Below are 72,089 nucleotides of genomic sequence, written 5' to 3' on the forward strand. Positions count from 1 at the left end.
TGAAATGATACAAATTTTCAATTTCATTATCGTAGTGGGAGCTTATAACAATTGATAGAAAAACTTATATGAAATAATGTCTAAATAAAAACCATTTTTACCCTTTAAGGATTCGAATTTCTAAAAAGTACCAAACAACTGTCTGCTAATTTTTTTAAGTAGACAAAGATGTATTTCAAATGGTTACCGAATCTACAAATTTTTAGACCTTAAACCATCGAATTTAATTGGGAGAGGGGAGGGAACCTCCAAATTGCATGTCCCTTCCTTTTGGCGTTTGGGTTGGGCAGTGTCAGTAACTCAGTAACCTTTGTTTTTTCTCTATATAGATTGTAGTTTTTTTTTAAAACGCCTGGATTTGAGTGTGTGTGTGTAGTGGGTCTGTATTTGGTATCTATTGTATGTATGAATATTTATGTTTATTTAGTGTGTAGTGTAGCATTTGGTGCGATTATGTGGGCATCTTGTTAAACATCCTGCGAACCTATTCGTATTTCATATACTTATGTGTATACATGTGTAAGTCAGCATGTGTATGTAAGTTTGTATGTAGTTTACAAAAGTATACGTATTCGTATGTATGAATTTATACGGATATCTTGTATATTGTGTAAATTACACATTATATTATTTTGTATAATGATATCTACAATATGTTTACCTATGTATGAATACTATGTACACATACACAAGTATATGAACATGTACAATCACATTTACCCCTCCTACACAAATGCAATCCATGCATACTTAAATAATAAATAGATTTTGTTGTAAATTCAGATATAATTGTACAAAAGTACCTATAGGATTTTGATGTATATACTTTAGTTGTATATTTGATGATACGATTTACAAATAAACCAAGGTCATTTGTCTTTGTATTTTTTTTATATTTCAAAGAGTGTCGGATGGAATATTGTGACACTAGGCCTAAAAGTTAAGTGCTGAAAATTTGAGACAAATCGGACAACGATTTCTGGACGCGCATCGAGGTCAAAGTTCAGATATATGCAAAATTTTACTATTTATATGGAATAAATAGATGAAACTCGTTAACTTTCTGCATTGTTTTCTAGAAATATGTAGATTTATTTATATTAATGAATATTACATTAAAAAAATAAATTTGGAAATTAACCCTCTATCGCCTTTGGGTCAAAATGACCCAAAAACTGTATTATCGCCAAAATTCGGCAAAAATGTTTTTGTAAAATTTTTGCTACTAAATAAATACTTTTGCAATTGAATGCAAAAGAATCGAAATGTGTACGTATTTAACCATTAACGTGTCTCAGGCCACCTGATCAAGAAATTTATGGAAAAAAATTAACATATTTCGAGAAAAAATAAAATAAAAGCAAATTTTTATTTAAAATATATCCGTATTTACTTGTGTATGAAATTTTTGTCTTCGTAGGATACCATTAACCTATTCGCAGGTATGGCCAAAAAAAAATATTTTTTTTAACGACCGTTTCGAATCTCAATTTTCAAATTTTTAAAAATTTTGTTCAACAAATTTCAGAATTTTTTGATCATCACATGGGAATTTATTTACAACATAATAGGGAATAAAAAATATGAAAAAAGTATGTCAATACCTCTTACAGTTTTTCCGTAGTGATTCAAATTTTGCAGTTTTCAAGAAAAACTAATTTTTTGTCCATATTTCGGCGAATGAGCACAATTTCCTTACTGTTATAAATTGTAAGTAAAACCTATTCATAATGTTATAGTTCTGGTATTTTTAAATATGGTCTAAAAGTTTTACTTAAATCAGAAAACGTTAACCTTTATCTTGAAGGTCAAAGGTCAAATTTTTCAACATTTGGAATTTCTAATGAGAATATAGCGAAACGTTATATATTTTTGGGCCGATTTTAATGAATTTTTTTCCATACAACTGACTGCCACTCAAATATACACCATGGGTCCCATTGTACAAAAAATTACGTATACTAATTGTAGAAATTTTAAACTACTGTCTCGATTAATAGAAAGCTCATAATATTTAAAAATTTCTGCCGTTTTCGGTTTTTCATGAGTTTTTTAAAACAAAAAAATTTGGTGTTTTCACCAAATGAGCCGATTGAATCGCAATATATATGTGAACATTTGTACATAGCATGGGGAAAATGTTTTCAAAATTCAATCAATCGAAAGATGAACATTTATGTATATCAAACAAAAAACTAAAATTTTGTGAAAATGAGCGAATTCTATTAATTGTGAATAAATTCGAAAAGAATCCATCGATTTGTATTATCGATCATACTCGTTTTGTTGATTTTTCATGAGTTTTTTAAAACAAAAAAATTAGCTATTTTCACATAAAAAATATATTTTTTGCTTAAATTTGTTATTATAATTGCGAAACTATTGAGGCGATTGAAACGCAATATATAAACGGATTAAAGGTTATGTAAATCTCAACTTTTCTAAGTTTACTTTAATAATATCAGACAAACCGTTTTTGAGTAATCATTAATTATGTGGAAAAACGTGTCTAAACAAATTCACCATTTTACTTAAATTTTTTTTTTAAAAAAAACCTCTCCATTTAAAATTTGGACAATATTTGTACTTCTGGAACCACAATACATCAAAATTCTGTAGTGGTTTAAAAAGCCTCCAAAATTTTTTCGATTTTGTTGCCCTGTGTTATCGAAAACAATAAGCTTTTGACGAAAGCACAGGATCTCTCAGGGTGTATTCCCAATGAGTGTCATTCTCTAACAATAGCAAGCGTTGACACGCTTGTCTATATGTGTCACACAATGATGTTGGGTCACGAACATTGACTAATAGCAAACACTAATCAGTTTTTGAATGGACTGTGTAAATGTCATCTAAATCTTAGGTGGAAAAAAATGTAGGAAACCTGGAACATAATCTGGTGAAATCCGAATTAGTTCTAAAATAAAAGTTTCTAAACCACTTTGCGGTGGCCATGGTCATCATTATATAATTACTTCCCTTTAAAAGAAGGGACGAATCGAAGATGGAAAAGGTTTCCGGTGTTGATCTAGTAAAGACGGACAAATCTTTCAAACATACAGCTGAGGAGATTCTATCTTGAAATCATAGATCTCGTTGATACTCAGGCCACTTACTGAAGGACACTGTAATAATGAGTGCAAAGAGATTGCGGATTAGTAATAGAGGAAATTTTGCTCAAAACTAAGCCATCCTGGATGAGCAGATTGGCCTAAAAGATATCAAGGGTCTTGTGGCCCAATTCAAGGTTACTGGACGTAAACTGCTTTTTAAACTCAACAAATAGTAACGCAATGCTTAATCGATATTTGAGAAAAAATATATTGATATAGCTTTTACCCATTGTGCAACAGGAGTTTAAAAAGTGACAATATGTATTTATTGTATAGCACAACATGCATATATACGTGTATTAACATTTTTAAAATTACTAGCTAACCCGGTACGCTTCGCCACCCCAATTAGAAAAAGAAAAAAGTGCTATTAAGTCTCCCTTTGTGAATCTAATTGTAAATGTCTAATTTCAAATATTCATAAAGTACCATTGCAATAAAGAAATAGTACCTCTGATTATCACTTCTGATTTCGCATTCACTAAACCATAACCCGTCAAGTTTGAATTTTAAATTTGTATAGCATTTTCTATATTATCAACTAATTTTGCTTCTAAAGCACTTAATATTTAATAAATTATCACAAAACCGAAAAATTACTGAAACCGATCGGTTTTCAATTTTTTAAAACCGAAACCGCAGTTTTGAAATTCTTCGGTTTATATAAAATTCAAAAAAGTACCCACGAGAATAAAGAAAAAGTACCATGAAGTATGCCCTTGAATTCCCACGGATTTTTTATTCGTGATTGGGATATAAACAAATCTCCTGTCACAGATAAATACATGCCTTAAATATGTAAGTATTGTTAATACATATGTTCAATTGAGTACATGATACATTATGTAAAATATCATGTACTACTATCTAAATGTAAAAAAATATACTACATAACAACTGTACATTTCCATAATCTCAGCCCTCCTGGGATACAACAAATACACAGTTCAGTTTATTACAATTTCAAATAAAATCAAACGTAAGGAGTCCATAAATAATATAAAATATTGTACATATGTACTTGTTTTAATTGAATGTTAATATTGTTTTTGTTCAATTCCCTGTAATTTAATTTAAAATAAATTAATATGTTTTTTTTCTACTTTTTGTTTCATAATTAAATTAGTTTTATACAACATTTTGTTTCGTTTTACAATAAGTTTGTTTTTGGTTTTTATTGAAAAAAAAATCATGGAGTTTTTTAATCTGTTTCCCTGTTATTTTATCCTTTAAATTTAACTTTCGAAAATTTTAAGCATGAAAACAACAAAAAATAAACTGTTTCCTTTAAATAACAACAAAAATTTAATTTTCTTTAACTTTAGAATGTAAAATGTTTTCGTTTACACAAATTCTATGGAATTTATTCAATTATCTTTGAGTGGCAAACGTGAATTTGTATGGGAAAGTATGCATGTTTTGCTTATTTAAACATTTATGAAAGTTTTTCATTAGATTCTCCATAGCAACTTGTAGACATCAAGACTTCAGAAAATTTCATTTAACAGGATTCCAGTTCGTGGTGATGGATAATTTTAAGGCGAACAAAAGGAATGTTGCTGTATAGGAATTTCTTTGTTTTTTTCCTAGTTATTGAATAAGTGTGCCAAATACATATGTTCACAGCTTGATTTCATTGGAATTAAGTTTTTCAAATTAAATAAAATGCGCTTGATAAACACATAATTGGTATTGACACATATTTTCATAAATTCAAACACTTGAATATCAAATTTTGTTTCTAAGATAAATAAAAAAGGTAAAAACGTAATAAGACGCAAAACAAATTTTGAATTGATCAACTTTATGTTTTACATATAATTTTAATGAGTTTATGCTGCCCTTAAAATACTTACATTTAACCTAAATTAATTCGTACATTCACCCCTGAAAATCGACAAAAACAAAAAAACCTTAAAGCTCATCATATCTAATTTTCTCAACAAACGAATACACTGTTGTAATATTTAGTAAGCCAGCAACAATGTTGTAAAATTACAAAACTTTGTAGTAGAAAATGTCTGTAAATCTCATTAGGGAGACAGAAATCCTCAGTAGGGCTCCAAAAAAAAGCCCAACGCCAACAAAGTACACAAATGCATATGAGAGTACTAATAAAAATTATGTAGCCAAAATAAAAAGTACACATGTACACAAAGTTGTATGAAATTTAACTATCTGTGGCATGTTGCAAGTAATGTCATGTGGCCATTTACGCTAGGGCATAACATTTAGGTAAAATATACTAGAGAAACAAGAAAAAATAAAAATACCCAATCCTTGTGGGAAGGCTATAAATATGAATAAATAAATACTGTTTGCGCAGGACATTTGTACATTTGTCTATTCTATATAGACAATGTATATGCTAATATTAACCGTGTATTTATGCAACATACTTTGTATGGTATGGTACAGCCGATTTTATGTATGTGGCACCATAAAAGTTTTCTAAAAACTTTCGAGTGCACACAAAATGGTTTAGATAGAGAAGGAATCTAGAAATTGTTGATTAAGGGTAGTAATACCCTTTCTAAGATGTTTGAATCATATTACAATTTGCATGGTATTGTTACCGGTTTTCGAATATATCGCTAACGGTAGTCGGGTAAGAGTATTTAGGTGTAACAGTTAGGGTGATCGGCCCGGTTTTTAATAACTGGTTTTTTTGCTAAGGTCGGTTTCGGTTATTTTGAAAAGCTCAAATTTCGAATATCGAAGAAACCGGGTTTTTCTCCTCGAATAACCGCTTTTTTCTAAAAGTGTGTTTTTATGAGTTTTAGTGTAAAAACTTTAAAAAATGTTCAAAATCCAAAAAAAAATTAAAACAAATATTTCAACTATTTTAGAAGACTATTTATATTTAGAAATCTGGAAAGCCTGAAAACTTACTCAATGCTTTGTTTTCTATATGTCCTACAAATACACCAAGTAAAATATAATTTTCAATGTCTATTTTTATAAAAACAAAAAAAATCGATATACTCCAAAGCATTTAAACTGTGTTTTACTTTTTCCTAAGAGATAATTTTACCTTTATAAGTCCCCTTTTACAACGCGGAAATTGAAAGGCAGACATACGAAGTTTGTTGGCGAGTTGAAGAGGTAGAGTGTGTAGTACACAGGTTTAGGTTAGTTCAAAAGAGAATAAGAAAAATGTCTGCCTTTCAATTTTTTCATTGTAAAAGAGGTCTAAGGTTTTCAAATTTACTGACGTTAACGATCTTCGGGTCAAAGTTGACCCAAATAGAAAATTGATTTTTGTTTTTAAAAAACCTAATGTAGTTGTTGACATCTGAAATTAAATTAAAGTCATTAAAAAAAGGAGTAGAATTAATACTTTTTAAAAAAAGGAGTAGAAATACTACTTTGTTTAAAAAAGGAGTAGAAATACTACTTTATTTTAAAAAAAATGAGTAGAAAAACTACTTTTTTAATAAAAGGAGTAGAAATAATACTTTTTTTTTTAAAAAAGGAGTAGAAATACTACTTTTTTTAAAAAAGGAGTAAAAGTGCTACTTATTTTAAAAAGGAGTAGAAATACTACTTTTTTAAAAAGGAGTAGAAATACTACTTTTTTAAAAAAGGAGTAGAAATACTACTTTTTTAAAAAAGGAGTAGAAATACTACTTTTAAAAAAAAAGGAGTAGAAATACTACTTTTTTAAAAAAGGAGTAGAAATACTTCTTTTTTAAAAAAAGGAGTAGAAATAATACTTTTTTAAAAAAAAGGAGTATAAATACTACTTTTTTTAAAAAAAAGAAGTAGAAATACTATTCTTTTTGAAAAAGGAGTAGAAATACTACTCCTCAAATTTGAACCAAAGACCTTGTGATGGATAAAAGAAGTAATTAAAATTGTTTTAATCACTATTATTTTAATAAATAAAAGTTTTTTTCTTCTTATTTGTAGTCGTTTTTATAATTTTCCAAAAAAAACCGAAACCGAAACCGATTTATATTAAATTACAATTTTTCGAAGAAACCGAAAACCGGTTTCTAAAAAATGTCGAAGAATCGATCACCCTAGTAACAGTAGATAGCTTAATTATACCTTAGAAAAAGCTTACCAACTTTATCATGTCCAATATACTAACAAAGGCTCTTGTGTTTTTAGCAACTTTTTAGCTCGAAAAAAAACGGTTTATTATACCCTACACCGCAATAGTGCGTAGGGTATATTCCGTTTATGCAGATGTTTGTAACTCCCAAAAATATTAGTGTAACGCCCATGCCTAAGTAAACAGATCTACTCATAGTCTATTTAACATCTAACTGGCCTGCTGTCTATGTAACCTCTTGCGCAAAGTGATTTATATGATTTAAAATTCGACACAATATATAAAAATAAATAACATATTTAAGTTTTGTGCTGATCAGTCCACAATTTGTCATAGACCCACTTCTAAAAATTATTTTAACGAGCAAAACTTTTTTAAAAACGTAGAATTAAGTTTCCTATTGACATAAGGTAGTTAGTACCTTATATCCACATAGAGAGGTACACAAAATCACCTGGGTATCGCCCCACAATGATACAGGGAACCAAATCAATCGCATTACCATTAGTATGAACTGGCGCAGAAGTCTCAGCGCAAAAATTAGATGTGCTCAGTTCTTAGTAATAACTAAGAACTGGAATCGCTGAATCACAATCTCATCCAATCTCAGAATGACCAAACAATAAAAAGTCACTTACAGATTGGAAAGTGGTCGATATTGTCTTAATGCACATCATTAACTGGATGTTTTGCTTTTTCGCCAACTTTTGAACTTCTAGTTGAGTACCAACTGATTATGAGTCTAGGCGATAATTTAATCCGTCTGCGGTCTCTATCTGCCATTCATATCATTATACCCTACACCACCATAGTGGGGAGGGTATTATGCGTTTGTGCAGATGTTTGTAACGCCCAAAAATATTAATCTAACACCCACCTTAAAGTATACCGATCGACTTAGAATCACTTTCTGAGTCGATTAAGCGATGTCCGTCCGTCTGGTTGGCTGGCTGGCTGGCTGGCTGGCTGTCCATGTAAACCTTGTGCGCAGAGTACAGGTCGCAATTTTGAAGATATTTAGATCAAATTTGGTACATATTATTTTTTCGGCCCAAGGAACAAGCCTATTGAAACTGGCTGAAATCGGTCCACTATTTCACCTAGCCCCCATACGAATGTCCTCCCGAAATTGGACTTTATCGGTCATAAATGTTTAATTTATTTATGTATCTCCACAAATTCCGCTCCAAATAAGTTTTATATAAACAAAATTCATGTCACCAAATTTTGTTACGATCGGTTCATAATTAGTCATAGCTCCCATATAGACCCGCTTCCGAAAATCACTTTAACGTGCATAAATCGCTTAAAAATGTTGGTAAACACACAAAATTCAACATAGTTAACTTTAATATAGACATAAATCACACAACCTAATTTCATGGTGATCGGTCCATAATTGGTCATAGCTCCCATATAAGGCACACTTCCGAAAATCACTTTAACGTCCATAAATCGCTTAAAAATGTTGGTATACACACAAAATTCAACATAGCTAACTTAAATATAGACAAAAATCAGACGACATAATTTCATGGTGATCGGTCCATAATTGGTCAAGGCCCACTTCCGAAAATCACTCAAAAAAATAAATTATTGAAATTTTAAAAGAAAAATGTTTTTGCTCTTTTACTTAGTGTAGGGTATTATAACAAATATACAAATATACCATACTTTCTTACTTGTTTTTTTTATATATAACAAAAGATATAACAAAAAAGTAACAAACTATGAAATATAACAAGCTGATAAATTTAGCCGCAAACCCACAACAGTGCCCTGAGGCACCCCTTAGTTTTTGCGTTCTCAACACACTTTTTGTTAATTGTTTAACATTTACAAATTCATAGACCGAAAGATGAATATCTTACCTTTAAAAAAAATATTTCGAATAGATCGGGCGACTAAAAGTTAGTAAAACTTTGATTAAAAAAAAAATCACACAAAAAATTTCACAGTCTAAAATTATGACATCCCTCACAAAACAGCTGACTGAACAAAAGCTAAAAGTCAGAATGCATTTCGACCTTCGAGGAAAATGTTAACAAATCTGTAACTAAAGTCACCGTTAAATTTAAAAAAAAAACTAATTACTGTTTGAGATAATTGGTATTTTGTAATGCACGCATTGAGGCACTCTTGCGGGTTAGAAGGGTTAAAGTAATTCTCAGCAAACAATCATACAAACACATATTAACTTTTATATGATATAAGTCATTTAAAGTTTTAAGAAATTAATCACACTATCAAATTCTGTACAGTTCGGACCATAACTGATTCAAGTCCCTATAGAAGACCAAATTTACATACATATTAATGGTGAGTATTGAATATTCGACACAGCAATTATTGCAAATTATATTAAAAACTAAATTCAGAATAAAATTACCTTCATCATTGAAAACCCATTACCAAAATACAGTTACCGCTAAGCTAGAGTTATAGAAACAACTGCACTTGCCGTTGCCAATATAATGCAAATTATAGTTGCCGTAACCTTGTTACCGCTTCGAATCCAATAGAGATAAGCGATATTTCTAAAACTGTGATTGAAAAATCACTGGTAACAACTGTTACTGTGATTAATAAGTCACGATCTCTGGTAGCCAAGGTATCATAATCAAATTTTAAAATTTTGAGATTTTTGGTAATTATACGAACTTTTATATTAAAATTATTATCCATTTTAGTTTCTAAATTCTGGATAAATATTTAAAAATAATCATACATAGTATTGAGATACACTCAGAGTCATGCAGCATTTAACACAAGTTTATATAGAATATCTTTAATTGAAAACTTTTTCTGATTGTAACTATTGTATCCTGATTTTTTCTGTATACAAAAGGGACTCTTACACATAATTCATCTAAATAGGGGGTGATTCGTTAAGGCTGCAGCAAATGGTTAACCCCATTTACACACACATATACATATATAGATTGGCAACATTGTGTACTACTAACATTTCTGATCTCCCATGAAATGAATCTGCTGAAACTGTTTTTCTCTATGGCATTTGAACGCCCACGCAACTTTTCAAATTGCTACAATAATGCAGCTTGTAAATATGTACTTGGATAAATTTCAGAAGTTGTATGATGTTTGTTTTTTTTTAATTATTACCACTTTGTTTTCAAGATACTGATAAAATATTGTAATTGTTGAACGTGTCGGCCGGCGTTAATAATAAAAAATGTGAGTTTTTCCCACACAAAAATCTTATCAATATCGTAACAATACTGGGAGCTCAAATTTGCAAAGTAAGCTGTGGTATGGGGAATACACGAACAAAAATTCGTAGATACCAGATAAAAACTAAAGTAAATGTGGATAAAATAGAGGAATTATATGAAAATGTTATATAGGAGAGAGGGTGTAGTGGATACAGCTTTAAAACCTAAAGGATACGCAATGTTTTATGAACTTGTGTAAAATAACATCCTCCCTCCATATTTCTAATGCGCAGAATCTACAATTAACTGTTAATGCAAGGATGTCATATTAAGTTTGATGTTGTGTTGGTAATGCTATGAAGTATAGGCACAAATTGGGGATTTTGAAATTCGTCTTATACCTAAATAATCCTTTCTCTTGTATATATTTGTTTTGCAATTTAAGGCTTGTGATTATTTTAAGTATATTGAATATGTCTACATACAAAATATTCTGGGCTCCTGTTTAAAATCGACGTCGTGAGTTGACTGTTTTCCCATTAAAATGAAAAATTTATGACTTTCGCATTGTTTTATTATTTGTTTATTCTTTATATCTTAGTCGACTCCTTGTGCTGCAAAAAAAGTCTTCATTAAAATGACACTTTTATTGCCGTTGCCTAAATACACTCCCTCTTTTAAATGTTTTTTTTACACTTTTTGCTCTCACTTATGAAATTTATTCTAAATATCTAATCATTATTATTTCTACATAAAATAAACAGTTTGAGTTGCTTTAGTTTATTTATTTTCTAATCCTGAGTGAGTTTAGTTTAACAAATTTCTCAGCGAATATCTTTTAACTGGGCGAACAGCAAATACGACTGGGTACTTGTGATAAACGTTTATTTTGAATGCTCTGAGAAATTCCAAATTCAAAAGCTGTTTCATGCTCCTTCAAACTCACTCAATTGTTTTGGTTTATGCTCCTCATAAAATCCTTTTTTTTTGGTACATTAAATGTCCTAAATCTAAAAGAATGTCCTTTCGTTGATGTTGGTCTCCCATTCGTTTTCTACGAAAATGGAAATTTTCTAATATTATGTGTATACATGGTGTTGTCAAGGCCAAAAAAAAACATATTTTTCACCCATGTTTGCAGTGAAACAGAAATAAAGTTTTTGAATTAAATACAATATGTATTTGGTTTTTGTTATTTTTGTATCCACTTAATGCTTACTGTAGTTTAGTTTATACTTTTGGTTCTTTGGATGACGGGTTTGTTAGTTACTTTCGATATTACTTACAATTTTGGTGGGCTTTACTTCCATTAGGCTGCTGTTGGCCTAGTAGAAAACATGAAAAGATTGATGACTTGACATTTTAATGACGTTTTAATAGACCATTAAACTGTCAGACAATAATAGCTGTTTGAACAGGCTTTACATACTTAAGTATATATGTATGTAGTATGTATATTTTTCTCTTGTTAAACCCATTGTTGAGCCTAGAGCACAATATGGTACGTTATAAAAATTATTTTCCATAAGATATGTTAATTATATTATGGCACAAAATAAACACAATTTAGGAAATTGCTATCAGTGACATTAGGGAGAATATTATAATTAGGGTTCCTAATTTCCATTCCCGGTAATACACCTGCCTGTTCTTATTTATTTGCAAATAAAATATATAAATTTGTACTGCATACTTTAGGTAGCTTTTTTATTACAATTGACTGGTCTGAAAAAAAAAATTCCGAGTTTTACCCCGAATTTTTGAATACCAAAAATTACGAAATAACTTTTTGGGGGAATTATATATTTTGAGTTATATTTCTGTGTGAAATTAAATACACCGTAGATTATACAATATTATTTGGTTTCGGAACTTTTCGATGTGCAGTTATGTAGATGTGTAGTTATGTAAGTTAAACCTTATACAAATTCAGAAATTTTGAACCAACGAATCATCATATGCGGGAAGTTTTGCTTTACTTCTTTAATTTAAAGAAAACTGCCGTTGAAGCACACCGATTTCTTAAATATAAGCAAAAAAGTTAATTTACTTTAAATATAAAATCTTGTTGAGTTATCTAAAACTTTGTTAAAAAAAATCCAGGAAACAAACAACATCTTCCGCTTCAAGATATGAAATCCTGTTAAAAAAATTTCTTTATCATTACTTATTAAAAAGAAAAATTATTTTGCCTTTAAAAAAGTTTTATACAGAATGATACAACTTTTATAAAATTATTAGGGAAGAGAAAATAAAAACAAATATGTATGGATCTGTAATGATTAAGCTACAACTTCCCATACTAGCAATGATGAGCGCCTTGTATGAAAAAGTCTTCTTGTGACACTTTAAGACGCCATTTTTTTATACACAAATGCTAGTGAACTTGTGTATGCATGAGTTGTAAATTTAAATTTAAAATTTAAAGATTTTCTTTAATATAGAAAACATTATGTTATGATAGCACCCCAGCAAAATTACTTAATAACGTACTTTTCAATAACTACTACATTCCGCCAGCATTACTTAGAAGTAGATTAATTATGTCTTATTTATTATCTCATAAATATGTATAAGTATTTATTACACAGAAAGAATTATTGCTAAAATATTTTCAAACAATCGACTGTCTGAAACTAATTTTATTTTCTATAAATATTTTTATAGATTCTATTAATGTTTTTGTTTGATTTTTATTTTAATACAACACTTGGGATAAAACAACAACACAAGCAAGTAAATATGGGTGTTTGTTGTTATCATGTGCATATTAGTCACATTGGGTAATTTCGTTTGCATGTGTGTTTTAATGATGTGTCTATATAATTCTCATTTGGTTAAAAATATTTTATATATAAGTAGTTTTGGTTTTATCAAAGGCATACAAAAATATGTGAGTTGTCTGATAAACAGATAATAGCATTGTTTAATGTTTTTCTTTTCCTTTCTTTACTTTTCTATTTTCTTTTTTTATTTGTAGTTTTTTCTTATTTTTATTTTCTGAAATTTTTATTTTTAACAAATTTTTTTTAAAAATATTATTTAAAACAGACAAACTTTTCACTGAATCAGTAAAACTAAGAAATTCCAGAAAACCAGAATCATTGAAATTTTTGTCTGTTTTAAACAAATATTTGTTTGAAATTGTGTGTAATTTCAAACAACATTTTTATTCAATATCATATTTTTTTAATTGAAAAAATATTGTTTTTTTTTCAATTAAATTTTTGCAAAATTTTGTGTTTGAATTTACAAATTTTGTGATAGGTCCTAATTCAAACAATATTTTGTCTGATTGGGTGAATTTCTTGATTGAATCAGAAATTTAATTCTTTCTGTGTAGGCATTAATGTTAATGTTATGTTCCTGTCCACACGAGCCAAATTCTTGTGTGGCCAGAATTTATCCGCTGAATAAACAAAGACGCGGGTTATGATAAATGAGTTATTGTAATATTTTTATATATATGGGCAAAAACTGAATTTTTATTAAATTTGTTTCCATTCTATAACCATAAATTGTTCCCATTTTAAGAATTAAAATACATATGGGCAAATCCTGCGCGACGAACGTTTCATTCGTACACGTTTTCATATTTATATATGAAATTTTTTTGGTTTTTCAATAAGATACCTCCTGAAGTTTTTTTTCGTAATTTAAGCGAATTTTGCATAATAAAGCACACAAAATCATATTCCTAAATGAAAGATGAATGAAAGAGAATTCTAATATAACTTATTTGCATGAACAAACATTTGCCGTTTTCATAAAAAGCCGAGAACATTTTGTGACGCACGTTACGTTACGTTCGTTACAAATTATCCAAATGCTTGAAATTTCCATTCAAAGTGAAATTACTCAAAATTAATTTGTATTTAAATTGAATGCTCAACAAACACATTAAAAAATTTATTTTTTTATATAAAATTAAGATATCTGAGCTAGTGTTGGATTTGGTAATCATTTTTGTATTAATGACCATAGAAATACATTTTGTTAATATATAATATACATGCCTAGTCTAATATTACAATTAAAAATTTCAAGTTTGATTGATTTAAACATTTTTTTGTTGGTAGACTGTTTCTGGGACTTGCCCATATTTGGTTTTTATACCATTCACCATGAGTGGCAGGGTATATATTAGTTTGCCATTCCGTTTGTAATTTCTACATTTTTCATTTGCGACCCCATTTAGCGTAGTCGGTATAGCCATGTCCGACTCTTTGTCTGTATCTCAACTTTCCATAGCCCCCAAATAACTTACATACATGATTCATACATCAATATATTTGCTAAAGACTCGGTTGCTAATCGAGAAAATCGACCCACAAATAACTGAGATATAAGAAAAAAATTTACCTATTTTTAATCTGTATCTGGATTACTAAGTCATTAATATAGACAATATGGATATCTACTGATAGATATTTCAAAGCGATTTGCAACGTATCTAAGGTCATAGTAAGTTGGACCTACAATGGGGAAAAATATTTTTTAACCCGAATTTTTTTTTCACCAAAAAACATTTTTTTTCGTCATAAATTTTAAACATTGGTACCTGCAGTCACATCTAAGCCTTATACCACTACCCAATAAGTAATGCAAATATAATTCCAGCAATCTCCAATCTATTCTAGTTTGTTATTCGATAGTTTGTTGAAAAACTATCCATAGTTTCAAGTTCTTAGAAAACTGTCAAGTATACACAAGGTGAATTTATTTTTAATCTGCAAAAGGCAGTTCAGAGTTTTACATAGTTGATATGCCTTGAAAAATCATATAACTTTGTTTAATAAAGAAAAATATTCTATGAATTTAGTCTTATACTGTTTTAGATATCCTTTTGATAAATAGACAGAGCTATATTATTTTAGTTAAATTTTAACAATCTAAAGGTTTGATTTCGCTTTAAAATCTGTGTGATTTGCAAAAAATAAAACAATTTTCTGTGGATCTTTTTTGATTTGTACAGAAGCAAAGACTACAATGTCCATTATTTTCGAGAACTTATCTAATAATGAATAATAGATACATTTAATGAATACTTGTGGTTAGTCAATATGCCAATACAAAATCCGATTTTAAACCATATAGTGGTCAGCCCTCATAGCCACCAGGCGCGGAAAAAACTTCATTAAAATTATCGTTACTGCATTATATAGTGGTATGATTGAACGTGGAATATTTAGAGCTAAAAATATATTGAATACATGTGCATAGTCCCTTTGTGCAACTTATGAATAACAATCAGAGAATTATTGGAGAAACTACATATGTTATGATATTGTTAACGATTTATGGAACGAGTACATTCAGATTTCCCTTCAATGGCTGGCTATTGCGATATTGATAGGAAATATGTATATGTTTAATTTCCTGGCTTCCTGTTAATAATAAAATGTTCCTTAGTGTGACGTAGTTGTTCTCCATATACATAAATACCTTCTTTCAAAACTTTTGAAAAACACTGTATTTAACAAAATAAAAATAAATTAGTTTCAAATTTATTTTAATCATTAAGGAATTTGTTTAAACACCTCAAAGACAAACTAATATAAATTCTGGCGCTTTTGAATGAATCTTTGTAACAGGAATTGAGAAAATCTAACAAGTCTTTACAAAACATAAAACGCCAATAACAATAACAATGGAACCACTTAATTTAAATCGATTTTGTAACAAACAATATTAACAACAACTAAAAAAAACTGAAAAAACAAAATACAAAATGGAAATTGCTATAATAATTGAATTCCTTTTACGGAACTAACTTATTTCTGATGAACAGGTCAACATAAAATTTGGCAAGTAAAACCGGAAGTGAATTTATTTATTTGGTAAACAACAACACATTTTTGTTCAGGATAAAATTGCATAAAACAACTAAAGGAAAATACCCATACACCAACTATCAGGCAAGTATTCAGGTCAACAATTTTGGGGGGAAAATGAAGTTAAATTTATCATACATTTTTTTTTGTTTGGGGAGATTTCCATTTTTCACCCCCTTGGATCCGCGCCAACCAATTACAAACTACTGGAAATAAATACAGAGCAGAAAAAGGCCAACCATCCAATCGATATTTGGAGGTGGTGGTAACTAAAAAACATTCACCAATACGTGTGCACATGTATATCTACAGTGCCAGTCAAAACAGATTACACAACAAATTGCTTCTATACTATTTCTATAGGGAAACAAATTTGCACAAAATGATAAACAGAACGGAAACTATAAAAAAAAACTAAAAAAAAAAATACTTAAAATAATCACACATACGAGTGTTGTTTTTGTTTTCACGTAGTTTTTATACCCTTCACATCCGTGAGAAGGGTATATATAAGTTTATCATTCCGTTTGTAATTCTAACATTTTTCTTTTCCGACCCTATAAAGTATATATATTCTGGATCCTTATAGATAGCGGAGTCGATTAAGCCATGTCCGTCTGTTTGTTGAAATCAACTTTCCGAAGGCCCCAAATAACTTCCATACACGATTCACACATCAATATCTCCGGAATTCTACTCGGTTGCTATTTAAAATCGAGAAAATCGGTCCACAAATGGTTGAGATATAAGGAAAAAATCAGGACAACCTCGATTTTTGACCTATTTTTTGACCTACATATATCTGGATTACTAAGTCATTAATATAGACAATATGGATATATAATGATAGATATTTCAAAGACCTTTGCAATGGCGTATATAAGACCATAGTAAGTTGGACCTACAATGGGTCAAAATCGGAAAAAATATTTTTTAACCCGAATTTTTTTTTCACCAAAATTTTTTTTCGCTAAATATTAAAAACAAAAATAAAAAACAAAAAAAAAAATTAAAATTTAAAAAATTAAAAAAAAACCTTTTTTCGGAAGCGGGTCTATATGGGAGCTATGACTAATTGTGGACCGATCATAATAAAATTTGGCGACATAAATTATGTGTATATAAAACTTAATTGAAGCGAAACTTGTGTAGATTCCTATATAAATTAAACAGTTATGACCGATAAAGTAAAATTTCGGGAGGACATTTGTATGGGGGCTAGGTGAAATAATGGACCGATTTCAGTCATTTTCAATAGACTTTGTCTTTGGGCTGATCGACTCATAAAGTGATTCTGAGTCGATCAGTATACTTTAAGGTGGGTGTTAGACCAATATTTTTGGTATATATAAAGTATACTGATTCTGAGTCGATCAGTATACTTTAAGGTGGGTGTTAGACCAATATTTTTGTGCGTTACAAACATATGTACAAACGCATTATACTCTCCCCACTATGGTGGAGTAGGGTATAATGATCCGCCAATGAATACCTCAACATGATAATGCTCCTACATACACATCCAAATTGGTCAAGGGGTTTGTAGAACGAGAAGGTGTTAATGTTATGCAGTGGCCAGCACACCGACATTAACTCAACCCGACCTATAGAAAATGTATGGGTAATAGTAAACGGAATGGTAATCGGGAATTGACACATCGAGATGCAAACAAATTGTACTGAGGATGTATTTATTTTTTTAAAGTGCAGTTGTTGTTTCTAAAATCTTTAATTTATTTGGTATTGGAAAAAAGGTCTAACGCGAATTTTGGTCCAATATATTTTGTCCGATACTGTAGGCACATACATACACATTTAAGTTTATATATGGCTTTTATTTCACTTATTTCCGGTATTCATCTTGCAAAAATATTTTAAAATTTTCCTTTAAAAATTATTGGCCTAAAATTTCTGTGAACCTATTGGAAAACTGTTTTGTATGTTGATGTCAAGTCATTTATTTTCAAATTATTCAAACGATATTATTTATCGTCATTATATCCTTACAAGGTCTTAAACTTTGCAATAATATTGTTTATTTTCCATTAACTATATATACATAGATTATAACGTTTCCCTTTATTTTTTTGTTTGTTTTTATAATAATTCAAATAAAATCACATTTTGGGATTTCTTCCTTTTACACATTTTTGGGCAAAAATTCTAAAAATGTTTGGAATTTCTATTTATTGGAATGTGAAAAATTTATGTCCGTGTTTCCTTTGCTGTTGGCCTAATGTCGGTATTCTCCAAAAATTTCTAACCGCTTTTTTTGACACCAAATTGATACTTCAAACTGTTGTATGGGACTTAATTTTTTCTAAAACGTTATTTCTTTTTCAGCTGTAATGCTCCCATTCCAACACAACATTAACGATTTTAACCCTCTACTGTGTTAGACTTGAAATTTTAAGGGGTTGCATGCATTTTAGATTGTTTTGTCGATAAAAAGCTTTTCATGTAACTTTTGAAACGTTCTAAGTATTCTATGCTCCCAACTGTTGGAATTAGTAGGGGTAACTTTTTGTTAAAATTGCTTATTTTTACCATTTCCCGATTTTGGTGGTGGTTTTTACAACAGCTATTTATTAGGTCTCTGGAGGGAAAGAATTTGTAAAATACATATAAAAAATATAAAAAACGAAAGAAAAATTTAATTTTATTGTACAAATTAATAAAATTAGCTGATTTTTGACTATTTAAAAACTAAATTTTCTAAAATCTTTAAAAATTTTATTACATAGTTTTTTTAAATATATGATTTCATACCATTCACATCCGCCCCTCTAGGTCCTATTTTGAATTTTTTGTATCAATTGAACAAAATAAATATTTACAAAAATAATAATTATCTAGCATTTTTTTGCAGATTCACTAGCACTGACCTTATTCTTTTGACGCACTTTAAAATGTCCATTTTTGATATTTCGGTTTATAAATAGAACTAACAGTAACCAAATGAGAAAAAAGAATTCTTAGCTGAACGACGTTTTGAGCAACAAGTATGTTACCCAATAGTCACAATCTGCATATCCTACTTTGGGGACCACTAGCCAAGCCCCTGGTGGTCCAAGAGCTCCAAATTTAAAACTCGGCAACACTTCATCTTTGCGCATGTCAAATTTCATTCAAATCGGACTATACGTTTAGAAGTTACAGATTAATTTCCCTCTTTTTTTCAGAGGGATTTTAGTGTCAAAAACTCAATTTTTCGACCATTCAATTTCAAAACTCAAATTATGCAGTTTTGTAAAAAAAATATTTAAAGATGAAATGTGCACTTATAGTTTTAAGAAATATTTTATTTTATTTTTAAAAAATTTAAGTAAAGTACATGCAATGGTATTAAGCAAAAATTAACTTATATTTTCACGCAATTCAGTGTTTTTTTCTTTTTTCTTATTTGAAAAAAAAATAAAAAAAAAAATTATGGGAATATCATAAACTTTTAAGAAGATACATATACCCAAATCTATAAGCCTCTAAAAATTATTTTATTTTTGATTTTCTAATGAAAAATATAATGTAACCCCACTTTCCCCCAAACTATTGTTTTAATAAATGTGGGAGTGTCTTGTTTCGATTAAAAAAAGAAATCAGTTCTCGGATGTTTTCGGAATAGGGTGAAAAAAACTATTTTGGAGGTTATGGATTTTTAAAGCAGCGCCCTGCAAAGACCTTTAAATGTGAAAAAATCATAAAAACCCTAAAAAGGAACTGTTTACAAACAGGACTAACATTTTATGAAATGGACTCCACAAATAAACTTAACTTTAATTTAAGTTGGGATCATCAACATCTTATTTACCCTCCATACAAGGAGACCTTTGGAAAAACACACGGTCATGACAGTATAGGTTCAATTCGACTACCATGGGGTAGAAAAACCCTGTACTCAGTTTGGCGATTTTGGTGACCAATTTTTTTTATGAAATTCAGTGGGGCCTCAAAAAATGGTGTCATTAGTTTTTGGCCAACAGCTAATTCAGACTTGGTAATACCGCTTAACTATATATGGCAATAATATAGCTAAGAATCCACCAAGCTATATTTGTAAAAAGTTTTTGCCAAGAAAATAGCGTTTCGTGCCCTTTTTTAAAAAAATATATAGGAAGAAATATTTTTTTACTTTTTTTTAGAATAACTTTTGAGGAACTCCTAATATTTCACTAACAGTATTTAGCAAATTTGTAGCTACGGTAAAGCTGAACAACTCTGATGAACATATCAATGCAATCTGAACGTGTCGATATACTCTAAATAACTCATAAAGATCACTTTTTACCTTAAACATTTTAGTTCTTTACTATTTTTTTGACGCGAAAACAACGATTTTTTTTAAAGTATGATCATGGGCACAATTCTCTATTGTGCTGCAATAGCGAAGAAGGTGCAAATCATTATCAGTATGATCCGGATGCATTACGTTACCCATTATTGATCACGCAAGACCGGCTTGATGCAATCTGTGAAAAAACGTAAAAAAAATTTTAAAAAGGGGCAAGGTTTGTGGAGCTTCTGAAGCTTTCGATATAAGTATTTCATATTGGTCAAAACCTGAGGTCTTTAGGATTAATATTTTAGTGAAATTAAATAATTTTATAATTTTGTCGGATGTCATTTACCATAAAAAGTTTCAGAATTGGTCAAGTTTAGATTGGGCTGGGGGGAATGTCCGCTTAAGTGAGCCAAATTTTACTTAACACGCTTTTGCATTAAGTTCTCTTTCCAGATCATATAAAAATTGTATATACAGTGAGCCTCAAAAGTGAGTATACACCAAAAATTATATGATTTTTTTTAAGATAATGAAAATCCTAAAATTTATCTATCGATTAAAATTTAAAAGTTTTGGTTTGTTGGAGAATGGGTAGAATAATAGATTCTGTTGTGAAAAAAAGATTCAGGTCGGACTATAATGATTTTCATTATATTTAAAAAATCAAAAATTCGCTGGTGTTTACTCACTTTTGAGGCTGTGTGTACTACCGAAGAAAATTTGTTTTTGTAAAAGAAAAAATATAGGGACGTTTTTGAAAAAAAAAACTTCTAAAATACACACATCCATGTAAACATGCAAAAAGATGTTTCAATTTTTAAAAGGACGCGATAAATATTATAAAGTTTGTTTTATTTTCTTTAGAATTCTATAGCAAATATACATATGTGATATTTTATAAAAAAATTGTTCGGCCATCCGTAAGCCCGTCATACCTAAAAAACGACAAAAATATCGAGCAAAATTAAACCTAAATATCTCTTGAACTAAAAGAGATAACATACAGCTGTATGCTTCTGTAGATTTTAAATTTCAGCTAATTCGGATTATAAATGGATTTTTGGCGATTTTTTTAAAAAAATTTAGACTTTAAGGGGCCACCCACTGATCCCCATTCCGCATACGAATATGAACAACTGTAAAGCAACTCGAAAATACCTCAACCAAGTAAATTTACAGCACAACATAGAAGTGTGGAATTGATTATGCTATTTTAAGAAAAAAAATTTGTTTTCGTGTAAAAAAATATTAAAAAACAAAAATTTTTAAGGTACAAAGTAATCCTTGTGAACTATTTAGAGTAGCTAGACACGTTCAGATTGCATTGTTATGTTCACTAGAGTTGTTCAGCTTTACCGTAGCTACAGTCCCTGGAAGTTATTCTAAAAAAAGTGAAAACATTGTTCTTCCTAAATTTTTTTCAAAAAAGGACAGAAATTAACAATTTTTTTTTGGCAAAAAAATTATACAAAAATAGTTTGATGGATTCTTAGCTATATTATTGCCATATATAGTTAAGCGGTGTCACCAAGTCTGAATTAGCTGTTGGCCAAAAACTGATGACACCATTTTTTGAGGCCCCACTATATTTCAAAATCTTTGGCGGCGCATAAAAAAAAATTGGTCACCAAACTGAGTATAGGGTTTTACTACCCTTTGGTAGTAGAGTCGAACCTATACTATCATGACCGTGTGTTTTTTCCACGGTGTTATTGCTTGTTAAAATGTTTTACTTTAGATGTGAAAACCTATTCCATTATCTCCTGCAATTATACATTAAAATTTACAACACTCCCTTAAGTAACTTCGACAGAATTACTTTCCCATCAAAACTAACATAGTTTTACATAAATACATGTATAGTTACATAAACCCTGTAAATGTAAGATATGTAATGTCATGTAAAATTGTCTGATTTTTAACAGGCATTCACGTTCTCAGCTTTTTAAATAGTCTACATATTTATGTACAACATTCCGTAGAAACACAGATAGGAAATTTGAAAAAATTCACCCTTATTTTTGTGTGGGTGGCAAATGCGCATGTAATTTTTTTTTTACTTTTGTTTCACTGAAATTCTTGACATTCTTTAGGTATCCAACAATTATTTTTCAAAGCATTTCTAATGCCTCTGAAGGCCTGCCATAAACGATGGGCTCCTGATTGTTTCTAATAACAAAATTCCTAGCACGAATTGTGATTAGAAATTTCTAACGCGAATTTTTTTGGCATTAGAAGAAATATAAAAAAATAACGTATGCAAATGCAACTAAAAAAAATTGTGTGGCATGCGATGGAATGTAATGTAACATGTATAAAAGTTTGGAAAATGGGAATTTGCTTTTACCAGACAAGGGGAGTATCTCGAAAAATTACATGTATAAGGATAACTGTTCCTGAACAAAATGTAAATTAATGTGTGTGTGTGTTTTTTTTGTCATACCATATATTTAAAATTTTTTTTGCATTCATTTGTTGTAGTAGGGAATAAAATGTTTGCGTCCTGTAGGACTTTATTTGGAAATAATTGTAATTGTGGTTTATTGCTTGAAATCCTGTTGGCCTATTCGATACAGGTAAATTATGCAATCTTTATCAAAATACCTTTATCTTATATTGATTGAATAAATACCTGAAGTCATTTTGTGTAAAATACTCTGGTGTAATAGATAGCATTTCTTTACATATTATACACCTAGAAGATCTCTTTATATTTTTTAAAGTGAATGTTATTCCACCTTTAAGTTACTCTAGCTTTTCATACTCAAATAGAAGAGCTCTTTTATTTAAATGTGTCATTTTGTAGTACTAAAACGATATTTGTGGAATTCGAATTTCTATGTTTTTTTTGTTATTTTATTTTTACCAGGGGTTCAGCACGTCAACATTTGTTCATAAATTATGACATGGTCAACAGAACTTTATGAAAGGCTGTTGAATTTAAACTTTTTCCAATGCATTTATTTTGTCTATAATATTTTAATGTATTCACTTCACCATGTGTGTTTGTCAGTAAATAATTATAATGGTAAATTTTTCATTCGCAATTTTTTTAATGAACTATACAATATATTATAAAATTTCCCTGGTGTGAAATTTGTTTGACTTGGTGTTTAATTGCAAAATATTTATCACGTAAGTTTATGGAACAAATTATAAAATGAAACGGTTTTTTTTAATAACTTCTTTACCATAAATTAAGGAATGTTTTCAATATAGATTAAGATTTATAATGGTTGCAGTCGGTCTTGGCAGTCATCGAAGACAATGTTATCGATCTGGAAGCTGATTTAACTGACTGACGGCCTCCAAACCCTTCTAGTGGTCATACGAACTCTTCCAAAGTATTATAAGTTTTTGGAAATCAGTCCAGGTATACAACAAATTACCAATAACAGAAGTGGAATTTGTATAATAGTAGATTTATAAATGTTTATTATTTTCTCATATAATATACATATCGAGGGCCTATATTCAAAACCCTCTATCTTTGATTTTCACAAAAATTTCTTTTTGATGGTAAAATGTTCAGTAAAATAGCCCTCATATATGGTGTGAATTTTATAACAAAGATTTTTTTGTTGCTGTTTTATTTGCATTTTTGTTATTTCTCTATCTTACACAAATAATTTTTCTGAATGCAAAACCCTCTATCTTTACAAAAAAAAATGATTTTCAAATAAATGTATTTTTGAAATAATTTCTTCAATCAAACTTCAAAAAAATTTACAAAAGCAAAATAAAAATTTTTTTCTATAATATTGTATTAATAGACGGTATCTTAAATAAATTAAGTTATATTAAATAAATCACGTTAAAAACTGACATATGTCATAAATGAAATCAAAATAATTAAATTTTATTAAAGTGCAAAACCCTCTATCTGATCATTTCATACATACACATTGAATATTTTTGAAAAGCAAAATCTTCTATCTATCATAAAGTCCACAATAATGCAAAATTTTAAAAACCAATTATATATGATATTCAGTAGTTGCTTTAAAAAAATATTGTAGAATACCGAATTTTAATAACTCCTGAAAAGGTGTGTTTTTCTAGATAGAGGGTTTTGAATATAGGCCCTCGATATACTATATGAATCTTGCAAATAGAAATAGGTAATTTCCCAGGAAATCTGACAGCTCCATCAGTGTTATTCTAGTCTAGAATATGAAATAATCTATATGTGTAGGGAAGCTATACCAATTACACTTCCTTCTAGTCCAAAAAACATCTGTAGTAGCTATCACAAAGTATATAGAGGTGACAATTTTGACTTTTCAAAAAAGCCAACATTAGTATCCTATTGCAGCTCTCTTGGGAAGCGACAGATAGAATAATTTTGGTACCTAATTTGTAATGTGTAAAAGTAAATCGCTTTATGCTACGTGCAAAAAAATATAAAAAAAGGACAGTTCTGAAAGAAAGAGAAAAACTAGCCTATCTTCTGTCTCTTATCACCTTCGTATACTTTGTGGTAGCTATCCCACATTCATCTAATCATACAGTAGGTAGTAAATGCATTAAGAAACTACAATCAATTTCCCAAGTGATAGTAGTAGATTTCATGTTTCTCTGAATGCATATTCATTGATCCTATTTAATAATACAACCAACACTATATGCATGTCCATCCGGCACACATTACAAATACTTTATTTTCTCCAATGCTTTCACTATCGATACAATGGTGACTAAGCTGGGCCAGAGAATGAACCGCATTCGAACGAAGAGCCTTAATAAATTAAATACTGCAAATATAAATAGTAGTCATATCCAGGTCCAAATCCCGAGTTCTCTGAAGATGTTTGAAGGAAGACGCAACTCAAAGATGCTCAATGAACTCCCACCTACTTCTAAAGAAACACATTGAAACCAAATACATTAAACAAAGTTAAGCTGCAAAATTCTCCTTGCTTCCACTGTGGATCTTATGAAGTAAATTTATGACTGAAAAAACAAAAACCCTTGAAACTTTTTTTCAAGATGCTTTGAATAGGAGAAAACACTAAAATGTTACTATGTGAATGTATTTAGAGCTTATTACAATATTTTAAAGCAAAAAATAATAGTTTAAACTGACTATATTTAATTTTTTAATTTAATTGGTATATTTTAGGCTAAGATTGCGGCGAAAACTAAGCTCCCAATTAGCATGTAGTATGAAATAAATTTGACTATGATTGTTTTTTTTTTTGCTATTATCAAATTATTTATTGTAACCGAATATACACACAGCCTCAAAAGTGAGTAAACACCAGTGAATTTTTAGATTTTTTTAATCATTATAGTCCGACTTAAATCTTTTTTTTCACAGCCGAATCTGTTATTCAACCCAATCTCCAACAAACCGAAACTTTAAAATTTTAATCGATGGATAAATTTTAGGATTTTCATTATTTTAAAAAAGATCAAATAATTTTTGGTGTATACTCACTTTTAAGGCTCACTGTATATATATTTTCTATTTATTTGTTTAGTTTTTGCATACATATATTTACAGAATATATGTATATTGTTTTACTATAAGAGAAATATCTGTCACGTACGATATTAAATTTCATTTATTATAAATTCATCCAAAGATAGTTTTTATTTAAATATGACGGATTGTAGGCTAGGTTAAGAACCTAGTTTCCTTAATTTAGCTTTTAACAATTCTATGTGTGCAACCGAATCATTCGATTGGAAACAAATTCGGTTGATATCACGAATCAGTTTTCTCTGTGTAAAAATAGCTGACTGTCGTTCATTGTACCGCCTTTGAGTTTCGCTTACATTGAACAACATCTCATCTGTTTTATAAAGATTCAAACCTTTAATCCCAGACAAATGCTTTTTAGTATCCTTGTCCGAATTAATTCTGACCTGCCTCCAGTCGTGTTTCAGTTAAAACTGTGGCGTTTGTCTGAGTACTTACTTGGAACGGTTGTGAAACCATTTAGTATTTTTTTTTTAATTATCAGAATCGGGACTAATTAATTCGTAAATACCACTTCTTTGTTTTAGAACTTCTTAAACCCACCATCCAAAAAGGTATGTTGTGTATTGATTTTGTCATTCCGTTTGTAACACATCAAATTATTTGTCGCAGACTTTAAGGTCCTCATAAGACTCTAAGACAATCTAGCTATATCCGTCTGTCTATCTGTTGAAATCATAATTAAGCTAGCTGGCTGGAATTTGCTACAAATACTCTCCATTTATAAGATTAGATTAATGTTGAAGATCGGCAAAATCGGTCCATTCAGTCATAATTATGTTGGTTATGTGTCAATCTTGATAAAATTTTGCACAAATTAGTTCTAAGTACTCTGAAATTATGGCGAAATCGTGCAACATTTGTCCGTAGAAAGTCCTTTTAGAAAATTACTTGAACATTAATATTTTTTATAATAATTAATATCGTGATGAAACAGAGTTATTTCTTCTTAAATTTGATTATATAGTTGAAGTCGATGTGTGGTTTAAAAGAGACGGTGCCCGTAAAAATATTTAAATACTGCATGAGACATTTCCTGACCGTGTACTCTCTCAAAGCAGTGATCAGAATTGGACTCTAGATCACGAGATTGAACAACACTGGATTTCTTTTTATGGGGTTATTTTATGTCAAGTCAACAAGTCTATAAAAAAAAATCAACGCTGCATTAATATATAATTGTTTAAGTAAAGTGTAAAAGAATTTCCACTAATACAAGTAATATATGTATAATATGTACAATGTAAATATTATACATTCTACGTTGTACTTACAGTGTAGGTCAAAACTCATTGGACAAAATTTGCTGTTATACCATTTCTATAGGGAAATCAAATTTGCTTGTTCTTTAAAACAAAAGATATATGCTACGAGAAGTTCCAAAACAGATTTGCAAATACAAAGATATAAATATTTTTGAACTTAAAATGTTAGAAAATTAATAAAAGAATAATAAGCCACCGTCAAAACACATTTCAGTTCTGTCCAATTCATAAGTACACCAAACTTCAACGCACCATTATACAGAAATCGAGGGACTATATTCAAAATCCTCTATCTTTGATTTTCACGAAAATAACTTTTTGATGGTAAATGTTAAGTAAAACAGGCCTCTTCTATGGTGTGAATTTCATAAAAAACATATTTTTTCTGTTTTATTAGCATGTTTGTTATTTCTTTATCTTATACAATTATTTTTTTCCGAATGCAAAGCCTTTCAAATAATTAGTTTTCAAATAATTTTTTGGAATAATTTCTTCTTGCAATTCATTTTTTCTTACTTATTTTTGCATGCTGAACATTAATTTTACATGTTTCAATCATTTATCAAAGTAGCGAATGTCGATTCTGAATGAAAATATTTTAGATTTTGGTTTTTGGAAAATATAATCTCCATGGCATAAAAATAAATGGTTAAAGTTGGAGTTTGCTTAAAAAAGTGTCTACTTTTAAAGTGTCGATAATTTATACCAATCAAAATAAAAAAAAATAAATTTTTTTCTATATATTTTTGTTAAACCTTCTTTTTCAATCGAGACTAGTCGCAATGTATCAAATTGATATCAATAAAAAAAAGGAACGTTTCAAAAATAATCTCTTCACTTTTTATTTCGAAAACATAAAAGCAATGGCCCATAATCATAGTCAAAAATAAAGTACATTTTAAGAGAATTAAACTCGACTTTACTTAAGAGTGGACTTTAGGTCTATCATAGACAAGTTAAAGTATACTTCTGACGCTGAAGTCGACTCTAAATATAAAACTAGCTGAAGTTGTTTTTAACTCGTTTAACAACAGCATCAGCTGTTCTTCGCCGAGTAAAAAAGTTCGTCACAAAGTAAAAAATGTTTAAGTTACAAGATATTGGTAGAGATTTTGCAATTATTGAACAGTTATCAATAAAATTAGTACCAAAATATCGTAATTATGATATTAATCTTATCTTTTCCACTTTTCCACAACAAACAACTTTCTTTCTTTAGATGTCCCGGTTACTTTTATTATTTACGTTTTTTGGATTTTTTTTTAATTTTGTATGTCAGCTGTTCAGCGTTGCCACTTGTCTGTTTTTTGTTGTATATTGTATGAAAACATTTTCTACATTTGCGGTGGCACCCATTTAAAGTCGGTTCAATTTAAAACATACTTTAATTTTGACTATGGTTGCAAATTAATAAAAAGCTGGTTTTTATTTTAAAGTTGTTTTTAAAAAGAACCGACTTTAGTGTTTGACTATGATTATGGGCCAATGTATTTAAAAGAGAAATACAAAAAAAAATTGCAGTAAAAATATTATTTTATAAAAAATAGCTTAAAATTTAGGTTGTTTAAAAATTTACAATAAAAAAATGTTTGCCTGTATCAACCAGATCAGTTGCGAGTAACATGTTGTATTATTAGCTGTTATCTTAAATAAATCACGTTAAAAATTGACAGATGCCATAAATGTAATCAAAATAATTTTAATATAATGCAAAATCCTCTATCTTATCATTTTCTTACATACACATTGAATATTTTGTGAAGAAAAACCCTTTTTCTCTCATAAAGTCCCTAGTAATGCAAAATTTTAAAAACCAATTATATCTGTGATTCAGTCAGTAGTTGCTTTAGAAAAATATTGTAGAATACCGAATTTAAATAACTCAAATAATACGCGAAAAAAACTTTTTTTTGGCTTTCCTGAAAAGTTGTGTTTTGTAAAATAGAGGGTTTTGAATATAGGCCCTCGATGTTTTGTAAATTAAATCTTATTATTACAAATATACTATGTCGCATATCTTTGCAATTGGAAAAAAAGTTATAACGCGAATTTGGTTCAATATTTTTTGACCGATACTGTATATTCCTATACAACCACTCGCATTAATTTACTACCCCTACTTCAAGTACAAGGTTTTGTTTATTCTTCTTGTAGGTCGTCTTTGTCTGCTTTCCGGTGAGTGTGTGTCTAGCGCTCTGTCTGTCCGCCTAAATGTCTGCTGTGTCATAAACTATAACTATAACTAGTTACTAAAACTATAATAGTGTTTCAAAACTAATATATTACCATAACTAAGTATTAGGGAAACAGAAATTTTAGTTGGTTTCATGCAACTATCATAAAACTATCAAATATTTTCTAATACAACACATACCACAAAATCAGCAACAAAAAAGAAGGTTGTCTCCATACAAATACAATAACTACATGCACATATCTATGTTAAGACAGACATACATATTTGTGTGTACACAACAACGTTATTTTTTACATGGTGGAGAATATTATTATTATTTTACTATTTTATTTTTTTTTTATCTTCCCCCTCCTCCCTTTCTACATCACATATGTACAATATACATATGTATACGTTCATATATGTATATAAAACTAAATAGAATTATTATACATATGGAAATATCCATTCAAAAGTGAAAGTACTGTGCGCGCGTTTATATTACGGGGGTATTTATTTCTCCATATATCCACACATGGGACACTCAGATGTCTTGGTCATATACATATATACATTAGAGTGACAATCAGTTGAATGGAATATTGCCTAAAAGTTAAGTGCTGAAAATTTGGGCCAAATCGGACAACGCATCGAGGTCAAAGTTCAGATATATGCAAAATTTTACTATTTATATGGAATAAATAGATGAAACTCGTTAAATTTCTGCATTGTTTTCTAGAAATATGCAGATTTATTTATATTAATGAATATTACATTAAAAAAAAAAAATATTAGAAATTAACCCTGTATCTCCTTTGGGTCAAAATGACCCAAAAACTGTATTATCGCCAAAATACGGAAAAAAATGCAAATTTTTCAGTTTTTGTAAAAATTTTGCTACTAAATAAATACTTTTGCAATTGAATGCAAAATAATCGAAATGTGTACGTAATTATCGTTGTAATGAGATATAAATGACAAAATTTGGATAAAAAATGTTAAAGTTAGACCATTAACGTGTCTTAGGCCACTGGAACAAGAAATTTACGAAAAAAATTAACATATTTCGAGAAAAATTAAAATAAAAGCAAATTTTTATTTAAAATATATCCGTATTTACTTGTGTATGAGTTTTTGTCTTCGTAGGATACCGTTAACCTATTCGCAGGTATAACCAAAAAAAAATATTTTTTTTAACGGCCGTTTCGAATCTCCAATTTCAAATTTTTAAATATTTTGTTAAACAAATTTCAGAATTTTTTGATCATAACATTGGGATTTATTGAGATCATAATAGGGAATAAAAATATGAAAAAATTATGTCAATACCTCTTACAGTTTTTCCGTACCTGCGATTTAAATTTTGCGATTTTCAAGAAATACTCATTTTTTGTCCATATTTTGGCGAATGAGCCCAATTTCCTTACTGTTATAAATTTTAAATAAAACCTATTCATAATATTATAGTCCTGGTAATTTTAAATATGGTCTGAAAGTTTTACTAAAATCGGAAAACGTTAACCTTTAAATCGTGAAGGTCAAAGGTCAAATTTTTCAATATTTGGAATTTATAATGAAAAGATAGCCTTAGCAGAACTTGGGGTCCTAATGACCCTCAACTTTTAAAATCACGAAAAACACAGCCATTTTGACCCCAAGTGCTCTTAAAGGTTAAAATCTATTTTTGCACTGTTGTTTTAAATGTTAGACCCCAATGTAGATGATGTGGGAATCAACTAAATTGTCCTTTAAATCAGCGTGAAAAAAAGATTAAGGAGGATTTTACAAACCATTTAAAAACAAAATTAGTTAAGAGTTTTAGTCTAACATAGTGTTTAGCTGGCATTTATATTTTGCTGCACTGTATTTTTAATCTGATTTATGAATAAAAAAAAACTCGCATAAAAATAGACAATCAGCTGCAATTTTATTTTTCATACTCCAAACAGCTCGTGCTATTTTTTATGCCACAAAAACTATAAAAATTAACAAAGAAAAAACATGTTACACTGCTGACACGATTCACATGCCATATGACAGCATTAATCCTCCTGAATTCAAAACTATCAAAATAATATGAGTTTTTATAAATAATGAATGAATATTCTAAATATTTTTAAATGGCTACAATTTGAATTCACTAAGTACTTAATCGGCATAATGAAATCAAGAGTTTTCCTTAAAAAAAACCCACAAAATCTTTAAAAAAACAAGCTGACACGCCTTTCTTCCGCTGTTTTTTTTTTTTTTTGATTGATATGAAGATTTTTTATGTAGCTTCTAATCTTTTAAATTATAAAAAAATGTAAGGGAATACCTTACGCTCTCAAAGGCCTTTTTCACTTTTTAACAATCAATGAAAGTGAAAATATGTGGCAGACTCCTGCTTTTTTTACTAATCTTTACGTATTTAGGCACCCTTAAATGATTGTTCAACATCTTGTGTAACATCAGTTGGAGTGTCTTAGACAAAACAAAACACAAACCAAAAATTGAATGAAAAAAATCTTAAAAAATTAATGAATGAAATATAACGCATGCCACAAGATGTTGAAAGTGAAAGGATCTTGTTCATTAATTTTTATAGAGTTTTGTTTTTTTTTTTTGGTTTTAGATTCTTTTGTTCAGTTTCATTTGACTGAATTTTTTCTTTATTGAGGTTTAACTTTTTTATGCATATGGTGATATTATCGCGTAAATGTTTTTTGTTTATTATTTAAAAAAAATTAAGATCATTTCTTTCGTAACTACTGAAAGTGAGGGTGCCTTATTTTTTTGCGCATATGCATGATTTTTTTAAGGACTTCCTTGTTTTGTGTTAATGTGGTGGCATGTGGTTGTTTTTTCTTGGTATTTTGTCCCCCACAGAATGTTTTGGTTACCCTCAGTAAACAAAAAGGAAGAAAACTAGGAGGACATGTTAATGGTATCTTTTGTATTGTCTATTCTGTTGGTTTTTTATTATTTAAAAACTGAAAGATTCAGCTTGTTTGATTTTCGTTTTGCAAAGGAGGTCCTTTTTAAAAGCCGGATGTTTTATAACTTAATGTTTAAGTTAAATCAACATTTAGTCAAATTTAAAAGAAAATATGTTTTGGAATGGATCAAAAAAATTGTTCGTTAAAGATCCTTAAATAAGTTTTAAAAGGAAGTCTGTTAGTTTTCCAGTTGCCAATTGTGGGATGGTTCTATTGGTTTGTAGATCAAAAGGTTTTCAAGAGATGCTATCACTAATATGTCTATATTTCTTATGAAATATTTGAATTTTTATTATTCTGAATTACATATGTATATTTTTGTTCATAGTTTAGATACGGTTGGTTTTCAGAGTCAAGTCCAACTCAATCAAATCTATTTGTTCATTGTGATACCACAATATAGCTTCAATTATTGGACCGATAGGACAGGCAGTCGAATACAACAGATCCAATGAATATCAATAATTTCCTCGCTAACGCATGATAGAGACAAAACTAAGAAGTATTGAAATTCCTACTCCACAAAAATCATTGTATTCAATATTCAGTCACTGCACATGCGATTTTAAGTTCCCACAGTCCGATATGACCAAAGTTGCTTGGCTATTCACCAATCCCATCTAATTTTCGCCACACGATCGTGCAGGCATCTATGAAAACTGTAACTCCTCTTTTGCTATCATGACTATCATTTCGCCAAGCATCCATTGTGAAACATTGAATGTCTCCAGATGCGTCCAGTTCATTACGAAGTATATGTCGTAGACTTGTAGAATTGCCGAATGTTGTATGATTAATAAAGACCCGAGGGTGTAGTGCAAAATTTGGTAACACATACCAAGCTGGTGCTTGTGTAGCATTCTCAAATATGTAGATTCTGCAGTGTAAACATAGTGGACGATCTTTTTAGCCCCTCGAACTGTTTTCAATATCAGTATGATGTTATGATTGATCTCGGTGTTGATCAAAAGCATTGTTCAGAAATCAGGTATCTTTTAAATACTGTTTTTATACATATTTACGATATGTATGTTCGTCTGTATGTTGAAATCTACTTTCCTAAGCCCCCAAATACATGATTGATACATCATTATATCCCCTATAGTCCAACTTAGGAAGCTGTTTAAAATCGACCAACAGATGGCTGAGATATAAGCAAAAACCTCGATTCTTTCATATAATTTTGTCATAAAGTTTTGTTCAACAATTTTTTGTTTTTTCCATAAAAATTTATTTTATACAATTTTTTTTTTCGTCGATATTTTTATACCCTTCACCTACGTGAGAAGGGTATATATAAGTTTGTCATTCCGTTTGTAATTTCCACAATATAATTTTCCGACCCTATAAAGTATATATATTCCGGATCTTTATATATAGCGAAGTCGATTAAGCCATGTCCGTCTGTCTGTTGAAATCAATTTTCTGAAGACCCCAGATATCTTCAGGATACAAATCTTCAATAATTCTGTCAAACATGCTTTCGAGAAGTTTCCTATTTAAATCAGCCAAAGCGGTCCACAAATGGCTGAGATATGAGGAAAATACCAGGACAACCTCGATTTTAAACCTATATCTGGATATACATATATATACACTAAGACATTAATATAGACAATATGGATATCTAATATATATTTCAAAGACCTTTGCAACTACGTATATATGACCATAGTATGTTGGACCTGCAATGGTTTAAAATCGGAAAAAATATTTTTAAAATTTTTTAAAATTTAAAAAATTTTTCCAAAAAATGAAAGAAAAAAAAACACTTTAGAAAAAAAAATAAATTTTGTTTACCTAAAAATATTTAAAATTTTTATTTTAAAGTATGATTTGGTGAAGGGTATATAAGATTCGACACAGCCGAATATAGCTCTCTTACTTGTTTTATTTTATATAAGATTTGGTGAAGTGTATATGCGACCGAATATAGCACTCTTACTTGTTTTTATTGAATCATAAAGTACACAGGTTATGGTTACGTTTGGAATATAACATCGAGAAAACTTTTAAAAAGAAATTCAAAAGTGGTTAAATCGCACGATCAAGGCGGCCAATTCTGATCCACATCAATCTAATCCAATTTTGGCAAAACTGGCTTGACCAGTTTCATTATATAATAAGTGTGGTCCAATAATGCATCCAATCCTAATGAATTATTGGTCCACACATACAGCATGTGGATTCTCTGAACACCAAATTCCGGTATATTGACGATTTACTTCATCGTTTAAGATGATTTTTGTCGAACTGTGGCCACGAATCTTTCATTATTTTTGAAATATTTTGCCTTTTTTCTTTCCTGCAATGTCGAATGTTTACTATCCCAGCAAAAACTTTACTTACTTAGTAAGCCAGCAAGTAATATTGCAGCCAAGGCATAACTACTTATTATTTGACTGAAACAATACTTACCATTGTTCGAGATTTTTAAAAAATTCATGGGTCAGGCTTACAAATGTACTTACAATAGTAGCTAAAAAAACAAGTAAGAAAGTATGGTCGGTCAAGCCCGACCATATAATACCCTACACTAAGTAAAGAGCAAAAACCTTTTTCTTTTAAAATTTCAATAATTTATATTTTTGAGTGATTTTCGGAAGTGGGCCTTATATGGGGGCTATGATCAATTATGGGCCGACCATCATGAAATTAGGTCGTGTAATTTATGTCTATATGAAAGTTTACTATGTTGAATCTTGTGAGTATACCAACATTTTTAAGTGATTTAAGCACGTTAAAGTGATTTTCGGAAGCGGGTCTATATGGGAGCTATGACTAATTATGGACCGATCGTAACAAAATTTGGTGACATGAATTTTGTATATATAAAACTTATTTGGAGCGCAATTTGTGGAGATACATTAATAAATTAAACATTTATGACCGATAAAGTCCAATTTTGGAAGGACATTTGTATGGGGGCTAGGTGAAATAATGGATCGATTTCAGCTAGTTTCAATAGGCTTGGTTGGGCTGAAAAAATAATATACAGCCAGCCAACCAGACGGACGGACGGAAGTGATGACCAGAAAGTGATTCTAAGTCGATCGGTATACTTTAAGGTGGGTGTTAGACTAATATTTTTGGGCGTTACAAACATCAGCACAAACGCATAATACCCTCCCCACTATGGTGGTGTAGGGTATAAAAACACAAAAAATATTGCCTTGTATGGGAATCAAACACAAATCAAATCACATTATTTGCTTGCGTTTGATAGTCAAACTGCAAACTCACTGCTCCATGTACGAGTTATTTTATTGTAAGTTAACAAAAGTTTTAACATCAATATATAAATGAATATGATATGAACAAAAAAATTAATGGCTTTGACAGGTGGCGAACCACTAACCTCCCGTTTTCCAGTCAAACACACTAGATAGCTGTGCTAAATGCAAAAGTTCATTACCAATCTGTATAAAAATAAGTACTTATTCTAGTAAATAAAATACTGTGCTGGGTAACCACCACTCATTACAAAATAATGCATGAAATAACTAGTTGTCATTGCAATAACTAGTTGTCATTGTTTTTGTCAAAACTTTACTGCACAAATTCAAAATTCCGTAAATTTTGGGCGACTTTTTCATCATCTTTAAGAAATCTAATTAAGTTTTGTTGAGATTTATGGTAAGACCACGTTCCCCAGTCAATGTAGAACATCCGTAATAGAGGATAGTTGCAAAAGGAATATCATGAGCCTATATGACAGCCATGGCGCTATAGGAATTTTTACATTATATTCAGACGCCCCATGTGGTGTCCATATATTGTTGAACGCATCCTGATGTTGAAAAAGCTACAACTCTTTCTGAGCTGCCTGAATTAATCTATCTGATGCGGAGGTAACAGATTTATACCAATAGTTTTTCAGTATTTTCAGAAGAAAATTCTGTAAATGGACGGCTCTATTAAAATTGTGCTTCTTATAACCAAACTGTCAGAAAATCGGAAAGACCATTTACACAATTTTCTTCTGAAAAAACTGGAAAACTCTGGATTAAAAAAAACACAATTTCAAGAGAGCCGTTGTTGAAAAGTGTAAGTTTACAAAATTTTTATTAAACTTATAAATCATTAACTATTAACTTTAAAAATAAAAACGTTTTCTTTACAAGAAAAAATATTTTGCCGAAACCCGGGATCGAACCGGGGACCTTTAGATCTTCAGTCTAACGCTCTCCCAACTGAGCTATTTCGGCACATAACGGTTAATCAAATCCAACAGTCTATTTTTATAGCAGCTCGTACTCACACAAACAGTAATTCTAATAATAAAATCATTGTGTATTTTTAGCGATAAGATTTATACTGTTTATGGTTTTGAATAATTTACTTATTTATACTATTACACAAACACCAAAAGTGGTCGTTGATGTATTCTTTTTGTCACACAAATAAAATTTAAATAAATGAATTTGGTTTTAGTAATCAAACTGCATTCTTTTTTTATATTTTCCCATATTTATAATTCTATTAATTTGTGTTTTTTACAAACTAAATTAAAAAAAATGTATGCCGAAACCCGGGATCGAACCGGGGACCTTTAGATCTTCAGTCTAACGCTCTCCCAACTGAGCTATTTCGGCAGATTCTTATTAGTGTACTTAAAAGTAGTTATAAACATCATGTATATATATTAACTAAACATATTCCGATCTAAAAGTTGGATTTGTTGAATCTACTTGGCGAGACAAGCAAATTTACATATTCCTAAGCAAATGTACCTATATAAAACTGTTGTCTTACTACAGTTTTGTAATGTTATAATACAAGGAAATATATACATATATATGTACAAGTTACCACTTAAATTTACTAAAATTTAATAATTCATTCCCTTATATTCGGTTATAACGTTGTTCATTTAATCCGTGTTTAAGTATAGAAACTTAAATTTTTTTTCATGCTCAAAAGTCTGTTAGAAATAAACGCGGAACAAACCGAGTTTTACTAGGCCAACTATTATAAACTCAACGACAGCCGTATCAACCGGAAGTTTTTTCGCCAGGGAAGAACTTTTCAAGACAGCAGACCAACAACAAAAGTGAACACTTTATTATAGGCGTATCTCGTTAAAGCTGTACAAAACGCAAAATATTTCATATGCCGAAACCCGGGATCGAACCGGGGACCTTTAGATCTTCAGTCTAACGCTCTCCCAACTGAGCTATTTCGGCAGATTCTTTAATTAATGCATAATGTGCTTTATTACCAACAAATATTTATAACATACAATAAAATATCGTAATACAATTAATTTGTATATACCCTTTACCATAAGTGTTATATTCGATATAGTCATGTCCGTCTGTATGTTGAAATCAACTTTTCGTAGCTCCCAAATAACTTACATACATGATTCATACATCATTACATTCACTGTAGTATCGGTTCACTCCCTATTTAAAATGAAGAAAATTGGCCCACAAATGGCTGAGATATAAACAAAAAACCATAACTAGCTTTATTGTTTACCTATGTTTAATATGTAATGAATGAAGACAAGACAGGACCTTTCCAATGACGTACATATTTAAAATTAGGAAAATTTTTAAACAAAAAATATTGTGTTGCCGAAACCCGGGATCGAACCGGGGACCTTTAGATCTTCAGTCTAACGCTCTCCCAACTGAGCTATTTCGGCATATAATAAAATCATATTTTAGTGGATTAAATTGATATTATATCATGAATTCCATAATACATCACAGAGAAAGTGACCTTGGGTCTTTCGATATTGATTATCAGGGAAACCGGAAATATGCTCTCTTAAAATTTAAAAAATATGCTCTTAAAAAACAAACTTTTACATAATTTTTAACCAAAAAATTATTTTTTAAATTGATATTTAAAAAAAATCAATACAATTCATTTCTAAATAGGTAAAGTAACATAAAATAAACAAAAATAACATAAACTAAAACAAGTATAACAAAAAATAAATACAACATAAAAACAATAAGCTATGAAAAGGCCTCGAGAGGTATTTTTTGATGATATTTTATATAAATATAAAGTCACTTCTTCAATTAAGGTTATTATGCAATAAATTACAAAATATTGACTTAAAAATCGTTGTCTATTGGATCTGAAAACATTTTTATTCATAGAAAATGTTCTTTCGACATCAACTGATGTTATAGGAGCAAATTTAAAAGACAATATTTCATTAACACTTAGAACTGTTAAGTATGAATTAGAACTAAAATTTGATATTTAGATGGCGCTATTATTAAAAAAGTGCTTATCTTATATTAAAAAAAGCAATCTATTTTTCAATTTTAAACAAAGGAAGTAAAAACCTGTAACGCAACAGCGAAAAATAAGTAAGACAAAATTTGTTTTTGATAGTCAAAATATGCTACTAAACAGTAAAATATGCTCTAAAAACGCAAAATATGACATAAATATGCTCTTAAAACAAATATATGCAAAAAAATGCATTTAAGGGTAAAATATGCAAAAATTTACACTAACAAATCGATGCCAAAATTCTTAAATAATTCTGAAACGTGTAAATATCTTATCCATGTGCTCATTATAAAGTCGTATTTTATTGATTTAAAATTCATTTGAAAAATAATTTAGTATAGTACATATTTAAAGTCACAGCCGAAGCAGATTTTCTTGATTTAAGCAAAATTTAAATCGTGTTCAAAATCGAGAGTCTTCGTAATTTAAAAGACTAAAAATGGTAGAGTCCACAGAATACCAAAAGGAATCTGTTCAACGATTGTGGTCAAAATCGGCAGACCCAAGGTCTAAAACCTTTTTTAATGGAATTCATGATGGTACATTTATTTCTCACTCCTTTCCATATTTATATAAACTAATACTACAAAAAAAATAATTTTGCCGAAACCCGGGATCGAACCGGGGACCTTTAGATCTTCAGTCTAACGCTCTCCCAACTGAGCTATTTCGGCACATTGATAACCCCTTATTAATTCAAAATCTTATATTAATTATGTTTTAAATTTAATATAACAAAAAAAAAATAATTTTTGATTTAAAAAAATATTTCGTGATGCCGAAACCCGGGATCGAACCGGGGACCTTTAGATCTTCAGTCTAACGCTCTCCCAACTGAGCTATTTCGGCATATATTTTTAGAATAAATTTGAACCAGTTATAAATATAATTTAAGTTTATACACTACGATTTTTATGTATGTACTATAACTGGAAATCATGAATTTTAATAAAAAATTTGATATCGAATGGTTTGATTTTTTCAATACTTAAAGCCGAATTAAATTACATACTTCTATTCATTAAAAATTTATATATAGAACTAAAACTACGAGGGTATATTTCCATGACTCGAGCCAAAAAAAAACCTAAAGGAAACAATCCAACTAAATATGTATTTATGTCTTTCTCATTCCAAATAAAACCTACTTGATGGAAATTCTAACATTTTCATAAACCACATGCTCTTAATTCTTTTAATTAAAACATACCGTCATCCGTTTCTGCAATTTACTCACGTGTCAGTGGCAAATCTGGTCAACTGTCAACTATAATCCCATACAAATTTAAATAGATGACACGAAACACATGGCCAATATTAATGGGTCTTAACGCAAAATGACCATTTAAGCATTCAAACAAATGGCCAATACAAAGCAAAACTCCTACAAATACACAATACAAGTAATAATCAATTCCAGCAGACAGAGAATGGACAAGAAAAGGTAAATTCAAATCGATCGTGTGTGCGTATATCTAATAATGCCAATGTTGTGGTGATGATGGTGCTGACATATTTTCATAATGCATGAGTATGTTGCACATTTTCTAAATTATACGCAAACAATGCAAACTAAAATACTAAATTATGCATAAAAAAAAACTATGTTTCGTATCGAAACACATGAAGAATAGCCAATTCAAATGGGAACATCAATGAATAGATATATATATGAATGTTTGACAGACAGACAGACAGTCAGACGGACGTAAATACTGTAGGTTTTCGTTGATTGCTTGCCAGACATCAAAACAGAGAGAGGTATAAAGAAAAGACACGGCAATTCATAAAATGCATTTTGAAGACCATGCGACCGACCAAAACGTTTAATCAACCATTCATACAAATTACAATTGTTCAGCTATGTAGCTACTGACATTTGTCCACGTTAATACCTTTATTGTTGTCATCTTAACAGCAATATCCGTTGTTGTAAATTGTTGTTTGTCCCATTGAACTATTTATCTCCATTGTTCTTCGAGTCTCCTTTGGCCAGCAGGTAAAATAATGGCATTTCAATTATAGGGCTCAACGTAGCGTATGTTTTTAATTTGCCTTCTTCAAATTCAAGGTGTGCACTGTCCAAGCGCCCTTCTTAAAGTTTTTATTTAATTAAATACCTTGCTATGCCAATCTGTATGAATTAAAGAATAATCTCCTAAAGGTGCGAAAGGATTATACGGCAGTCCATCATGAAATTGTGGTCAGTAGCAGAGATTATTGTTATATTGTAAATACATACATATTTCTATTAAACTGTATGTACATCAAGGTGTTTTATTTGAAAACTTCTTAGGCAAATTTCTGCACAATTTCTTAATTTGTTAATGAGTGCATTGCTAATTAAGAAGATTATATGCCGAAACCCGGGATTGAACCGGGGACCTTTAGATCTTCAGTCTAACGCTCTCCCAACTGAGCTATTTCGGCTGATAAACTAAGTGTTCGGGGAATTCCGCAATTTTTAAGTCAATACCCAGGGATATACTGGACTAAATTGCTAGAGTAGTATTTTATAGTAATATATATTCGGTCTTGTCGATATGCATTAAAGTTGACATTAAAAACCGGTTTTTGGCCAAATCCCGTTTTTTGTGGCCTATTTATTTATCGGACGATTTGACTCAATTTATGAGACATTTTTAAGCGGGACCAAATATGATATATTGATGTTTGATATTAATATATTTATAATTTGAGAGTTTAAAATCTTATCGAATATTTGTTTCTTAAAACATAAATTTATTTAAAGAAATTATTGAAAAGTTCAGGTAGGAATATAGATACTATATCCAAAAGGATTGCAAGTTATGCACTTTCCATGCAATAATGCATTTTCTTTAAAATGTTGCAAGTTTAAAATCCTTGTTCAGCTAATTATAAGCCGAAATAGCTCAGTTGGGAGAGCGTTAGACTGAAGATCTAAAGGTCCCCGGTTCAATCCCGGGTTTCGGCAATAACTAACTTTTATGCTCTTCAAATACTTATGAAACAATACGATTATTCTAAATTGCAATCAAGCGAAATTCTAGTTTTCCAGCTAATATGATCTTGAGCTTTAATTATATAATATACTGAGGAACGGTCAAAACCTAAATATCATATGCACTTGACTCGTTTCTTAGTAAAATTATTTCTCAAAAGTTAACAATCAATCTGGCAAATTAATGCAATCTTATTATACTTTGTTTTTCTATGTAAATCTATACTTATTATATGCGGTTAATTGCTAACATCCTTATCAATAATATGACATTTTGAATGAAGCTTGTGTTTGTCAAACTATTGGATGTATGACTTAAAAATGCGAGATCTTTTAAATTTTGTAGCTTTTATTTTGAAGCATTTGTACAATATAAATTTATTCAAAGAATTTGCCATTGTTAGCTATGACCTTCTCCCATCTTTCTGACAACATATGGATTCAACTTTTGAGGCCAAGAACGAATTGAACCAATTTCGTATATACTCCAAATTTTTACATATCAAATATACGAGAAAACATGAAAAAAACACTCTCACACAAAAAATAATGGACTTTTTTGAAAACTGATAAAACTATATGAAAGATTATAGAACGGCGCATATTTTGTATTACTCAGTTCAAAAAACACGGATTTTGAGTTATGATGTTGTTGCAGCAAATTCGATATGTTTACAAAAAATAATGAATACCTTATTTGACGTTTTTTTATGTTTTTGTACACAAAATCCGTTGTTGTATTTTCAATTTAAAATTAAAATAGAAATTATTCGGTTAATCAAATATAATTTAAATTCCTTTTAAAGTATTTTTTCTTTAGTTTTAAAAACTAGACTCTAAAAATATTATATTGCGTCAAAAAAAGAATAAGTAAAAGAGTTTACGCCAAATTGCATTTTCCTGCTGAAAAAAAAAATAACTCAAAAATCTTAGAGAAGAAATTGCCAATATACTTCATGAATTCCATACAAATTTCTTGCACCTGTTCTGAAATAGTATAGAAAATGTAATATAAAACGTTGATAATTGCAATTATTAGGAATTATTTATATTCTTTTAATGAATTTATTTATTTATATGTATATGTACATTGTACATATTTATTTTAACTCCTATTTTAAAATTTCAAATTATTGCGTTAAATAAATGTATTTTCATAACAATGAATATAATAAAAGCATATTTTTGCCGAAACCCGGGATTGAACCGGGGACCTTTAGATCTTCAGTCTAACGCTCTCCCAACTGAGCTATTTCGGCTTATAATCAGCTAAACAAGGGACTTCAAACTTGCGACATTTGGGTAAAAATTGTTGATTAAAAATTATGAAAACATACCTACATATGTAGTTTTGCTTTTCACCTGAATGCTAAATTCAATTTAATAAATTCAGGTTTAAAAAGTTCAAATTCGATAAGGATTTGCGTAATTGCCATTAAACGTTAATAAAAATATAGAAATAGTCATTCGTAGCTGCCTCATGCTGTACTTATGAGAAACAATTTTGCAGGTGAATGTATAGCAAACTCAGAAAGTTTGTTTTCTCTCATCCTTACACTTAATTCAAGTTTTGAATTTCAAGATCATATCATGGTCTATCATTTTCCAGAAACCGGGAATTCCAATTTCGTATCATGAATTAGTGTGTTGTTAAATGCATTATTATAACAAATACTATCTAATAATGTTTTTTTATGGATTATGAAATGCATAAAAGTGGATTTTTGCCGAAACCCGGGATTGAACCGGGGACCTTTAGATCTTCAGTCTAACGCTCTCCCAACTGAGCTATTTCGGCTTATAACTAACTCAACAAAGGACATCAATCTAGCGACATTTTAAAGAAAATTTAAATTTGCGATTTTATACCTACAAAACGTAAAATTTGCGATAAGGATTAGAGTAATTGTCTTTCTCACCATAAACATGAACTTTTTTACCATATAAATGTATGTATTAGGCTTAATTTAAACAAACATTGTATTCAGATCACAATAGTGTAATTAGTTTGTTAAAATTCCAACGCCTTCTGCTGCATATCTGCTACTAAAACCAAAAATATGCATTATTTCACACTTTTAGAATTCACCACGAATGCATTGTAAAAATTTATTACAGCTGTGAAAAATGTCATAAAGATATGTGTTCTATTACTACCTTTTAAGATGTTGTGTTGTCTTAAATTTTCATATTGCAATTTTTAAGACGCTATATTTATAAAACCATGAAAGGTAAACATCCATAAAATGGTCAGTATATAATTTGTATAAGGTGCATTAATTGTGCGACGAAAAAATCTTACTTGTTTGGAAAATATTATCGCTTAACACTTAAACTGGACTTTCTCTCAATAAAAATGGTTTTGTTGGATTAAAAGTAGTATGTAGACCAATAAGACACCGCCATAATCCACGGTATATTGGTTAGTTCTGATGTTTGTACCGTGCTGCTCAGGATCACTTTCTGAGTCTATTAAGCGATGTCTGTCCGTCCATGTAAATTTATAATCAAACTACAGGTCGCAATTTTAAAGATAATTTGGCATAAGCTTTTATATTGCCCCAAGGACTAAGCTTATTGAATTTGGTTAGAATCCGTCCATTATTTCTCCTAACCAACATACAACTGCCCTATCTAAAAATAGTTAAGCTCTCATAAATATATATTTTTAATAATATGGTATCTCGATTTTAGTAAAAGTGTCATAATCCTTAGGCATGCCACATAGTGCTTACGAAAAAAGAGAGAATAAAACTACCTAGTTTTTTTATCATGATTAAAATAAAAAAAGCTTCTCAAATTACATATGGGCAATTCCATGTCATCGTACGTCACATTTTTAAGCCTATAGTGGGAATAGATTTTGCAAAAATAAGAGTATCTGATAAATTTGTTCCATTTTAAAAAAATAATAAGTTCTTTCGAAACAGTTCAATATCGAGCGAACTAAGGGTATATCGTACGTGACATAAAATGGAAGTAATTTGTAGGTACATGTAGAAAAGAGAGGCGTTATGTTTTCTTTTAATTTCTTACACTAAAACAATTATTTTTCCTTTATTCATATTTAAATAAAAACAATCTTTGGATGATTCTATAATAATTAAAATTTAATATCGTACTACGTGACAGATTTTTCTCTTATAGTAAAACAATATATGAATACAAAAACTAAAAAAATAAATAGAAAATATATATTAGGTTTCAATAAACAAGTTGATAATAGAAAAAAACAATCATAGTCAAATTCATTTCATATTACATGCTAATTGGGAGCATAGTTTTCGCAGCCATCTTAGAGTAAAACATACGAATTAAATTAAAAAATTAAATATCAGTCAGTTTAAACTATTATTTTTGCCATTAAAATGTTGTAATAAGCTCTAAATACTTTCACATAGTAACATTTTAGTGTTTTCTCCTATTCAAAACATCTTGAAAAAAAGTTTCAAGGGTTTTTGTTTTTTCAGTCGTGGTTGTCATTCTCGATTCTTTTCTTTTTCAAACTTTGTAAGTATATTAGTCAAGTTTAGTTTTGTTTAAAAAAATGTATATGCAGTTTTGTTTATCAGACATACAGCATAAGAAAAAACATAATCATTCCTATTTTCATTTATATTTTAATACATTATATGACTAACAATGTAAAGAGTCAATATTTTAGAGGCACATCTTTATATTTTTTGTTAAAAAACTATCTTATATTAATATTTTGTTGTTCTACCTTTGTTTTTCACAACTTCATTGCATCTGCGGAACATGGAATCAACCAATTTCTGTGCAAACGTCCTTGTCAATGTCAAATCACTCTTCCTGTATTTGTTCCCATAATTCGTCCTCATTTTTCGGACTGAAACCCTCTAGCTTCTTCTTGAGCACTCCCCAAAGGTATTCCATTAGGTTAAGATCTGGTGACTGCGAAGGCCATTCCATAAGAGGTACTTTGTTGACAGCAAACCAGTATTTTGCAAATTTTGAGGAGTGCATCTGACCATTGTCCTGCAGAAACTCCCATCTGAAGGGCATCTCTTCCTCAGAAAATGGAAGAATTATGATTTGCAATATATTTACGTAGTCCAGGGTGCATATTTTCTTCTTAAGCCAATATATTGGACCGACACCAGAACAGGAGAAACACCCCCATATCATGATGGATCCACCGCCTTGTTTTACGGTCATCTTGGTGTATTTTGGATCATAAGCCTTGTTGCCTGGGCGCCTAACATAATGTTTCCCATCGGACCCAAACAAATTTATCTTTGTTTCGTATGACCACAGCCCAAAAAGACCGTAAACACCCTATATCATGATGGCGGTGGATCCATCATGATATGGGGGTGTTTAGTAAATTTAATACTATTATTTACAGTGTAAATAAACAAATGTAAACATATCGAACATAATTGAGAGTGGAGTAATGAAGAGTAGATCAAGAGAACTATTTATTATCTTCTTCCTTGATTGATTTGCCTAAAAATATCAACAACAACGTAGTAATTGACATTATCGTTATTTAATGATTTTCTTTTGTTCGTTTTAAACTTGATTAAGTAGTTGCAATTTTGTCTTCTGCTTAAACGGGTCGATTTAAATAAATTAGTGAAAATAAAAAATGATGATCAAATAGTTTATCAAATAAATTTAATTATGTGTAAATATAACAATAAAAAAGAAATTTGTAAATAATCCTACTTAGATATAAAAATATGTACTACATAGGTGTTGAATAAAATACTCAGTAAACACTTTGTTTAATAAAACAAAATAATTATAATTACTTTAAATTAAATCGTTAATTTAGTAAACATTTTGTTTATCGGCATAATATATAAAATTAATATAAGTATACAAATTTGTAAAAAAAATATTAAAAAACTTATCTATGAAGTGTGTATAAAGTAGTGCGGATGCAGTGGAAACGATTTTTTAAAAAAAAAAACATACCATAGATTTAAAATTTTTATATGATCTAAAAGTGAAATATTTAAAATAATAATAGTAAGTTTATTTAATTTTATAGGAATACTAATTTAAGTATAGAACAAATTAAAATACAGGCTTACATAATTAATTATTTACTGTTAATAACTCATTTGGTGTAGATTGTATTTTGTCTGTCGCAATGACTTTCACAGCATATAGCTTTTCCGGATAGTTATGTCCACAAACACTCCTTGATATAAATTAAATTTACGACTTTTTGATTCCTGAATAAACCCCTTAGGGAAGTTTGAATTTTTGTTTCCCTACTGGTTTTCTACATAGGTTTCAGTAGAGCCTTCTAAACTTTTCGTAAAAGACTCAGATTCGATTCAGAATACGCCTAAACTCATATCCTGGATCTCTGATCATGTACTGCTGCTTATAATATTGATATGTTTTAAGGTATCTAAGATTCAAACAAGAATTGCATTAATCTTTTCACCTTATTCATAATTCGAATACTTAAATAAAAAGTGTACATATGCCGAAACCCGGGATTGAACCGGGGACCTTTAGATCTTCAGTCTAACGCTCTCCCAACTGAGCTATTTCGGCTTATAATCAGCTAAACAAAGGAACTTAAAATTGCAATATTTTGAATAAATTTCGATAAAAAGTTTGCAATAAATTTAAGTTTTTTTCAACTGAATTCCTCTATCAGAAAAATCGACAAACCTACAGTATACAAACTGAAAATGGTCACCTATAAACATTTTTAGTGACTCTTGTTACGGTAAATGATATTTGAAACTTGCTTTCGATAATATTAAAAATGTATTCTTCAAATTTATTCAAAATTTAAAAAAATAATCTTTAGAGGATCCCAGTATTGAACTCGTCTGTTTAACGCCAACATTGCATTTAAGTTAAATTAATATGAAATTTGTTGTTGAAAATACATCTGAATGTTTATTGGAGGTAAACAAGTTTAAGGTACCATCCCCAATTAACAGCTTCTTCTTTTATGTGAAATTCTTATCAGTTTTCATTAAAAAAAATTGTATTATGGTCATCTATAAATATTTTTAGTGGCTCTTGTTACGATTTTCATCAAATATTTTGCTTCTTAGTTACTCATATGCAAATATAGCGGAATTATCTACTGAATCTTTAAGTGCGAAGCACACTCAAAGCGTTGACAAATGTATGCGAAAATCTTTTGTTTTTATGGGTGGAAACACTTCAAACAATAATATTAATGTAGATAATTTGGCACTTTCAATATTCTTAATAGCATCACTTTATATTATCGGCTATTGTTAACACAATTAAATTTGCATTGACTGGTTAATAGATTTATGTATCCTAAACTCAAATCTGTTATCAAAAACGGACTTATAATTTCCGTTTTCGCGTAAATAGCGATTATGTCTCAATAACATAGTTCTATTATTCTTTAAAATGGTATTAATTAAAGACATCATACATCATCATAAATTATGATTCATAATATGCATTTTATAAATACATATGTAAATTTATTTATAGGGTTCGGACAATTTTTTGAGTTAATATTTTGAACTAAATATTTATAATTTTTTTGTTAAAAATAAATGTGAACCTTTTTTTATTATACTATTAATTGGCAATTTTTATAACCACTTGTTGGACTTTTAAAAAAACAATTATAATCAAATATACACACAGTTACTAAATTTTACGTACGATTTACTTTTTGGGACTTTTTTTAAAAAACTATATATTTAAAAACACAAGGCCTGTCTCATTCATTCACTCACTCACTCATGACTGATGAGTCAGTGAATGAGTAAGTGAGTGAATGAATGAGCCAGGCCTTGTATTTTTAAATATATAGACTTTTAAAAAAAGGCCCAAAAAGTACATCGTACGTATACTTTAGTAACTGTGTGTATTTTCAGCTATATGGGGTACGGACAATTGTTTGAGTCAGGTTTACGGTTATAACGAATGGAATATGTCATGAATTTGAAATAACCGTGTTCAACTAACTCATTAAAAGTTAGTAGTTTTCTCCTTTCCTTCAAAGAAGTCTCTTGATTTACAAGACCATGGTTACAGGTGATCATGGTCACATTTCCCAGAAACCGGGAATATCACTTTATTTTAATTTTGCACAATCCAATTCATACATAAATCATTCAAAGTCCTTTTTCTCGAAACGACTTTTTTTGAATTATGACGTTGTTGCAGCAAATGAGCGATATGGAAATTAATATTGGGTCATTTAAATTCGTTTAACATTTCAATTTCTGCATTATAGAATAGAAGAATTGAGAAAGATGTTCAGACCTGAAATTATGTATAATAGTTGATTTAGAAAGTGCATTAGTTCAAGGTTCCTGTTCCTTATCGGAATTTAAATCGCATCATTTTTATATGATGTTACTTTTGTGTGAACCATATTTCATCAGTTATGATTAAAAAGTTCGATTTATGCCGAAACCCGGGATTGAACCGGGGACCTTTAGATCTTCAGTCTAACGCTCTCCCAACTGAGCTATTTCGGCTCACACATACAAATTAATAAAATATATACAAATTCAATCAAAATTCAAATAAAAATATATTTGAAACTAGCTTGCGATAAAATTAAAAATGTATTCTTGAAATGCATTAAAATTTTTAACACTGTCTTGTCTTTAGAGATCCCATTATTGTACAATCAACATGGCATTTAAGTTAAATTAATATGAACATGTTTTTGAAAATGATCAGGATGTTTATGGGAGGTGGAAAACAAGTTCAATTCCGAATTAACAGCTTATTTTAAGTGAAACTGTTATCAGTATTAATTAAAAAGTTTGTATTATGCCGAAACCCGGGATCGAACCGGGGACCTTTAGATCTTCAGTCTAACGCTCTCCCAACTGAGCTATTTCGGCACATATTTTGTATTTATGAAAATTCTTGTGATAAAGCAAATTATACATCGCAGTTTGTAACAAATTCAAAAGTTTTTTTTTGGAAAAAGGATCCTTATCATAGTTTCAGATTATGTTTTAATGTTTGGTATTTTTAATTTCTTACTAAATCCCTTACTAAAACAAGTGTATAATTTTTTTGCCATTGAGTTTAAAATTTTTGTGTTAGTAGACATCTGGAACAAAAGTAATATTTAAATTGATCTTTTGAACCACTTTGTGGAAGTAGAATTTCACCAAATTTTGACCACATGTAGAATCAGTTATGTAAATTCTTATTATGCAATGGTGTATATGAGGGGACGATATATAATTATAATTTTTTTTTTTTTAATTATATAATTTTTTCAAAAAGTAACTGCCGAAACCCGGGATCGAACCGGGGACCTTTAGATCTTCAGTCTAACGCTCTCCCAACTGAGCTATTTCGGCTCATACATCAAAATTAATGTACCATGTACAAATTCAGTCCTTATAATAATATACATATTGCAAATAAATTAAATAATACTTGATAAGGAAATTAGAGAAAATTGATTGTTTGTTATTCTTTAAAACTTACTTTTTTCAAGTCTAAGCTATTTTTGTAAAAAAAATGCTTGCCATTTTGACATTGATTCAGTATTTGATCTTATGTATTTATATAATGTCAAAGATATGTTTCTGTATTAAAACAGCAAGACGAAATTTCCAAAAAGTTAGCATATTGCCGAAACCCGGGATTGAACCGGGGACCTTTAGATCTTCAGTCTAACGCTCTCCCAACTGAGCTATTTCGGCTTATGAATTTTACCATAATTTTATCACTGGGAAAATATGTATATAAAACTTAAAATACCAAAAAAAAAATGTTATGCCGAAACCCGGGATCGAACCGGGGACCTTTAGATCTTCAGTCTAACGCTCTCCCAACTGAGCTATTTCGGCATATAAATTGATTACTATTGATATAATTATTCATACTTACATACGTCTTATAACTCTCAAATTTTAGTCCCACTTGAAGTACGTTATTTTTGATATCTCAGTTATTAATTTGAACGATTTCATGTAAGAACTGACTTGAAATTTTTCTTATATTCAAGGAAGTGAAATAATTATAAATTTTAAGAAACATTTCATAATCAATAATACCTCAATTAATAACTGCTCTATTACAAGAAGCTCCAAACTTCAACTTGTTTACTTTAATCTAAAAGCGGAAAGGTAAATAAACAAAATACAACACAGGAACATTTAAATTCATTCAAAATGAGACTAAGAAAATACCAACAGTGTCTTTCATCCACATTCTGTTTGTGGCCAACTTGCACTCGTATTTACTGCATGAATGCAGACGTCAGTCAGTATCGACAGTGAAGATGACGAAAACGAAGTGGAGGATGTAATGATACACAGTCCCATAATCGTACTTATGAATGTGGTCAAAATCTCAATGTAGACAACAAACGAGTAAACTAACCAACCATCCAGCCATCCAGCAAACAAATCTCTTGAACTGAAAATACTTGAATAATCACAATAACAAAAACTACGGAAAAATATATATAAATAATATTGAATAAATACAAATTCAAACTTAAACTCAAACAAATGGAAAACCAGAAATGAAGCTTCAATACTCGTGCAGTGAGTGCATTTGCTTAGTGTGCTGATCTCCTGGGCTGTGTTACAGGGAAGAATATTTGTAGTATAATTGTACTTTTCTAGGTACAATTGAATTGGAAAAGTCAAATTCTCGACCTTTTCAGGATGAGATAATTAATATTTAAACTCAACATAATGATGATGCAGTCTCACTCAGTCATAAATAAGTTTTTGTATAGTTATAGAATAGGGGTGCAGAATAGATCCAATTGCACTAAATATATCGATTTACTGCTCTTGTTTTAACAGAAAGCACTGACTCCGAAAGTCTAAGGGGCAGAGGAACCCGCTAACACCGCTATAGATTGGAAGAAGTAACATTTTGTTGTTCTTGCCATATTTGTGGCATCATGAGGCTTAAGCAAGTTTATTTGATTTATCTATGACGAATCAAATAAATATTATCCACTTCGGTATAATATTTTCAAGATGTGTTTTCAAACTTGGAATGTTGTATCAAAAAGTTTTTTTCATAGAAGTATTAAAAAATTCATAAGCTCCTTGATTCAACCTCAGTTACATTATAATCCAAGTACTAGAACAACGTAGAACATTCTAATTTTTTTACTTTAACCTTTACCCCTACTTTCCGTACTTTTTAAATTATAATAAAAAAATTAATATTACTCTAACGTCCAAATTACTTTCATAGTTTCTATACGATATTAAATTAAGTTTGTTTTACCTTTTAATTTAAAAACAAACAAAAAAAGTACTTTTCCAATTCCATATTAATTTAGTACCGAAACTGTGCATGAAATTGAACTGATCTGTGACTCGTAGATCTGTGTAAAATGATCTTCTCGTTTGTTTGGTAGTCAGTTGTGACTAAACGAGCGATGGATCTGAGTTGTGGTAGTAGAGGAACAAATACTTACACCCAACAACAACAATAATAATAACAACAACAAAATAATACAAAACTCAACACAGATAAAGTTAAAACCAAATGTTTGTTTGGTAAGACTCGTCGTACTACCGTGATCACGGTTTGTGGCTGCTTAAAAGCTGTTGCTGCTGCTCGTTTAGATAGACTACTAACGCTGTCTCAGCTGCTGTTAATGTTGTTGATGATGATGGTGCTGTACGGTCATTGCCCTCTTGTGACGTCACCGGTTCAATGGCAAATTGTGACCCAGATTGTCTGAGCTGCACGATTCAGTGATTGTTGTTTTTATTTTTGTTTATTTTGTTGTTTGCTTTTTTCATTTTGTTAACAAAAACAGCCAACAAATACATTTGCACGAGAGACCATTAAACCAAAGAGAGTTTTTATTACATATAAGAGATTTGTTTTCATAAGAGTAAGAATTTGTAACTAACTTGGCACGAACCGGCTTAAATGCTCTTTAGTTCTTTTGTACATTTGATGTCTTGTTTACGAATTTCCCTTTGAACAGAGGGGGCCGGCCGGTAAGAACTTGAAAGAATTTTACCAAGTATGTACATATTTATATCGAGTCCCACTTTGAACTGAGCGTAGCTGTCAGTATGTTTTTTCATTTTGTTCTCCAACAATGATGCATTAAACCAGCGAAATGCAATGAGCTCTCAAATGAGCTCTCTTGTTTTTATTTTCACATGTACGCAAGCACACACATTGTATAAAAACAGTCAGTCTCGCATGAGCATTGATAGAAGCAGGTTGTGTTACGCTTTTATGCTTGTTTATTTCATTATTTCAGCTAGTTGTTTTTGTTTTTGCCAGAGAATAATTCTCAACTCATACAACTACAATATCTAAAAACTGTAGTGGTGTGAGTTTGCATTTCGCTGCATTAAACACATTGAAGACAGCAGGCTTCACGACTTCACGAACACAAATGCTGCTGGCTGAAGTTGCAGCCGTGCGGCAGCCGGTGAATTCTTTTAAAGACGACAGCTTCAAAGTAAACAGCTGATTTATAATTCAGTGATGTCACTTTAATTTTTTATTTTAATAAAAAATAACCGTACAAAATTCCAAAGTAATTAAACGTTAAACAATTATTTTGAGTAAATATATATATGTGGTAATAATTTATGTACCTGTTATTAATTCATTTCAATATGGTTATCAGAAACTTCTCTTAATTAAGTAAAAAAAAATATATTTTTTTAAGCACTAATTTGATTTACATTTTTTATTATATTAGCAACACTATTTCTGTTTTGAAGTTGACAAAAATAGAAATTAGCCTAATTGGGCAGCAGCAGCAAACGAAGTCGTGTCGTCGTGAAGTTGTGCTGTCGTCAAAAGAATCGTCTTCATATAAACGTGTGTATTCTATTTTTGACAGATTGAAGTCGGAAGCCTGCTGTCTTCAATGTGTTTAATGCATGAGTATGATGATGTGCGCGGCTTTTTCATTTTCACTACTTCTTTTACTGGGCCTAGCCCAGCCTGACATGGTCGTCTGGCTTAGCTTGTCTTCTCGTCTTTATTTAATTATTATTACATTGTTGCCATAGTTGGTGACTGACTATAAATTGCTCATAAACTGGCTAATGAACTTCTAATGGACTTGTATACATTTCGTTGTGTTTTGCTGACCAAATTTGGCTTTATTGTTGTTTAACTTTTTTTTGTTATTGCTATTGCTCTTTTATAGTTTTTGTTATTTTTTTGGAATCGATTATGATTTTTGATTTTATTAAATTATATTATTAAAATTTTTTTATTGATTTATGTGCAATTTCATTTATTTGGTCATGATTAAAATTTGATATTTTAGCTAGTAACTCATTTAGATATGTTTGTTTCTTAATACGGTTAATTAGTTTGAATAAAATTTTGGGCTCATTAAAATAATTAGGGTGAGAAATTTTATTTGCAACACATATAAAAAGAAATCATAGAGGAAGACATAGCGAAGAAAATCTGTGGCCAAGAATTTAATTCTTATGTCAAAAATCGTATGCGTGTAAAAGTTTTTTGTGGGCCATTAAAAATACCAGTTTTTAGTTTAAAACATGGACTAGTTTTATCTAATGTCTTCGCATAGTGCTTCATAAGTTCCAATTTTATGTGTTATTGAGGATTCATAAGAGATCGTACATCTTCTGTATACAGTAGAGGACTTTTAGCAGACGGTAAATCAGGATATGTCATTTTCCCTTTATTCATACCATGTAAATTGACAACATAAAAAAAGCATTAATGTGGTTTTTCGGTTCTGTTCAAATCATGGGCACACCAAACTTCAAATGACTACGTATACCGATTTCCACTGTCTTAAATGTTCACTATACACTTTATACACAATGTTCACTATACACTTTATACACAATGTGGTGCCAACGGCTTATGCAGGGCATTAATCTCGATCTTAAAGTAATTGAAATAATTCTCACTAAGTCTATCATAGATTTTCTAAATTTTTCAGCACAATATTCAGCACAAATTCAACAAAACCATTCCTTTATTCTTATAGAAAGGAATGTGTTTCCTTTGATATTTTAAACGTATTTTTTACTCTTACAAATATCATAAACCATTAGAGAACTACAAATTCTCCATTAAAGAAAGAGATTACCACAACCAGTTCACTGAAAAATAGCTGGGGGTCCCTTAATATCTTAGGAATTTCCTACCTACTGATATTTGCAGATGGCCAGAAGTGGAATAGGAATACTTTCGATACCTGTACTATCATCCTCAATCGTTAGAAACATATTGGCTATTTTGCTTTAATAAACTGGAATTGAGTCCTGGATCCTCTGGCAATAGTAAAATACATAATGTTGACTCAATTATATCTGTGATAGTCTTCAACGCTAAATATTTAAAATTTAGTAGCTTTTATTAGCCACTAATGGCCCCTAAGGCTTGGTTATATAAATTGAAGATAAATAAATAAAATATTTATTATACAAAAGAAAAAAAATAATTGCCCTCAATCTCTGAGGTTTTGAGAATCAAATACATATATACATAGATATTTAAATATATGATATTCTTCTAATTCAGTCAAAAAACCAAGTTCAATGAAGATTAAGCCAAAATCCAATATCCAAAGATTTAATAATTTCATTAATACTAAGTAATACATACAATTCGAGGTAATCGGATTGGTCGGTAATCAGTTGGTTTAAGATGAGTAGCTTATTGGGCTTCTGCATCCGATCCTGGAACTGGGGCTGCCAGCATGGCCTCCAGCCGTGGTGGCCTTACATCACGCTTGTGAAAAAATGAATATTTCATTCAGTTTTCAAAGTGGATTTGATATTTCTTTGTAATTATTTGTTTTTTAAAAATTTTTAATCAGTTTCTGTACCAAAAATATAACTTTTGCTTTAATGTAAAAAACGCTATCAAATTAAAATCAGAAATACAGACTTATTAAATATTTTTGGAATTACTCGGAATCTGAAGAACCTGAAATGAAATCGATCGGAATAAAAACTACGGAATTGAAACCATTCCGAACAAAGTGTGTCACAGGCCTAATAAGATTCGACATAGGTCACTCAAAAAAGTTTTGAATTAGTTTTAAACTCGCTCAATGATATCCCATATTTAGTAACCTGTAAAATGCACTTCCTGACAAATACCTATTTCCGAAATGAAAACTTTCAGGACTTCCTTACTTTGGAAACTTAATAGTTTCTCAGATTTTCATCATTAAATCACTCTGTGGTCAATTACCTAAATTTGATCACTTTTGGCCCAAGTACCTAAAATAAACAGGAAGTAATACGAGTAATGCACCAAACAAATGTGTATCATGAAACCATGTTAAAAAGCTTACTTAAGTGTAGTTATACCAAAAACAAACAAAAAAACTTAATCTTTTTATCCACTAACACTCAAATGTATAAGCGAAAACAACAACTAAAAAAATACCTAAATACAGATAGATCGTGTAACCAGTGTTGCATGTAATTTGTTATTTTATTTTATTGTTATTATACGAAATGCATGCGAGGCACAAAAGACATTATCTGTATTTTATTATATGGTGCATGACTTCTTCTCATGCTGCAAAAGTTCTAAAGAACAACAAAAAAACTGCAAAATAAACTAACTTACAATACATACACGTATATACATACATACTTACAAATGAAATAAAATCATGACAAATTTTTTGAAATAAAAATTCTTGTTAAAGACCAAAATTTCATCGGCTCATGAATTTTTGAATTGTTTTTTTTTTATTTGCATGGGGTATATGTGTGTGCTCCAATGTCCCATGGTTAGTTACAATGTTGTACGCAAATAAAATTGTCATGAAGTGACGTATAGTGGAGCATAGCAGAGCAGAAGAGTCATGTCAATAAAATTTAAATTGTTATGAATTGTTCAGAAGAAAGTCTACACCCCATCAATTGATTATTGCTGATTACTTTTTTGGCGGATCAAGTTCTTATTGTTGCTTTTTACTAACTGTTTTACATGAGTTTTATATGCTTTTTCGTTGAGTTCTTGTTTAAGTTTATATTGTGGCAATACTCGAAGACAGCCGGTTTGTTGGATGGATGGTTGCTTATTTCTTTTTTGATATCCATGTCTATCTGTCGATCATGTTTGCATTTAATTTTATTATTTTTTGGTTTAATCCTTGTTTTTTCACCTTTTGATTTATATGCGAGTGTACTCGTGTCCCTGCCAAGTAGCTCTACTTAGCTAAGATATGGTCATGTCTTTGGTTTCTTAAAGTCTTAAATTTAATCAGTTTTAACGACATTTTAATGGAAAAACATTTAATAAAATTATGATACTGCCAATATTGTTACCATTATGATTATTATATTATATATGTTTAATTATGATTAAATCGTATATATATAAATAGGCTTCAGGAAGCCATCAGGAAGTTAAGAAATAACAGGGCAGCAGACGAAGATGGTTTACCAACTGAAATTCATCGGGTTGACATCGAAACCACAGCTGAACTTCTACGACCACACATCACATCAGTCTGGGAGGAGGAAAGGCTACCTCCAGCTTGGAAGACTGGCATCATCGTTAAGTTACCGAAAAGTGGCGACTTGAAAGATTGCAACAACTGGAGAGGAATTACACTGCTTAACACCATATACAAGATACTAGCAGTCAAAATACAGGGAAGGCTTCAAATTAAAATGGAGAACATTATACGTGATGAACAGGCAGGTTTCCGGCCAAACAGGAGCTGCGTAGACCAGGCCAACACTCTACGCATTATAATAGAACAATCTCTAGAATGGCGTACTCCCCTGTACCTACTGTTCGTAGATTTCAAGAAAGCCTTCGATACCATCAGACGGACTGCCATATGGGAAGCATTGAGAAGAAAAGGAGTACCCCAAAAAATAACTCGAATCATCAGAGCGATGAACGAGGATGCAGAACTATCAGTTCTTCACAACCGGAATATAAGTCAACCATTTCACACAAACGCTGGAGTAAAACAAGGATATCCCCTATCACCTCTGCTATTCACTATAGTGCTGGATGACATCATGAGCGAAGTCTGTTCAGAGAGAAGAGGAATAACATGGAGCCTCTCACGCCAACTCGAGGATTTGGATTATTTATATTTGTCTTCTCTCGCATAAGATCTCCAACATGCAAGCAAAGATAGATGATTTGGAAAGATTAGCACGCAATGTTGGACTTGAGATAAATATCAAGAAAACCAAAGCTATGAGGATCAACACCGTTAGCTCCGATAACATCATGCTACAAGGCCAACCAGTTCAATATGTAGAAAGCTTCTGATATCTAGGCAGTACAGTATCAACAAATGGCGGCGCTAAAACAGACGTTAATAACAGGCTCAATAAAGCGAGAGTGGCATTAGGAAGACTACAACCAGTATGGAGCTCACAAATATACAGACGTACCAAGCTTAGAATATTCAACGCATGTGTAAAGTCTACTCTGTTGTACGGAAATGAAACTTGGTTAGTATCAAACACCATCACGCAAAAACTACAGGTATTCATTAACAAGTGCCTCAGAATCATATGCGGATATCTGGAACCTCACCAACGAGGAACCCATACTAACACAAATAAAACGAAGGAAATGGAGGTGGATCGGCCATACTATCAGAAAGAATCCTGGCAGTATAACAAGGATGGCGCTAGAGTGTAACGCTCAAGGTTCAAGAAGACGTGGTCGGCCAAAGAATACATAGAGACGCACGATACTCCAAGATCTAGGACAGTGCAATCTTACATGGGAAGATGCGAAAACAACTGCAACAAATCGTGTAAGATGGAGATGCTTTGTGGAAGCCATATGCTCCCAAGGATTAATGGAGAAAATAAAAATAGGGCACACGTTTTTTGTAGTACACTTTTAAGTATGTTATTGTCCTCCAATGTTGATGAAACTATATGGTTTAAAAGCTTCTTTTCTCTAGATATGCACAATATAAAAAATTCTTTCAAAATTCTTTTCATAAAAGTGGTAAAAAGCGTTCATAGATCATCATTAAAAAAGACTAACAAGGTGAAAATGTGCTTCATCGCTCAGAATGATTTTACTCGAAATTGTGTCCGCCAGAATTTCATTATTTTTAAATATGTTCAACAATGAAATATTGTTCTAGCCCATAAATGATGTACGGTTCGTTTATGAATTTGGTATACACATAAAATTCAACATAAATAACTTTCATATAGACCAAATTTCATGGTGATCGGTCAATAATTGGGCTTGACCGACCATACTTTCTTACTTGTTCTGGTTGTCCTGTAAGTAGACCTACTTGTCCAAATTCAATTTCTCGGAGAGAAGTCGAAGTTTGGAATAGTCTCAGGAACACCGACGCATGCCAAACACAGTACCTGCATTAGCCAGTTCATCTGTCATGAAGCTTAGCTATTTAAAACATTTTCTCAACTTCAATGATTGTCAAGATCGATGCCTTAAATAGCCTTCGGTATACTCGCACTCAGTAAATTTAACCTTAGTGATAGTTTAACCATATGTATTGAAAAATATTAAACATATCCTAAGTCTGCTTTTACACAGGGCAAGTTTACTTGAAGCAAGTCTCTTCGATTCCCTTTTAAACTTGCTCGTATGTTTACACACAGCAAGTCTGTGTTCAATTTTATATGTCAAAACCTAATAGACGCCATAGTGAAAATGAGAAAACAAAAGAGAATTGAAGAGACTTGCCAGTACAAGCAAGTGTGTACCCCTCTTCTTTCTTCTTGCCTCTCTCTCCTATAAACTCTAGACTTGCGCAAGAAAACTTGCCCTGTGTAAAAGCAGACTAATGGGCACAATTTCATTCCAGCAGCCCCTCGCTCGAGTCACATAGAATATTTGTTTAGATTCTGCTTACAAGAATTATCGAAATATAACATACTCCGTCATGATACACATAGTAAACGGACTGTAGATATCTCTATTATCTTCATATTACCCGTATTCATCCAACCGTATTCTGTGAGAGAACACAGAGAAAACAGATTCATTGTGGTAACAGGGAAAAATTGATCAGTGCATCCATCGGTATACTGCGACAAAAATCATCAGTATTCTTCTGACCACACAGAGAAATAAGATTTATTGTAACAACCGAAATATTCGAGTGTTTACATGGATTTTTTCGGTTCTAGCAACAAAAAGACAGTTTGTAAAGATGAATTTATATTTAAACAAATATTTATCAGCCCAATACAATTTTGCAGACAGAACTTTAAATTTAGGTCTTAAAATGTAAGATAATTTTCTATGCAATCATCTTACAATGTAGCTGAGTCTCTGTTCAGTTCCTTGCTCCAATATCTTTTAAATAATTTTATCATTTCAGATGAACAAATGATTTCGAACACATAATGAGTACATAAATAACTAATCTTAATGAAATTAGACTTTAAATTACTTCTGCATGTAATCTTATCAATTTAAGTTCATTTCTCTAGAATATTAATACCAAAATTAATTAAAACTCCCTTTAGCAGAGTTTAAACCAGGTTACCCACCGATCATGCCAACAACAGCCTTTAGTATACATTAAATCTTTTTACAACAGATTCTTTAGAGCACAATTTTCACAGCAGCAAGTTATTTTCATGCACTTACAAACACTAAAACAATTCAAAGAGTATTTACTTCATTACGTAGTTCTCTCTTTTATTCCTCTGAATCAGCTGTTTAATTATATCGGATTCTCTTTAAATTGGAAAAAATTCTTTGAATATAAATAAAAACAATTTAAAATAAATAAATGTGGTTAAAACAAGTTTGTGCGGTGAGTACGAGTATTTATTACTCGCAAACAAAACAGAATAATATCAAAATAAACTCCACATAAAAAAATACCAACAACAATGAACAAAATTAAATTTACTCTAACAACATTTATTACCAGCAAGGTTGCCAATTTAGCCATTTTCCGGCTATATCTAGCGATTTTATTTTCATTTAGCCATAAAAAAATGGCTAGATTTAATCTATCCGGAAGATCTAGCCATTTTATTTTATCCAAGCTTTTTTTATTTTAAACTTTTCTTGAAATTGTTTGGATTTTTGTAAAAAATTGCAAAGAAACATTTTTTTAAAAAATCGCATGTATTCTCATGTAGATGATGATCTGATGAAAATATTATTAGTTTTATAAAAACAGGTTGCGAAATTGTTTCCAAAGCAAACACATCAGACATATTAAAAAATCAATCAATCAAGTGCCCAGAAATTTTTTTAATTTATCAAAAAGGAACAAATTTTTATTGACATTATTAGTATAGTCGATGTCTCTAAATAACAAGTAAGAGAGCTTATTCAATTTATATATTTTTATTTTTTTAAATTTGTTTTCCAAATTGTTTTTTAATTTTTTTAAAATTTTTTCCAAATTCCTTTTGAAAAAGAATTTTTGAAAAAAAAAAATTCAGGTTAAAAAATATTTTTCCAGATTTTGACCCACTGTAGGTCCAACTTACTACAGCCTTATATACATCGTTGCAATGGACTTTGAAATATCTATCATTAGATATCCATATTGTCTATATTAATGACAAGTAATCCAGATATAGATCAAAAATAGGGCAAAAATCTAGATTGTCCCGGTTTTTTCCTTATATCTCAGCCATTTGTGGGCCGATTTTGTCGATTTTAAATAGCAACCGAGAAGGAAGAATTCCCGATATATTGATGTATGAGTCAAGTTATTTGGGGGCTACGGAAAGTTGATGTCAACATACAGACGGACATGGCTATATCGACTTCGCATTCTATAACGATCCAGAATAAATATACTTTCTGGGGTCGCAAATGAGAAATGTAGAAATTACAAACGGAATGACAAACTTATGCACTGATGAACAAAATTCACCGCCATTCCCCCTTTAGGATGTAGCATTAATTTTTGGTTGCTTGATTTCTTCTTTTGATGACTTGGATTTGCGAACGATATCATCGAATTTGACTGTCCAGTCTTATTTGATATCTACACATCAGTAGTCCTTAACATTAAAGAATAATTAACACATACACTGAATCAATTAAGTCTCCGTACAGACATACTCATAATATAAACTAGCAATTTATGGTCACTTTTCAATACATATTTAAAACTTTTTTTAATTCATTTTATAAAAAATCTTATAAACTAGAAATCAACATAAAAAAAATACAAACGTTTTCCTTAAAAACATAAAAATTTACATAAATTCAATAATTGTACGAAAAGTATCACCAAAAAAGTCTCCGTACAGTTAACCGTTTTAAGGCTAGGAATCCCAATATTAAACTTAATTGCATTTAATATGTGGTAGGTCCTCCTTTCTAAGCAATTGCTTAATTTTAATGGCTGTGCATGGAATGGACCAGCTTTGTTGTTGTCAGGGAATCCAAAAATAAGCAAATTTTAATGGATAGAAAGAAAATTATTATTAACTTGCAAAATGAAGGAAAAAATCTAACCGAAATCAAGGATATTGTAAAAAGACCACGCTCTTCCATTCAGTACGTTATTCAACAGTTAAAAAAAAACCGGAACAATGGCAAATAAACAAAGAACTGACCATCCAAGAAAAATAGATCACCACTTAGAGAGAAGAATTGTACGATTTGTAGAAGGTAATCCAAAAATTAACGCATGTTTAATTGCGGGAAACTTGAAAACTAGTGATGAATTAACGGTAAACCCCCAAACTGTAAGAAACGCTCTTAAACTAAATGGATACAATGGTCGAGTAAGCCGTAAGAAGCCCCTTGTTCGAAAAGTGAACATGAAAAAGAGATTGGATTACGCTATCGAGCATATTGATAAAGATTTTTTTATTTTGGGATCGAGTTATTTTTAGCGATGAAAGTAAATTGAATGTTTTTGGTTCTGATGGAAGAGAAATGTTATGGAGAAAGCCAAATACTGAAATGAATCCGAAGCATTTGACGCTAACCGTAAAGCATGGAGGAGGTAACGTTATTGTTTGGGGTTACATGGCTTCATCTGGGGTGGGATAACTTATTTTTGTTGAAAACACTATGGTATAATATGCATACCTTAATATATTAAAAGAAAACTTAAAACAAAGTTCTGGAAAATTATGCTTGGGACGTTTGTATTGCTTCCAACAAGACAACGATCCTAATCACACCTCTAGATTAGTAAAGGAATGTCTTATTTATAATGTTCTTAAGCACTTAAATCGCACAGCTCAGTCACCTGATCTCAACCCGATTGAGCATATATGGGATCACTTGGAAAGAAAGGTTCGGCAGCACAATATAACAAGAAAAGATCAGCTAAAAGCCGTTATAATGGAAGAGTGGTATAAAATAGATTCCCTGACAACAACAAAGCTGGTCCATTCCATGCACAGCCATTAAAATGCTGCAATTGCTCAGAAAGGAGGACCTACCACATATTAAATTCAATTAAAATTAATATTGGGATTCCTTGCCTTAAAACGGTTAACTGTACGGAGACTTTTTTGGTGATACTTTTCGTACAATTATTGAATTTATGTAAATTTTTATGTTTTTAATGAAAATGTTTGTAGTTTTTTTATGTTGATTTCTAGTTTATAAGATTTTTTATAAAATGAATTAAAAAAAGGTTTAAATATGTATTGAAAAGTGACCATAAATATCTAGTTTATATTATGAGTATGTCTGTACGGAGACTTAATTGATTCAGTGTATGTATATAGCCTATTATGAAGAATAGAAGAAAATCTTCCTAAAAGCGGCCGATTTTTGATAAGCTCAGGCATCGATTTCTTTGACTTAACCCTTATACTGTACTTCAAAAATAAAACGCATATGACATTAGTGGGCCAATTTTCACCAATATAAAAATGGTATATATTTTTTACATTTACGACTTTCATAATGATTCTTACCCATAAATTTATTACAACCCGAGGATTTTTTAATATTTGATAGATTTTCACAATGAACCGGATTAATCTATATCTAGGCTGATGCAAAAATATTGTCCTAACACCCAAATTAAAGTATACCAATATGCTGATTAATCTGCTCGATTTAGTCGATTAAACTGCAGCCTGTGGAATTTGGTTAGAATCGCTCCATTATTTCTCTTACCCTATCTGAAAATAGTTAAGCTCTCATAAATATCTTAATTATAGACGTATCCAAACCAAATTCAGCACAGATAAGTCTTATATAAGCTGAACTCGTACTACCAAATTAGTACCGATCGGTCCACAATTTTCTATAGCTCCCATATAAGCACCATTCTCGAAAATTTCATTAGAGTAACTTCGGGTATTGTGGACTATGCGTCTAATGTGGACCAGTGTCTTTTTTCAGAAACTATTGAAGGTATGATAAAACTGATTTGTCGTACATTTTACAATTTGGTTGAAACGACAATTGCACATTTGCTTTCATGAGTTATTGATATGTTGACTTTTTATTCTTGTATTGAAATTAATGCGCCTGCTCAACATTTTTTTCGGCTCAAGTAAGAAACAAAATTTGGTACAGTTATTTGGCAGAATTTAATGTTTGGTTGTTTTATATAGTTAAAGTGGACACGTAGTTTTGCATATATTTGGTAAGAATTTAAGCACATTTAGATTATTAGGTAAAAATAATTTGTTACCACTGTAGCCCAAGTTCGTGTAATGTGGACCACTTAAATTACTTGATTATGTACTACTGGTCCATATTACCCGACAATAACTATGTACTTTGTAAGCAATCTATCTAAGCCAAGATCACGACTTTTTAGTTTGTATTAATAAAAATATATTGAAATTAAATTTTTTAATCATTCATGATTAGCTGGTTCATGAATTTTATGTATTACATACTAGTCCACATTACCCTCATATAGTGGTCCATATTACCCTCCAATTTTTTTAATGCTAATTTTTGGGTTCCTTACAATATTTTCACATAACTTTTTTATCATTTGACAGACAAAATTTTCAACTGCAAAATCAATTAGAGAATACATTAACTAATTTACTGCTTCACAACATTTTTAATATCCATATATGTATATTGTGGCCAAAATTTAGAAAAAACAAAACGGTAGTCCACATTACCCGAAGTTACTCTAATGTGCATAAATCTCTGAAATATATAAGTATCCAAATAAAATTCAACACAAATATGTTTCATATATACATAAGCTATCCCAACAAATTTTGTGACGATCGGTCCATAATTAGTCATAAGGCCCACTTCCGAAAATGTTCGTATTCAAATAAGATTCAATACAAATAAGTTGTATATCAAAAGAAAACTGTTTATAATCATATACTCGGTGTAGAGTATCATATGGTCGGGCTTGACCTAATATACTTTCTGAAATTTGCAGTTTTTTATTTTTAAATATTTTTATTCGAAAGATTGAAGAAAGAGCTATCTAAACTATTTGGGACACATTTAGCTAAGAACAATAGGTAATAAGTTACATGGATAAGAAAAAAAACCTTCTTGGTCAAAATGTCAAATTTTGACCCCCTCTAACTCAGAGAGTTCTCGACCGATCTTGTTGAAAAATTGTGTCTGAGTTACTATCCAATAGAACTAACCTTGGTGCACATTTCATCCCCAAGGACATCGATTTCAAAAGTTGGTTCACTTGACATGAAATGCCCCATATTTAAAAACTAATTCATAAATAATTTTACAGGATTTTCAAACTGTTTTATTGAATGGATATGAAAATATTGAGCATTAAAAACTGTTTAGCAAATTTTGATCCATGAATATAGGATAAGGTTTAAGGATTAATACATGGTAAGCTCGTAAGATAAAAGTCTACATTTATGTACTTCAAATTTGAGAAATTGTAAAGTGAAATACTAGTCCCAAAACTCGCTGAATGGGCAATACTCTTTATTGCACTCGTATATTCAGGCGTACTCGTAAGCCTACAATCAAGTACGTCACATCAACAACAAAATGCAATTGATGCCAACCAACAACAAACAACATTCAAGTAAAATTGAAACCAACAACAATGAATTTAACAAAAGAGATTTGAAGCCAAAGAGCATGAATTGGTTGTGTATGGTGGGTATGGTTGGTAAATGTATTGTGGTGCCTGGTTATGACCAAAGTCGAAGATACAGCGTGCAGCAGCAACAACAGCCATAAGAGCCACACTAATACAGCAACAACAACAAGAATAACAACTACAACAACATCATGCAACATGCTTTAATGCATTGGAGTCTACAAGAATAATGCGGAAGTGATATTGCATCCGTAATCATGTAACCAAACATGTGACTTTGTTTTTTTTATTTTTTTGTTTAATTCACTCTGTTGTTGTATTTTGTTTACGTCGTCGTAGTCGACAACGTTATAGTAGTTGTTGCTGCAGCCGTTTGTTTGTTTGTGTGTTAATTTTTTTCTTCTTCTTTTGCTGTTTGTTTTTATTTTATTATTTCAATTTTGAGCGTGCGAGCTTAACAAAGTTCTCACACGTTCAGATTTAAAGTGACTAAACTGGTTCAAAATAAATATTGTTGGTTATGAATATATACATATGTATGTACGTACGATCGAGTTCATGTGTGTGTATATATGGATCATATCCCAGTAGTTCTGAGTGACTGTCACGAACTAGAGATTTTACCTATTCTGTTATGGTGATCACTAGTAACATAAATAGTTACGTGACTAGTTATTTTGACATGTGCGTGTCCTGAGCCGAGGGTCAATTTACCATACATACACATATTTCAAATAGACTGTCTGGTCCGAAGCAGTCAATGCAGTGCATTCACATACCGGTTACGTAGAGTTAGTTACTTTGCTAGATACCTAACTGTTAACGGTTTCTAAGCGGAAACCGGAAGTCCAATAACCGATTGATTGTAATCTAACTAAAAATAACTACTTTCTAAAGTGTAGTACAAAATAAACGTTTACAGTGACTACACTCCAGATTACCTAAGACACTTAAATGACAATTGACTTCACGCTAGATTACCTAGGATGTATAAAGTAAAAAATTGATTTCTCTCTGCACTAAAAATAGCACTGACCCAAAATATATAAAATGGATCCAGCCAAGTGATCACACATTAGTGATAGTTACTGTCTCTAAGGGATACATTGACTGCTTGTAAAACTGCTGGGTTACATGCGAGGGTTATTCCATAAGTCCATGATAAATTAATGAATATTTCAGCAGTTTTCAAATAACCAGTATATGTTTATTGGTAATTACCAGGGAAACCAAAATATGCAAATGCATGTTTTTTCTGGTGAGTCTAATGGGTACATGGATAAGATATTTCAAGTTTCGGAACTATTTAAGAATTTTGGCATCGATTTGTTAGTACATATTTTTGCATATTTTACCCTTAAATGCATATATTTGTTTTAAGAGTATATTTATTTCATATTTTTGCGTTTTAGAGCATATTTTACTGTTTAATAGCATATTTTGACTTTATCAAAAACAAATTTTGTCTTACTTATTTTTCGCTGTTGTTTTACTTTCTTTGTTTAAAATTCAAAATTGAAAAATATATGGCTTTTTTTAATATAAAATAAGCACTATTTTAATAATAGCGCCATCTAAATATCAAATTTTAGTTCTAATTCAAACTTAACCGTTCTAAGCGTTAAAGAAATATTATCTTTTAAATTTGCTCCTATAATATCAATTGATGTCGAAAGAACATTTTCTATGTATAAAAATGTTTTCAGATCCAATAGACAACGATTTTTATTTGAAAATTTAAGCCAACATTTTGTAATTTATTGCAATGACAACCTTAATTGAAGAAGTGACTTTATATTTATATAAAATATCATCACAAAATACCTCTCGAGGCCTTTTCATATCTTAAATTTCTATTGTTTTTATGTTGTATTTATTTTTTGTTATACTTGTTTTAGTTTTTGTTATTTTTGTTTATTTTATGTTACTTTACCTTTTTAGAAATGAATTGTATTGATTTTTTTAAATAAAAGTATATTTATTGGTTAAAAATTATGTTAAAATTTGTTTTTTTAAGAGCATAATTTTTAAATTTTAAGAGCATATTTTAAAGATTTTACTGCATATTTAAAGCGCTTAAACCCTTTTTTTAGAGCAGTTTCCCTGGTAATTATATAGCATAATTATGTTCGTTAGAAATTGTTCTAATGTTCAAATCCACTGTGATTTTTATTTTTTGCAAATACATGCGCTTTAAAATCATAGTGTATTGTTTTAAATGATCATTGATTTGGAATTATCCAACCATCCTCGTTAATTTGTATATGATCGTATGTAGAGATATTTGTTCGTGTGTGAGTGTGCGAGTTATATTTGATTTGATTCGTAAAAGAAAACGATATTTATGTTTGTTTCTGTACTTGTATGTTTAAAGAAAATTTAATGTAATAAATCTTATAATAAACTGTGTAATAAATGTTTGTTTAGTTCGTTTGCATCGAATTAAAATATACCCTACAAATGATATATGTACATAAATTTAAAACCACATTTTAACGTTGTTTATAAATAGGCAAGTATTTGAACGATGCTGTCAACAGATGTCGAGAATGTTAAAAATGGAACTGTCAATCTTTGACATTTATTTACTATAAACTTTAGAAATTTTAACCATTGAACGCTACACACGTGAACAACGAATTATAATTGTGAGAATTTACTTTAATATGGTGAAAATTATACTGTATCACCTCGTAATATTCGAGCTCCTGTGCGTAATATAATAGAGTAACTTCGGGTAATGTGGACTACCGTTTTGTTTTTTCTAAATTTTGGCCACAATATATATGGATATTAAAAGAGTTGTGAAGCAATAAATTAGCTAATGTATTCTCTAATGGTTTTTGCAGTTGAATATTTTTTCCGTTAAAGGATAAAAAATTTATGTGAAAATATTGTAAGGAACCCAAAAATCAGCATTAAAAAAATTGGAGGGTAATACCACTATATGAGGGTAATGTGGACTAGTATTTAATACATAAAATTCATGAACCAGCTAATCATGAATGATTAAAAAATTTAATTTCAATATATTTTTATTAATACAAACTAAAAAGTCGCGTTCTTGGCTTAGATAGATTGCTTACAAAGTACATAGTTATTGTCGGGTAATATGGACCAGTAGTACATAATCAAGTAATTTAAGTGGTCCACATTACACGAACTTGGGTTACAGTGGTAAAAAGTTATTTTTACCTAATAATCTAAATGTGCTTAAATTCTTACCAAATATATGCAAAACTACGTGTCCACTTTAACTATATAAAACAACCAAACATTAAATTCTACCAAGTAACTGTACCAAATTTTGTTTCTTACTTGAGCCGAAAAAAATGTTGAGCAGGCGCATTAATTTCAATACAAGAATAAAAAGTCAACATATCAATAACTCATGAAAGCAAATGTGCAATTGTCGTTTCAAACAAATTGTAAAATGTACGACAAATCAGTTTTATCATACCTTCAATAGTTTCTGAAAAAAGACACTGGTCCACATTAGACGGATAGTCCACAATACCCGAAGTTACTCTAATCTAAATTCGAGGCTGACGTTACTGTAATTGTTATTATGAAACCATTTTCGAGAAATGCAAATTATTTGGCAATATTTTGGAGATTGAGCCTTGCTGTTATGAATTTTAAGTAAAACCTATTCAGTATGTTATAGTCCAGATGACTTTAAATATGTTCTAAAAGATTTACTAAAATCGGAAAATGTTAAATGTTAAGTTAAGTTAAGTTAAAATTTTTCAATATCTGAAATTTCTAATGGAATGAAAGCGAAATGTAATATATTTTATCTACGTAATTTTAAATATAGCCTGAACGTTTTACTAAAATCAGAATACACCAATCCTTCAACATTTGGAATTTCTCATGGAAAAATAGCGAAATGTTATATATTTTTGCGCCATGAGAAATTCCAAATATTGAAGGATTGATTTTAGTAAAACTTTCATTCTATATTTAAAATTACCTAGATTATAATATTTTGAATAATTTTTACTTAAAATTCATAACAGTAAGGAAATTGAGCTCATTCGCCAAAATATGGCCAAATAATTTGTTTTTCTAGAAAATCGCAAAATTTAAATCGAAGGCATGGAATAACTATTGGAGATTTTGTAATTTTTATTCCCTATTATATTGTCAATAAATCCCAATTTGATGATCAACAAATTCTGAAATTTGTTTAACAAAAAATTTTTAAAAATTAAAAAATGGAGTTTGAAACTGCCATTAAAAAAATATTTTTTTTTTTGGTCATACCTTTAGTTTAGGTTAACGGTATCCTACGAAGACAAAAAGTCATATGCAAGTAAATATATATTGGGGATTTCACGTCAAGTGAACCAACTTTTAAAATCGTTGTCTTCCGATCGGGATGAAATTTACACCAAGGTTAGACCTATTTGATAGTAATTCAGACACAATTTTTCAACAAGATCGGCCCAGAACTCTCTGAGTTAGAGGGGGTAAAAATTTGACGAAATATTTAAAAAAAAAATAAAAAATTTTTAATATTTTTTTTCCGGAATCAAAAACTTTTTTAACTTTTTTTTCAAAATGGGCCCTTTTTTTCGTGAAGACCTATTTTGTCGCTTAGTGGGATGCGAGTTTGACATCAATAAAAAAAATGTTCTGTAACTCAAAAAATGCAATTTTTGAATTTTTTTGCAAAATCAAAAACTTTGTTGACTTTTTTTTTCAAAATGGACCCTTTTTTTAATTTTTTTTTACTCAAAAGAAAGCTTGGATATTTTCCTTTCAGACCTATTTGGTGGCTTAGTGGGATGCGAGTGGGATATCATTCAAAATAAATGTTTTGTAACTCAAAACATGCAATTTTTCACTTTTTTTTTCAAAATCGTACTTTATTTTCCAAAATGGGCCCTTTTTAAAAGTTTTTTTTTGCTTAAAAGAAAGCTTGGGTCTAGTCCTTTAAGATCTATTTGGTCGCTTAGTGGGATGCGAGTGGGATATATAGCAAAATAAATGTTTTGTTTTGTAACTCAAGGAAAATATCTAAGCTTTATTTTAAGAAAAAAAGGGCCCATTTTGAAAAAAAAGTTAAAAAAGTTTTTGATTTCGGAAAAAAAATATTAAAAAATTTTTATTTTTTTTTTAAATATTTCTTTTCGAAAGATTGAAGAAATAGCTATCTAAACTATTTGGAAAACATTTTGCTAAGAACAATAGGTAATAAGTTACATGGATGAAAAAATCACATTTTTGGCCAAAATGTCAAATTTTGACCCTCTCTAACTCAGAGAGTTCTGGACCGATCTTGTTGAAGACATCGGAAGACATCGATTTTAAAAGTTGGTTCACTTGACGTGAAATCCCCCATATATGTATATGTTAAGTAAAAATGAGCTTTTATTTTAATATTTCCTAAAATATGTAAATTTTGCGTCTACATTTCTTGTTCTAGTGGCCTGGGGAATTTTAATAACTTTAATGCATTAAACACATTCAAGACAACAAGCTACAGTACTACACGAACACAAATTCTGCTGGCTGGAGTTGTAGTCGTGTGGCAGCTACATAATTATTTTAAAGACGACAGCTACAAAGTAAACAGCTGATTTATAATTCAGTGGTGTCACTTCAATAAAAAATAACCGTACAAAATTGCAAAGTAATTATGATTTAAACAATTATTTTGAGTAAAAATATATATAAGGTTATAATTAATTATGTACCTGTTATTAATTTACATCAATATGGTTATCAAAAACTTCTCTTAATTAATTAAAAAAAATATATTTTTTTTAAGCACTAATTTGATTTACATTTTTTATTATATTAGCAACACTATTTCTGTTTTGTAGTTGACCAAAATAGAAATTAGTTTAATTCGGCTACATCGGCATGAGTAGTCGTGTGGCCGTGCTGTCGTCAAAATAATCGTCTTCATATAAAAGTGTGCATTTTATTTTTGACAGATTGAAGTTTGTAGCCTGCTGTCTTGAATGTGTTTAATGCATAACATTTTTGAACCAATGTTTGTTTAAATTAAATTTTTACAAAAACTAAAAAAATTAAATGCACCTTAAAACTTCAGCCGGCCTTAGCCTCAGCCGATTAACCTAAAATTTTTTCGGGATAATTTTTTTGTAAAATTTCACCAAAGTGAGGGGTGAGACTGGGTGTCCCATAAATACTTAAGACAACATTGTCCTTCGAAATATTTATTTGAATAGCTCTGAAAGTGATCGTGCTCAATGTTGTTTGCTAAAACACAAATTCGCTACATGTTCATCTGTATTTACAGGAGGTATACAAATTTAGCAATCAGATGCTTTTGATGATCTGGGCGTTATAGTTAAGTGTGAATTAGGGATGCCAAACGGGACTGGGTTTTACAAATCCCGGGATTCGGGATTTTAGAAATGTAAATCCCGGGATCCCGGGATTTCGGGATTTTTCGGGATTTTAGTTAAACGTCAAAAACATCAAATTCAACAATAAAAACTATTGATTTCATTAATATATTTAAGTCAAAATATAACAAATCAAAAACTAATGCATTAAATGCTCCATACAATTGTCCCCCGGAGTATTGTTTGAG

General features: G+C 30.2%; 16 non-coding genes across 16 annotated transcripts; 1 reads left to right on the top strand and 15 right to left on the bottom strand.

Annotated features, from left to right (window-relative positions):
- Positions 1–36,501: 36,501 nt before the first annotated feature.
- On the bottom strand, positions 36,502–36,574 carry TRNAF-GAA (transfer RNA phenylalanine (anticodon GAA)). The gene has a single exon. It is a non-coding gene; the product is annotated as a tRNA-Phe (tRNA).
- Positions 36,575–36,888: 314 nt separating this feature from the next.
- TRNAF-GAA (transfer RNA phenylalanine (anticodon GAA)) lies at positions 36,889–36,961 on the bottom strand. The gene has a single exon. It is a non-coding gene; the product is annotated as a tRNA-Phe (tRNA).
- Positions 36,962–37,479: 518 nt separating this feature from the next.
- TRNAF-GAA (transfer RNA phenylalanine (anticodon GAA)) lies at positions 37,480–37,552 on the bottom strand. The gene has a single exon. It is a non-coding gene; the product is annotated as a tRNA-Phe (tRNA).
- A 394-nt stretch (positions 37,553–37,946) lies between these two features.
- TRNAF-GAA (transfer RNA phenylalanine (anticodon GAA)) lies at positions 37,947–38,019 on the bottom strand. Its single transcript has one exon. It is a non-coding gene; the product is annotated as a tRNA-Phe (tRNA).
- A 1,209-nt stretch (positions 38,020–39,228) lies between these two features.
- Positions 39,229–39,301, bottom strand: TRNAF-GAA (transfer RNA phenylalanine (anticodon GAA)). Its single transcript has one exon. It is a non-coding gene; the product is annotated as a tRNA-Phe (tRNA).
- Positions 39,302–39,403: 102 nt separating this feature from the next.
- Positions 39,404–39,476, bottom strand: TRNAF-GAA (transfer RNA phenylalanine (anticodon GAA)). The gene has a single exon. It is a non-coding gene; the product is annotated as a tRNA-Phe (tRNA).
- A 1,508-nt stretch (positions 39,477–40,984) lies between these two features.
- Positions 40,985–41,057, bottom strand: TRNAF-GAA (transfer RNA phenylalanine (anticodon GAA)). Its single transcript has one exon. It is a non-coding gene; the product is annotated as a tRNA-Phe (tRNA).
- Positions 41,058–41,510: 453 nt separating this feature from the next.
- On the top strand, positions 41,511–41,583 carry TRNAF-GAA (transfer RNA phenylalanine (anticodon GAA)). Its single transcript has one exon. It is a non-coding gene; the product is annotated as a tRNA-Phe (tRNA).
- Positions 41,584–42,796: 1,213 nt separating this feature from the next.
- On the bottom strand, positions 42,797–42,869 carry TRNAF-GAA (transfer RNA phenylalanine (anticodon GAA)). Its single transcript has one exon. It is a non-coding gene; the product is annotated as a tRNA-Phe (tRNA).
- Positions 42,870–43,335: 466 nt separating this feature from the next.
- On the bottom strand, positions 43,336–43,408 carry TRNAF-GAA (transfer RNA phenylalanine (anticodon GAA)). The gene has a single exon. It is a non-coding gene; the product is annotated as a tRNA-Phe (tRNA).
- A 3,667-nt stretch (positions 43,409–47,075) lies between these two features.
- Positions 47,076–47,148, bottom strand: TRNAF-GAA (transfer RNA phenylalanine (anticodon GAA)). The gene has a single exon. It is a non-coding gene; the product is annotated as a tRNA-Phe (tRNA).
- A 1,861-nt stretch (positions 47,149–49,009) lies between these two features.
- Positions 49,010–49,082, bottom strand: TRNAF-GAA (transfer RNA phenylalanine (anticodon GAA)). The gene has a single exon. It is a non-coding gene; the product is annotated as a tRNA-Phe (tRNA).
- A 302-nt stretch (positions 49,083–49,384) lies between these two features.
- TRNAF-GAA (transfer RNA phenylalanine (anticodon GAA)) lies at positions 49,385–49,457 on the bottom strand. Its single transcript has one exon. It is a non-coding gene; the product is annotated as a tRNA-Phe (tRNA).
- A 398-nt stretch (positions 49,458–49,855) lies between these two features.
- Positions 49,856–49,928, bottom strand: TRNAF-GAA (transfer RNA phenylalanine (anticodon GAA)). The gene has a single exon. It is a non-coding gene; the product is annotated as a tRNA-Phe (tRNA).
- Positions 49,929–50,203: 275 nt separating this feature from the next.
- Positions 50,204–50,276, bottom strand: TRNAF-GAA (transfer RNA phenylalanine (anticodon GAA)). Its single transcript has one exon. It is a non-coding gene; the product is annotated as a tRNA-Phe (tRNA).
- A 74-nt stretch (positions 50,277–50,350) lies between these two features.
- Positions 50,351–50,423, bottom strand: TRNAF-GAA (transfer RNA phenylalanine (anticodon GAA)). The gene has a single exon. It is a non-coding gene; the product is annotated as a tRNA-Phe (tRNA).
- Between the last annotated feature and the right edge of the window lie 21,666 nt (positions 50,424–72,089).

The sequence above is a fragment of the Calliphora vicina genome, chromosome 1 (assembly GCF_958450345.1).
Source record: "Calliphora vicina chromosome 1, idCalVici1.1, whole genome shotgun sequence".
NCBI classification, from domain to species: Eukaryota; Metazoa; Arthropoda; class Insecta; order Diptera; family Calliphoridae; genus Calliphora; species Calliphora vicina.